The 72,089-nt window shown below is 39.2% G+C and overlaps 1 protein-coding gene across 1 annotated transcript; it reads right to left on the bottom strand.

Moving 5' to 3' along the window:
* Positions 1-24,356: 24,356 nt before the first annotated feature.
* Positions 24,357-65,142, bottom strand: CABCOCO1 (ciliary associated calcium binding coiled-coil 1). The gene is made up of 6 exons (XM_065639504.1): positions 65,073-65,142; positions 61,827-61,971; positions 56,821-56,893; positions 27,717-27,839; positions 27,174-27,317; positions 24,357-24,407 (listed from the first exon to the last, which is right to left on the bottom strand). Exons 1-6 carry the CDS (start codon positions 65,140-65,142, stop codon positions 24,357-24,359), a joined length of 606 nt encoding a protein of 201 aa, XP_065495576.1.
* Positions 65,143-72,089: the final 6,947 nt, after the last annotated feature.

Below are 72,089 nucleotides of genomic sequence, written 5' to 3'. Positions count from 1 at the left end.
AGATGCCAGCCCACGCAAATGCACTTGGTTTGAGATTTACTTAGAAAGTGTAAACATTCATCAGGTTTGTCAAAAGGTTTGCAGACTTGAGAACCTTTTGATCAGACTTGGGCTGTGTTTTGAGGAAACTTGCACTGGAATACGGTTTTCAAGAGGCAATTCAGTAGCTTTGCTTTTGAAATACAAACAAGTCAAATAATTCAAATCAAGGCTCTGAACCTTTGCACGAGCTTTTATGGTGCACAGTTTTTGCTGATCTGTAGGTCTTATCACCCAGGGCTATGTCCTAGCTACAGGGGCCCATGTTTCATAGTCTTTTTCCTGAAAAAAAAATACAATGCAAGCTGTCGGAGTTAAATTGAGGACAACGTATTTCTTTAATTCTGATTTTTCAGTTATTTGCTTTATACGAGGAGAGCCTGGCTTCTTCTGCAGTAACTGGGACTCGCATTGCCAGACAGTATGTTTTAAGTTATTTTTAAAAGTGCTGGGTTTTGAAGGCTCTTAAATCCTTTGATGTAAATGAAAATAAAAGCATAGTCTGGAACCTAACAGAGACTTTTAATCTTGATCTTAAAAGCATGAATCATACTATAGCATAGAGTAAAACTATTTTCTGTCTTCTGCACTCACCTTCTCTACACATACTGATATTTGATATTTACTGGTGGCAATTAGGGATCTCAGGTAGTTCCAGTGCCTCATGCCAAGCTCTGTACACAGTTACTGCCTTAACAGTCTGTGGCTGAGATTTCTATAGCCTTGCTGTTTTTCTCATTTAAATATGACATTTCAAGGAAGCCTGATTACAACAAAGTAAAGCAGAAGCAAAATGTCTCACATTCCACATGTGTAACATTATGGCAACAAAACTTAGACCAGTGATTGTCTCAGAGTTGGAAAACTAGTGGCAAGGTAGTGGCACCGCAATAAAATTATAGAAAAAAACTTCTCCCATAGCCACTCTGGAGAACCCAGCCATCATTTTGTGCCAGAGCCAGGGCAGAGCCCAAGCCCGGAGAGAAATCCTGGGGGAGCAGCTGTGCCCCGTGTCTCTGTGCACAGCTGGTGCTCTCGTGCCAGGTTTCAAATACTGGATGAAGAATGACCACCTGGAATTTTTAAATCAGATTTTCATACGGTAAAATTCAGACTTAATGCCGAAAGGAGAGCATCCCCTCCCAAATCTGCCGGCAGAGGTGTCCCTTCCCTTTGCCTGCCTGGAGCAGGGGCCAGGATGCGCCTCGGGATGGGCACCGGGCAGGGAAGCAAGTACCAACACCCGTTGCCTCCTCCAGTGCTCCCCAAACACAGGTGGCCATGAACTCAACGGAGGATGCTCTCCTCAGCCCTAAGTTCTCCACTGAGGTCCTCTGCCAAGCCAACCACCTGGCAGCTGCCAGGGTGCAGCGTGGCTCATGGCAGCCAGATCTGTTGGGTCCTTCATCCCAGTGTCCATCCCGAGAGCTGCTGGGCAGGTGTACACAGCCTGTGAACAGACACGTGCTGTGGTGGGAAGGGCTACCAGGCCCTTGAGGTGTGCCATGGCTGTTGTCAGATGGCTTTGTCTCAGAAGAAAAGGTTGTGATCAGCAAGAAATGAATTTCAGTATTTGTTTACAAGTCACGCAGCCTCCTCCCGGCAAGTCTGAAGATGACTCAGGATGCTTTCCACAGTTACACCCACCACCAAGCCATGGCAGAAGAAACTCTCAAGGTGGACATCCATCCTACCTGTACAAATCAGGCATTGAATCCCCATGTCTGAATCCTTCTTGATTTAAAACTCTCCATTACCTCCAATGGAGTTTTAAGGCAAAGAATTTCAATATTTGTCCCTAAATAAAAAGCATCAAATTAATATAACAGCATGGTGCAGTTTCCATTTACTGCACACGACAGTCAAGATATTCAGACTTATGGCTCCATTGCAATTGTAATTCAGTTTCCTTGCTCATACATAACGTTTTTATCCACTCTGAATGGGGTTATCTTTAGCTTCTTAACAAGCCCATATAATTCAGCTGTCACAGTTTCCATAAGAACAATAACTTGGAATTTCCTGCCTTTAATTTACACTGACTCCTGTCTATATTATCACATTAACGATGTTTCCAATGTGTGTGGTGACTATGAAATTGATCATTACATACACGTTACATATATATTTATAACATTCAAGTACCATTTGTAGAGGTAATGTCTCAAAGTAATGTAAGGATCTCATACTGATAAATCTAACAGCGCCAGCTGTTTCAGGCTTTGCAGCTGGGCTGTTCACTGTGAAGGAAATTCTCCTGCCCAAGTGGGTGGAGATGACAGATAAGAACCTGCCTTGAGTCCTTTTCCTACCTCTTCTGCCATGAGGACTTTTCCTGTTGCCTGGCCACAGGCAGGTGATGGTCCCTCAGGACAGAAGTGCCTCCCGGCAAATGCAGCAGCATCCTATCTGCTGCAGGAGCACATTGGGGGGCTCACCCAGACACCCCGTTGCCCTGAGCCATGCCTGGTCCCGGAGGAGAGGTCTCTATTGCCATCTCTATTTTGTCAGGAAACAAGGCAGGACATTTAGCAGTTGAGACCTGAGGCTTCCCAATTAGCCATCCAGTAGTGTATCGACAGATGGCTGTTCCTATTTTTTGCCTTCCTTACTCCAGGCCCATTCACTCAGTGCGCTCCTTTTAATTACACAGAACCACATACGCAAAACCTTGTCCGCTTTTCCCCGAGTGTATCACTTGGTCTAAAAGGATATGTCACTTTTCCCTGGAACATCACTTAAGAGTTTCACCATTCATTTTGCAGCATCAAAGACCTCTGGTTTGACTGTGCTCATACTGGGCAGTTACCCTGAGCTTCAGGAGACCAACAGCTCTTAACAGAAGAGCAAATATTGTCTTTCTCCCTTGCCCCGGAGTCCCACTCTACATACCTGCAAGCCAAGCTGGCAAAGAGGGACATCAGGACACAGCAAAAGGCAAGAAAGATTCAGCAAAAGGCAATCTGTATCAGCATAAATTCAAGCAAGGCAGCATCACAAAGACCTGATAAACTTTCCTTTCTAAGTTCCCTCCCTCAAAAGCACAGGTCCTCAATTCAATATACAGTAGGGCCAAAATACATGCATAGGCTAAGCAGCCCAAGACATGTTGTTTCATCCCTTTTCCCAACTCCATATCCTCTTCTCATTCCAAGAGTTTTCTAAAACCTTGACTGTATTTTCAAACTAAGAACATCCTAATTTGCAGAATAAAGAGAACTGGTGATGAAAAATGAGACTGACAAAAGGCTGGGGGGTGGGTGACATGCAGCATCACTCTGGGGGAACCAAACAGCAAGCTGCCCTCCGTGGAAAAGCAAAAAATGGCAGGAGCCCAGCTGAGGGGCTCAGGGCTACCTCAGCAGAGCCAGCACCACACACACGGTTTTAAAACCACTTGCCATTTCTGGAAGAATCTCAGCCTGGAACCCACTGTTATTATGCTGCTTACAGGGAACAGTTCTCACCCATTTATCTCCCATTCACTTGTGATCAATGACCCTATGGAAAAACGACATCAATAATGAATAAGTAGCAAATGATGTGCTCTATCTTTCCAGCCCCAGCTATAACAAAGACCATCAGGTGGTACAAATTACTTCACCTTAGTCATGTTGATTTTTACCAGCTGGGAATCTGGCCCAGGTTTCGTCTAGTTCATGAGGGAAATAAAACATATAGTATCATGACCAAGTGGACAACACAGGTAGACCACAACTTCCACAAAGTCTGGCTGGAGGAAGGGTAAGGCCATTTGCATTGACCAGATTGCACAAGCACAGTTTACCAAGCGTGGAAAAAACATCCAGCCCCAGAGAGGCTGCTGCAGGCTTGGCTGGGGTGCTGGCACCAAAGCTCTGCAGGAACCCCAGCTTTTTAAAGAGTCTGCAAGAAGATGTGAGAGCCCATCCAAGGCTGAGCAGGCGGTGGCAGTGACACAGCAGACACAGATGTTTCTAAGAACACCGAGGGGTGGTTTGGCACTCTGGTGGGTGCTGGAAGCTGCACCGCACACGCAGCCACAGCTATCATTAGGGTTTTGCTGCTTTGGCACCTCTTCCTGATTTCCTTAATTTCTATTTATACCGCTCTTTTTCTGTCTCGAGTTTTTATCTGATGCTGACATGTTTTGTGCAGGGCCAAGCCTTGGAAGGAGGCTCTGGAAAGAAGTTATTTGAGGGGAGCTTAAAAATGTCAGAGCACTGGGAAGGGCCGTTCCCAAGAGAGGGGTTGCCACTGTAACTGCGAAAAAGCAACTGCCCAGTTTTCCTCAGGGCTAGGCCAGTGGTCTTCTGCCCAGGTTCCTGCGGGTCTGTGGGACATACTGGAGAGCCTGTGAAGGCTAGTGGGGAAAGATACTCACCATGTTGACAGCAGCTTTCCACACCTGGGGCTGAACCTCTACTGGAAAATGGAAGTAGAGGTCTGCAAATCAAGAGAGGTTGAAAACCACAACATAAACCTGTCCCAGCTCTGTCTCTGGAGTAGCTAGAGTTGTGTCCAACCGATGAGTACTCCTGAAATAAATTGCTCAGTTATTGTGATCATACTGCAAAGAACGAGCAGAGGGTGGGCGTGTATCACTTTCTTTCCTTTGCCTCCATCTGTGACCCAGTGACATGCTTGTCATGGCTTGGCTTGTCATGGAGCTCCTGAGAAACAGCTTCTATGGAAAAGCTCCACACGCTGTGTCTGTCCAGCACGGATTGGCAGTTTTGGTGGTTACAACTCTGAGAGCTCAAATACAAGTAGCAGAGGAGAAGAACACAGCTGTTGATGGTGACATGTTGCTGGAATGATGATAAACAGCTGGAAATGCACGTGATGCTCTGGGGAATAGGGACAGAGCAAAGAATTTCGGGCTCACTGGAACATCGCAAATGAAAAGGCGATCAACTGAGGATGCCTAATTCTTCCTTTGCAAATCACTTGTGGATCTTTCACTGCTTCATACTACACAGGGCTTCAGGCCCCCGGCTTCGGGAAGACGCGCACGACATGGCTTAAGGTTTCCAGGCTGGTCAGGCCTGCACAGGCATCCCCAAAACCTCCCAATACAGCAAAAGAATGTAAGGCGGATGAATATCTTCAGGCAAAAGAAAAGAGAAAACCTGTTTCTCTGTGGATGACTGAGAAGATATAGAAAGGGTTCAGCAGAAAATCTCATTCTTGAATGAGATTTTTTCCCTTTTTTTTTTCTTCCCTCTCTCTTATTTCTTTTCTTTTTTTTTTTTTTTCCCTTCTGGGTAATTACACCATTGGCAAACCCCCCATGCAGAGCAGCCCTGGACTTGAGAGCACACTGCTCCCTATACCTCTCTGTCCCCAAGGCCAGGTGTGGCACTAAAGCTGTAGGACTTTTCTTCAAGCCTTCCCCAGGAGGACCAGCTACTGAAGCACAGAAAGCCCTGTCTAGAGCTACCTTAAAACTCTGTATTTCAATGGCATCTGCTGTGGTACTCTGCCATAGGCTTTAATCGTTGCTGTTCTGAAGAAAGCCTTTGTTCGCTCTAACTGCCTACTTCACCATGACATCACCCAAGACTGTGGAAAAAAAAGCACAGCCCGGAGTAGTCAGGCATGTGATGATGTATAAATAGCACTGACAAAACAATATTATAAACTCTATTGGTACAGCTGAGATAAAAATAGCAAGTTGCTGATTCATCTAAGATATCGGCTGGAGGGATGGCATGAAGTTCAGATACAATAAACCTTCTGAGCTAAAAGCATGTTACTTCATCATAAATCAGCTGCTAGGGTCTTTCATTCTTTTTCAGAAAAGCACCTGTCTCTTCCTGCTCCACCCTCCATTACTGAACACATGAAATATAGGGCCTGATTTTATTTCTGCTTTCCCCTTCAGCTGAAATATGTTGCAGTCAGAGAGTTCTCTTAGGCTTTATATACATGTAGGAAAAGCAGAAGCATTCCTAAAACAGCTTGCCAAGTGCTTGGTAACAGCAAGGTTTGTGTTACTGTTCACAGCTATGTTTCTACTTTGCCTGCCTCTAGAAAAACAAACAAGGGACCGTTACTTCAATAAGCCAGGAAATGCTGAACCAGACTGGCAACACCTCTGCATCGGTTGTGACGTGGTCATTTTATGGCTTTCAAAAAGATACATGCACAGTCAAGTACGCATCCACATACAGTTTGCTTTTCAAACCTTTCAGACAAACAAAATGAAACCTCTCACACCAAGCCTAGAAATGCAGGAATTAAAGGGAAAAAAGAAGCCAAGAGATGGGCAACTTGCTCTTTGGAACACATCAGCAGCAATTACTTGTGCTGTGCGTCACAAGGCCCACAGTTTATGCTCTTGTGTGATTTAACCTTTTAAGTATCTGGACCATAACATCAGCCACATGGATGCTATGTCCCCTCTTCACAGGAAAACCCTGGAGGAAAGTACAGGGACCACAGTACCAAAAACTTGTGCTAGAGCTGCAAACTCCAGGGTGGCTGCTCTTGGGAAGGAGTCTTGCACTGCAGCCTCTCTGCTTCCAGAGCACGTGTCACAGCGACAACACACTGCCCAGTGAAGGATGCTGCCCGGCCATGGCCACAGATAAACAGGCAGCACCAGGAACCCCTCTCTTGTGGCAAATTCTCACCCACAACGTGGCCACCATATTTTTAGACACAATTAAAAGAGATCTGAAATGTTTAACTTTCTGTTTTCAACACTACAGCCATGTGGCAAAAAGAAGTGCACATAATAAATGGTAACTTGTAAATATTGGGCGAGCTTCTCTGTAATCAGTACAACACTACTCACTGCATTGACTTGGGCTAATGAATAGAGCCAGGACACTCAGAGCTTGCAATTTCACCTCCTGTACGACTGTATCTCCCTCACAAAGCTGGTGCCTCACCTTGCCATCACAATGATGCCAAAACCTCTAGCAGTGCAGAAGAAAAGTCACCCTCTACTTGTAAACACCTCCCTGCTGGATCTCCATGGGTAGTGGCTGACAGAAATAAGCTTTCCTCAAATCAATGCAATTACATTGCAATTTATCATCCATGATTCCACTTACTAGTAACCTCTTAAGTTTCTGTGTGCCAGGAACTTAAGTCCACATTCCGTTCCTCAACAGTGTGAGTATCAACTACATGGACATGAACATACCAGCCCCGTTAGAGCAGCTTGCCTGCTGCAAGTAGAGTGCTTTATATACTGACTGCATCTTGCTTTGTATCAAAGCTAAGTTGCTTGTTTAGGACCATTAAAATGAGCAAGGCTGATACAATTACAGAACTTTATATTAATTTTTAAAACTTGCAGATGCTGCAATCTGTACATATGGGAATAGCGCCAAATGTTACAATGACAGAAAAAAAAAAAAGAGTTATATTGGCTGGGTTTTAAAAGTAAGGAAGCAGGAAAAAGAAAAATCTCACCCTACCACTATCAAGGCATTACACATATCTGGTTTTGCACACAACTTTTAGTTAGCAGCTTTGCATTTCTGATAGTGAACTAATCAGCTAATATCTTTATGAGCACAAAACCAATAAAATAGTAGGGTGGGGGAATGACAACAAAAAGCCCTTATTTGCTTTTGAGGTATTTTTATATTCACTAGATCCTGTGCTGCGCATGAGTTTCAGGGAGCAACGCCAGCAGTGACCCTGCACATCTGCCGCTTGTGCCAACACCCTCCTGCGGGGCGAGCAGCGCAGGGAAGAGCATCCTTCAGGACAGCCCTGCACTGTTGTGTAGCATCTCCAAGCATTTGCAGCTCCAGCATTATTTTGGCTGAGGTTGCTAGTTGATCAACATACTGAGGTGCTTTGCAGAGAGCATTTAAGTGATGCTCAGTGATCTACATAAGCAACATATGTTTTATATTATCAACATCTCCTTTGTATTCCAGTTGCATGTCAGTACTGGTAGAATCTATGGATGCTAAGACCAGCTTCAGCTTTGAAGCTTGGGACAATAACAAAATAACATGCTATTTGTTTATGTTAGTAATAAAATCTACCAGCAACTATGATTTGATTGTGGCCTTAACATGAAGGCTAGCCAAAGGAAACCTCAATAAATAGATGAAGGAAGTGGATGAGCTATCTGTGGATTTTCCAAGAAGCTGATGGTTATGCTTAAAGTCTTAAATTATTTTGGACCCCAGCTTTCCAAAAGATTGCTTGGAGAACAAAGAGAGATTGTAGTATTTGCCTCTTCCTAGGATAAGGTTTTGAGAGATGGAGCAGAGCCAAACTGTACAATTGCTGTTTTCCTGAGTCCATCAGAAGCACCAAGGAGCCAGGGTAGACTTGCTGCCCTGGCACAGCAGCATCTCCTGGTCGCTGCCTTGCCTGGGCATCCCCTCCTGCCCGGCCTCTATTCCTCTGCCACGTGCTCAGCCGCACGGATTATCCTGTGCCTGGGGGCTGGGAAAACGGGCACCTTGTTTTGCACTATGAAGCCATCTGGAGAACTGCAGCTGCACGTACAGGATCACCAGATAGTTTATTGAATTGAGAGATACATAAATATATATATATGTGTATATATATACATATATATAAAACATAGTGATGCCACTGCAACTAGACACATGCTATATGGGAATGGATCAAGTGTGCCTTTTGTGTGTATTCAGTCCTTACGCATTAGTCTTGGATTTCTGAGGCAGAAAACAGCTGGTTTATAGAGCACACCTAAGCAGGCAATTTACATTTTTGGCATCTCTTCCCCAATATCTCCACCACTGGTGAACGTGTGAATGTAATGTGGGCTCACCACAGCCTGGCTCGGTGGATTTTTACAACACAGCATTCCGATAACACTGTAGACTTAGATGTGAGTAAGACTTCTAATATAGCAGCACAATTTATTCCCATTTCCAGTTTAATGGAGCTTTTCTGATTATTTTCACAGCATTGTGTAAGGGTATTTTTTTCCCTGCTGCGCAAAAGGGAAAATCTCCTGAAGTGTTCCTGAAATGCCTTATGGAGTTAATGTGGCTTATTCTCTGTCATCAAAAGAATGATACTGGAATGAAAGAAAGTCAGTATTTTTTCTCAAAGTTTCTTAATATTCAGTTCTCATATAGCATAAGGGAGTAAACTCTCAATTACACAAAAGCAAATACAGAGAAATCTGTCAAAGTCAATAGAGTTATTCTGGACACCTGAGTAATTTGTCCCTTGGTATGATTCAGTCTCCAAAATCCACTCTGAATGTCCATAACGACTGTTTGCTATTCACTTACATTTTTAGCTCTCTTATAATTCTAATTTTTTCCATGTTTCGCAAATAGCTGGAGTCAGTTTCTTTCAGATGATGCTGTTTCCCCAACTTGGCTTCCCTATGAATAACCTCCATCATCACTATGCTACTCTTGCTCGAATGTTTCATTTTCAACAATAAACATCTATCCCAGATGCCTTATTTTCAGCTTCATTAAATGTTTTACTAGTTCATCTTGAGTCACGTCAATATTTACCTTGGACAGGGTTCTACATCCCTTAGTTTCTAGTACCAGAATTCTCCAGACAAGCTTATTGTTCCTGGCTGGGCTTCTCCAAGTCACAGCTTAAAACTTTTTTTGACATACTAAATAAGATGCAAATTCACCCAACTATTTGCTTCGCTGTGCACTGCCAGCTATGCCTATTCCAAACATCTCCAAATTGATTAACTTCAATTTCTGTGTATACATGGGCCCCAAACCTGCACCCAGTTACTGTCAGGTAACTTCAAAGCCAGTTAATCACAGCAATTAGCAGAAAAGGAAGGAGAAATTAGATACCAACCTTTCGGGCACAGTACCACAACAGACCCTTTCTCCTGACCTTTTGCATCCCAGGCTAAAGGGTGACAGGGGACCAGAAGGGGTTACCAGCCCCTCCACCTTTGTGTCGGTCCTCGCTGCACAAATTGGGACCCTTCTCTGAGAGATGGGATTGGGTCTCCTCATCTCAGCTCCTGACCAGCAGGACCGATGTGTGCTGAGCCGTGGGCAGCAGAAATGGCATCGTGCTGCTCCTTGTACTCACCCGTGTGCTGAAAACCTTGTAAAACAGTGAGCAGCAGCGGGATGGCACGTTCAGCAGACAGGAGGGCAGCAGCAGCGTGCAAGTAAGTTCCCCAGAAGCATCAACACCACAGGTAACAGCAGCAACTAGGAGAGAGGAGAGGTGGTGTTGAGGGTCATGTTGGAGCAACAGGAGGATGTAAAGGTGAATGCAACTGGTTCTGCCACTTCTGCAGCTGCGTAAGAGCAACCTCTGGCTTTGGCAAGAGGTTGGCAACATCTGGGCTACAGCAACGAGAAGATGTGTAAAGGAAAGCGGCCATAGGCACAGGGAGGAGCAGGGCAGGTGTTGGAGGGATGATGTTTTTGAGGGGGTAATGGACAGTCTGTCTGTGTGGGACCCCAGCGCAAGGAACACCTGAAGCAGCTCCATGTACTCATTCCCCAGCAGCTGCCACCCACAGCCGGGCTGCTCCTCGCTGCTGTACGTGCGCTCACTGGAGGAAAGCTGCTCTAAATGCCTACCAGACAACGGGGAACAAAAGTTTCAGAAGTGGAATTTTCCTGATATTCTTCTCCATCTTTATGCTGAGTTTACTCCAGGTCCTTTTTCAAAGTAGTAGCACAAAAAAGGTAGTGTGAGGTTTGATATATTTATATTCATGTACTGCACTGGAATAAAACATTCTGAATTTTATATTGGATATAAAGAAGCAAAGGTGTCAAGCTGGGAAAGTGCTTTGAAAATAACAAAGGACTTCATGTGGGATTGTTTGAGGTCATTTTATCTGTTGTTCCTGACAGTATTTAAATACTTTCCTTCCAGTTTGAAATGCCTTCGGCTGTCACTCGCTGAAATCGGTGGTGGAGACCTGCAGGGCAGCTGGGCACGCACCACAGGAGGATACATCAGGAAAGAAGCACTCTGGTTTTTGGAGTTCTCCAAAGCGAATATTACACCTGTGCCATCAACCCACCTTTGCCAAGAGGTGTCAACGTGGCCTAGAGAAGCCATAAGCCACGTTCTTGTGAGAAGGGAGACAATTTCACATCATGGTGACTTCCCTGAGCAAGATCCTCTTAGGAGCAGCTCAAGGCGATCGCTTTAGATCTCAACCCAGGTGTGCAACAGTTTTTAGCAGAAATCCAGGGTTTAAGCTGAGTTCGCAGTGCCACGATTTCAGCAATTTCCACACATGCAGATACACAGGGCTGGTTTTGAAATACCTTGCTTGGGTGCTTTGGCAGTAGCAGCACATGTAAATGATGTCTGTAGTTAGCACACGTGCCACTGCTGACATCCCAGAAAGAGTACATCTGCACAGTGTAACGAAGCGAGTATTTCTGTGCACCCCACTCCACATTGTAGCTTACAGTTTCCCTTGCTTTGACCCAAAAGGGCTGTACTGCCAAGTGGCCAGCTGAGGTTTTATTTGTTTTTGAAAGAACTTGCTCACCTTTAAAGAGAAGTGGTCATTTTCCTCTTTTGGTCTAAACCAGAATCGGAGAGATGAGTTTGAAACTGGGATGTTCAAATGCCCTTCTCTGCCCCATGTCCCCATGCACATATACTCCAGAAAAAAAAAAAAAGCAACTTGGTACAGGAAGGGAGACAAGACAGGAGGAGGGACCACTGTCTCCCACAAACACATGCAGCCAGAAGATAAAAGAGAATGGTTGAATACTAGATTAAATGCAAGTTTCATGTAAATGATCACTTACAGAGACCTAATAAATGATTCTGTGCAACACATTGTCAGAGATTTCTCTCTGCCATTTTTGTTTTGCATGTGTATTTAGGAGCTTTTTCCCCTTGGAGGATAACATTCAGGTTTTAAAAATTATATTAATCTGTCACTACATTCATCTGTCATTCTGTGAAAGAGCTTCTTTTTTAATAAAGTGTCTTTTTTTCTTTTTTAATGTGTTGCCTTATCAGATGGAGTATTTAGGACAAGCTCTTTCGACAGCAGTATTGCACAGGATGGGATGACATGTAGGAAGGCTGCTTTTTATACAGTGCAGTCTCTTCTGACCCAAACAACTAATCAGTGGTTGAGAGAGTTTATATTTACCTTGGCTGGGGACTGGCAAGGGTCTTCACTGCAAATCTCTCTGATCCCAAGGACAGTCTTCATTTCCAGAGACAGAGGCTTTGCTGACAGGTCTCGAACACTTCTTTCAGGCAAGAGTGCTGGCCCAAAAGCTCTCAGGGTGGGGTCTTTTTTAAAAAAAAAAAACAAAACCAAAACCAAACTTTTAGGGTTTTTTTCACCATCGGGTCAGGAGTGCTACTTGAAGTAAATGACAAATTGCTCCATTCAGAGCAAAGGTCTTGGACAGCCTCTGCTGGGTACCCTCAGATGTCCTCCTCTCCCCTGCTTCCCATCCCACCTTCCAGCTGGAGACCTGAGCTGCACCTCACCCATCCTCACCTCCTCGTCTGCTGCGGTTGTCAAAATCCCTCTGGGAGCTTCGGCCTGTGTGTTGACTGAGGCACAGCCATCAGCTCTGTCCTTCCAGCTCTGCTTGGAACACGGACAGAGAGAGGACAATACAGAAAACCACTGTGGCAAAAAAAAAAAGAATATTGCAGAGGATGTCCATATCAAAACCTCACATTTCTTGTTGTTGCTGTCCTAGAGAGCCACCTGGGCTGAGTGCTTGCCCAGGATCTCGCTCAGGTCTGTATAGGTGAGGCCCTGTGGCCACCGAGGACAGCTTTCACTCTGTGCTGTCTCAGTGCTTCTTAATCCGAGCTTGCTCTGCCTTGTGTCCTAACTAAAACCAGCATCAGACTACTCTGCTGTGAACCATCAGCATGTTCGTTTCCTCTCGCTCTGTGCCTGTATACCTTCAATTATTCTTTCCCTCAGGTGTTTATTTCTTTCCCATCAAAATACCTGGAAGCATTCCAACAACTTTCTCCTGCTGCTAAATATGAGCATTTTATTTGCTAACATCCACTTGAATTTGATCTTGAGCAGCACGATGCCTTTACACATAATACTTCACATAGGGGCCATGACTTCAGTGCCGACTGCAAGACAGACGTGCTAGTCCCACTTGTTCGAGTTGTGTTTTCTCCTTGGCTCTGGGAATTTCCATTTCACTTCTCTTCATTCCCACCAGCCCTCCTGCATTTGGCCATATGATTGCTTTCCTCCCAGAACAGAGGGGGCAGTCATTCAGCCTCCAGGTCATACCTCGATTATCCTTAGTCACTAGGCAGCTTCACCGATAGCAATCTCATCTCTTCTTTCAGAATAAGGGGAAAAACCCTCCATGAAAAGACAGAGGGTGCGAAGACATTTCTGAATTAGTCACTGACAAAGGGCCCGAGGCTCAATTCATATTGTCAACCTCTACACTGAAAACACAGAGTGACTCCAGTAAAATCAGTGGAGCTGCAATGGTGTAGCTGAGATCCAGATCAAGATAGAGGTTTTGGAATATGATGCTCTGAGGTTGGGGGTTTATTTATTCATTTATTTATTTTTATTGAAGACATCTCATCTCAGGCTTTATGAGTTATTTTGAAGGTTTGCTGTATCCGAGAAAGTAGAGCAGGGTTCAGATTATGAACTTTGATTGCTCATGGTTTATTCAATATTTTTAATAAAGTTTGAAAAGGTTCCCTTCCATCAAAGAGTGTCCCCTTTGATTAATCAATTGAATTTGATATTTTCTCCTTGGAGAATACAAAGCAGTATACCCCTTGGCCAGCTGTTTGCAGGCAGCTTTGCAGCACACAATAGAACAATTATTTTCTAAGTAAAAGACCTGTGATCATAAATGTTAATAAACCACTTAACAGTGTAGCATCTTTTTCTTCCTTTAAAAACCACACAATAAGGATGTATCAAGCCATTTTTAATATAATCTAAATACTTTCCAAATAACATATTCAGGGAAACAGAGTCATCTTAAATTGCCTTCTTCACATTTACATCTGTAACAGCTGCAGTAGCAGCTCTGTCAAGCTTGATTTTATTCAGTGTTGCAGGATCAACATAAAATCTAGGCTGAAAAGTAAAAGGAGTAAATGTCCCCCTGACAGTCAAGAAAATGGTTTTGGTCCAAGAGTATTTCTGGCCACAACTCTCTTTCAAAAGCAGCTTTGTCATTTGTGCCTGGCCAAGTCCCAATAAGTGCTATTATGATTTGTTACATTTTCTATAGAACCAGGAGGGCATTTATTAGCCCCATGATATTGTATTGAGCTTCAATTATGTAATAGTTATTCTTCTGTTGAATATCCAAAGCTTTGTAAGAAAGTTTTAGTTCTGGAAAGAAATGCACAGGAGTCTCAAATGATTTCAAGGAAGATCAAACTACCCCTTTTTTACTAGTTGAAAGAGGAAAGGTCCCTTCTTGATATAGATCATGAATAATTTGAATAGACTTTTTTCTAAAGAAAAACTCCTTTTTCTTTGAAAGCCATTGATAGCTTGGGATTCAAGCAGAAAAGAATAAAAGAAGAAATAATAGTTCCTTCCTAGAAGAGGACGTGATAGGTATGCTTCCAAATTAGCAGGATTTTAACTTAATTATAACCAAGGAGTGTGCGTGCATGTGTGATTTGCCTGCTCAGAAGTGAGGAACAAGGGTCTCTCCATAGGTCACGAGGCAGAGGAGGGGACAGGTCCCCAGCTGCCGTACTCCTCGCTGTACTCAGTTTTAGCAGCTGACTTGGGTCAGGATGCGCCCCACTGTCCTAGTCGCTTGTTTAGCTGCACAGCGAGGTTCAACAACGCAAACTCTGGATACCTAATGGAACACCAAAGGCCTTTCCCTGCCAACTGGTCTGAGACACCTGCATCTCCTAGACTCATTGACAAATTAACTACCATAAAATAACTAGTTAACCTGACAGCCAGTAACTTTTACCTGTGTACCATAACTCATAACTAGCTACCTGACATCATTCTCTTTCTATCATCCCTTAGTGTTTCTTAAAAAAAAATCCCTAAATCAAAGGTTTTAAAAAGCACTGACATAAAAATAAAAATTGATCAGCTCCAGGCAATTCCGCCCTTTGCAAGCCATTTTACATGACACAAGGCTTCAGCTTCCATTCCTCAGAGGCTTCCCCAGTTCTCAATCGTTTGTGAATTCTTCCCTGCTCTTTGTCCATAGCCAGAGACTCTAGTACCTGTAACCACCAGGTAAAAGTCAGTCCAGCTGTGGCCTCTGAGGTTTTTTTTTTTAAACTAATAACAAATAAACCACACACACAATGCACATGCAACAGCTGCTCTGCCTGAGAGTAGCAAACCCAATTCCTCTGAGGTATTCTCAGGAAATGGAAAAGCAATATTCACAAGGCTGACAGATTTCTGAGATGATCTTTCTTCAATGTATGCTCAGTTTAACTGTTGTTTTTTGTTGTTTTGGTTTTTTTTGTTTGTTTTTGTTTGTTTGGGGTTTTTTTGTTTTTTGGTTTTTTAGTAAAATGACTCCAGTTTTACGCCAGTTGAAGAGAAAGTGCAGAGTAAATCGATAAGCATTTTTTTGGATAGAGTTCAGTATCTCAAAATTCACAATCAATGGAAATTTGCTACCAACATTGCACCCCTGTTACAGAAACAGCCAATTCAAACACCACTGCTACAACTTGATGTATTAATTATTACACTAACTACAGCCACTGCATAGCAAGCATATGTATGCTTCAATGTATGTTTTGCCCTCAGTGGGGGCAAGCAAGAATAAAGCAGGTGATAATACATTTTAACCACATCCATGTCATCCCCTGGTTATTTTTGCAGCATAAATGAGTTATATATGGACCACGTTCATTTGCATTTCATTCACTAATTCCACTCAGAGCAGCATTTAAGTGTCTGTATTTTTAACAATAAGAGGAAAGAAGTTAGATACTCAGTTTATCTTAAAAAATGTGAATTGAAGTAGAATGCATTTGCAAGTTGCACATTTATTGGATCAAGTGAAATAAGGCGTTAAGCCAGAATCTGATCTTGTTTGCCACTATGTAAACAATGAGTAAGTCTGTGAGGGTCATCAGAGCAGCAGTGGAGTCACATGAGTCACAGCACGCTGCTCTTCGGAAACATTTCTCCATGGCTAAATATACCACTACAGTTGCTTCAAGAAAAGCTCTGCATCAAGTTCTAATAAATGCTGGCAGCGATGCTGAGCTCTAAGCAGTCATAAAGCCAAAAGGATGAACGAGAATTAACAAGTGGACTTAAAAACCTATCAAAGAGAATGAAAGTTTTGTCTGCACAAGAACTGAAGAATCACAACTTTGGTAATGAAAATCATGACCTAATTCTTCTGCCACCCACATTAAGCCACCTTTAAAACGCGCCTGGGGGAAAAAATTTTCTTTGGGATCAAAGTGCAGAAAATATCACTAAACTCAATAGACTAAGTTTGTACAAGTTACCACTCACCAACGTGACAACATCAAGTTTGTTTCACTACAGTTCTAACTAGGCTTGTCCCAATAAATGACACCTTCTTTTCCCATGGGAATGCATCAAACAAACCTGCTGTTCCCAGGGAGCAGGAACAGCCGCACTGACAGGAGACAAACCAACACCCTGTCCTCGGGATCCAGCGAAACATAACTTCAACAAATACCCTTTATATCTCCATCTGATACAGCCAGTGCTGAATCTGGAAAAATGAGTGCTCAGTAAACCATAAAAGAGATGCCCTTTGGTCTTGTTTTTTTTTTTTTTTCAGTGGGGCCATAATTTAGTGCTATTACAACAATAGTTTTAGCTAACTAAAATTGCTTATCAAACGTAGGTTTGCATTCCCTGTTGAAGTACTGAATTAGAAGATATTTCATAATTCCTTATGAATTTCTCTCCTACCTAGTTTTTCCACTGGAAGCCTGATTAAATGAGTATTATTTCTTCTTAAGTGGTTTTACAGGTCATTTATCTTAGATTTATGAGTATCAACCTACTTTAGAAGGTATTAGATAGCTTTAATGTTTGACACATATTCTCTAAATCATTTACAGTGCTCTCCATTTGCACTAGACGATCAGTAATCTTCTCAATATCAGGTTTTATTGACAATGCACCATATAGAGTCCTTATTATATGGTAATGATTTAAGATAGGTGCAAGATCGGGAACTAATAAATCCAAAAGCTCATTTTTGATTGTTGACACAGAGACGAGGAATAACGTGCATCCTTCTAAATCACTCTGTTTCTCAATAACATAACACACGTACATGTTTAACCTGTTCGGAGTGCAGAGATGTGCAAACAGATCCTCATCCCGGGGGGGAGTCGGGGCTCAGCCCCTCGCAGGCAGCTGCTGCCGTCCCAGCCCCACAGCCTCAACCAGTCCCAGCGCACTTCTGTTGTACTGGGTTATACTGGAGTCATGCCAAAGTAAATATGCCTATTGAGAGCAAGAAGCATTTTCCCTGAGCAGGGAGTTAGTAAGACTGCGATTAAAGGCTTAAAAATCAGCCCCATAATTTATATTTGGGAGACAGTATCAAAAGCTGTTGTATATAACAAAGACACATCTTTATGTAGCCCTACACAATAATAATTTCACAGAAATATTGGCATTTATAGTAATTTAATTCAATTGAATAATTGATTCGACTGCTTCAATAGATCAGCCTCCGTATCTACATTACTCACAGAAAAGTGGAGTGGAAGAAAAAAAAAAACGAAAGCAGGAGCCTTTGGTAGCAAATGAACATCTCTCCACTGAGTTCCACAGAATTAAAATCTCATCTGCAACCCTGTAATCCAAAGGTATGTCTTTGAAATGCAGGCAAGAGATCTGTATCAGTCCTGCTTTTATAGTATGTCATTGGAAATGGTTTCTGGGGCATCGGAGCTGCATGAACTGGCAATTTGTTAAATTGAAATGTGACATTTCAAAAAAAGGCTCGAATGATCTCAGAGCAAAACCAAGACAAAATCCGAATCCTGCTTTTATCCCAAGCCACCTGGTAAGAAAACTCCAGTGAAAAAATGGTGTTAGTGGCAAAATTGTCCTGTGACAATTATACAAGACTGTAATTGTGAATAGCAGAGAAGTACAGTAAAGACGTGGCTTCCTCTCACCTGGCTCGTTCAGAAAACAAACAATCCAAAAACCCTTTCTCAGGCCAGAGGCTTGGCAGCTCACCCAGCTGTCTACAGATGATTTAGTAGCAGAAGAACCGGTGCCACTAAATGTTGAGAACTCCAATCAAAATAAAACACCCCATTCAAAGCAACACAGTAAGCATCACTGTTACTTTGTCTTAGTTCAGTAAAACCAGGCACGGATTTGGTGGGGGAAGAGAGGGGAAGAAAAAAAATCTTCCCAAAATTAGCACTCCCCAGCACCGTATGCACAATTTTGGCCTTGACATGAGGAGCACTTGCAGACCCCCAGCCTAATAACACATTAGCAGGCCATTTACCAATGTACTGCAAAACAGCAGAAATATCACAAGTTCCATTTTCCTTATTAATGGAGCTGACTGCATTCTGCAATGTGGTATCTACATTTTTGTAAGCTTGTTTCATTCACTCAGTTCCTAAATCAGCAAAATTTAGCAATCTTCAACATCTCTCAGCAATGAGTGAAATTTCTTTTACTACTGTGAGGAAGGGAGGAGGTCAAGAAGGCTTGGGAAAATCTGTTAGTATGATCTGTAATATGAATTTGGCAGAAAAGAAATTGAGAACATTTCTTTGGAAAACAATAAAAGGGCAAAGTTTTCCTCTTGGAGCTGCATAATAATTCATGACTTATATGCTCCAAAGAAACTTGTTACTGTGATGATTAGGATAGAAAAATATCCACTGCCTGTCTGACAGACCAAAGATGGTCATTTTTCCTCCCTGTCAGTGTCTTGTTTAGGCAGGGCCACGTGTGTGTCCCTCAACACACAGATAAAGATTGACTGATGCATCTCTGCTTCAGAAGATTATAATTGTTAGACATGGCACAAAAAGAAATGACAAAAAGGTAACCGGGCAGGCGGCAGAAGTTTAGGCTCAGCCTTGCAGAGAATGACACAGGCTTCCTCTTACCTGGATCTCAGCTGCTCCTGGCACACATGAAAAGTCAGCGTCTTCGTGGTTAACCACTGACACCACCTCAACACATACAAGTGACCAGTAAGACTGAGGACCTCGAGAGTCTGAGATGAGTAACCTTCAGCCTCCTGTATTCATTTCAGCTGGGTTAATCAACAACACAATTAAAGCGTGGAACTTAGTGTCATGGAATAGTGCGGTGTGGCCAGGAGCACAACTGAGTTCAAACTAGATAAATTCATGGAGGAGAAGTCCTTTGATTCAACCTCCTGTTGGGTCTGGGTCTGTACTTTGGCTTCACAAGTGTCTGCAGCACTGATTGATGGAAGGGTTTGCTTTCATGTGGTGGACCTCTCTCAGGGTCCTCCCTTCCTTTACTCTTCCCTAAGCATCTCCCATAGCCAATGCCAAAGGAAGGACCCCGGGACGCTTGGATGCTGCTCTGTCCAGACGTGACATTTCTAACACTACAATCAATGCAATCACTAAAAAAAAGACTGTTTAGAGAAGAAAATTGTGTTGGCTGGCGTTTAGAAGATGTAAGATTCAAATTTTAAGAAAGTGTTGTATGAGACATCTTCAGAAAGAATTAAAAAGACCTAAATGAAAACTTTTAAATATTCATACGGACTCACTAAGTGAAGGGAGGCAAAATCCTGAGGCACTCTTTGCCGCCACTGGAGGAACTGGCTCACCTAGAAGGTGCTTCAGAACACCTTGCAGAGGCTCCTACCATGAATCACCATCCACATCAGCATCCCAAACTGACACAGCTACAGCAGCCTTTTTCCATGGAGAGAGGACTAAACTAATTTTAGGTGAATAACTTCTACAGACCACTTTTCCCTGTAGCCTCAAAACAACCTCCTCCTGTCAGGCCACAGGTCTCTCCTCTTGCTTCTGCTGCCCCACCTGGCCAGGGCACTGGTAGCAACTCACCTTTTCCTTTTTGGCTCTTTGCATCAGCTGCATAAATATTGAAAATACGTACAACTATCAGCAGGCCTAGGCAATGCTGTGAGTGCAGAATTTGACACGAACACAAACCTCACGTTTAATGCTGTCTTTGTTGCGACAGTGCAAGCTTTAGAGCAGAGGGCTACTAAGCCAACTATGTAAAAAGTCAGGTTGTTTCTACCCTAGAAATATTTTACATTCTGTTCTTTCTGCAGTATTACTAATTCTGAGATCTGTTTAATGCTCTGCATCTGAATGGGACTGTCAATTACATGAGTCACTGCAACTATCCTTTGATTGGTTTTTTTCCTTTTTTTTCGTCACGTACATGTAATCTGAATCCATAACTGCTGGAGCCCGAAGCTTGCTCTGCACACTTGAAGTGCCACAACAAAACGAGCTGAAATGTTACAGGCAGGTTTGGGTTGCTCATGGCAAGCAACGCTGCCCAATTGTTCTGTCACTGCTGTCACTTCCTTGTGAACCGTGGCAGAGAAGCGGGGGTGGTTTCACCTTGAACACAACCCCTCCCTATAGGATAACCATGTAGCTGCATGTCGTGGCAGGGGCAGGTGTAACACCGTCCTAAGGTGAGGGAGAAGGAGGAGAAAGAGGGTGAATTGTCCACTTACCCACAATATCTCTCGCTGTTGCGCGATGTGCCAGGCTGACTGGTGCCAACAGGAGTAGGAACATCCCTCTCACATCCCAGGAAATCTAGAGGTGTTACCTAGGAATTCTTTACCAGCCTTGCCATGTACATAACGCATGTTAAAGTTCTCTTCTACAGCTCTGTTCTACACACTTCTGGGTCAGCCCAGCATCAAACCCATGCTCTGGAGGCTTTTCAGTGTGATAAAGAAGTACGCCTGAATAAATGTGTTTTGGGCATCAGCTGAGGCATGTGCTTAAGAGTCTGATTTAAATGGGCCAGTGCTCACATTTTGTGGTCAGGTTGGCAGTGTAAGTTATTGAAGAAAATGTCTTTTTCTCACTTGTGAAAAGCTGCATTTGAAGCCTACACACAGTGACTTTTCTGGGAAAGCAAATTTCCTAGGAAAGCCAGTTACAATTTTAGGAAGGAAACAATGTGGTGATTTTCAAATTCAAATCAAGTTTTGACACAGAAGAGAAGCAAGGCTTGAGAAGAAAAGGTCATGGCAAACAACTATGAAACAGGTGAAACACTGTTTTGACTTTTTGTTTTCTTTCCCATCTTTTTCAAGCCAGCTTCTTACAAGAAAAACTGCTTTCTATCTCTTCTAAACTTCCATCACTCTGGCAGTATAATACAGGAAAGCACTGCCTGAATATAGAGCTTTTCTTTTACTAGAGGATAATTACTAATTGTTCACTGTCTCATTACAAAATCCCAGTGAAGACCAGGATTTTATCACAAAGATGCTAAAAAGCTTAAATATAATATCTTATACAGGAAAAATAATGATGTTTTGTCTGTGCTCTGTCCCCTGCAAAACCACTACTTCTCTGGCAGACAAAGTAGAATGTAACACGTTTTTCCTTCCTTTCTGAACGATCTTTCTGATTTAAATTGAAAGCTCTGTAGGGTGGGAACCTGCTAGTAACACCGTCAAGCATGTGTATGTAAGGAACTATGTTACATCAACAATGTTAAAAAAGAAAAAAAAAAGAGACATTGTTATACCAAAGCCTCAACTGTCGGTCCCAGGAATGACAGTATAATTATTTTTAGAGATTACTATAGCAGCAACTCAGCATGACATGAGAGACCTGAGAAACAGCAAGTCTGATTTAAACCAGTGGAAAAGCCAGGAATGCAGAATGGAGGCTGTTCTTAATGCACCATATTGCATCTGAACATTTTGTTCCTACCCAACTATCCAAAGCATGACGTTTTGCATTTCATATTAACATTCTGAAGACATTAAAGGATTCTTCAATTTGATGTTCATATGCTGTGTCAGAACACGCACTCTGCCTGCTTAGACAGAAGTTACATCTACCTTTTACTCATCTTCCCTCCTTCGGCTTCCTCACCATCCTCTCCTCCCGCTCCCCAAAAATCTCTGGGGCTGTTTTTATTGGTAGCATTATTTAGTGCAGCAGGAAGATAGTTACAAATACAGTTTGTGGGATTTGAACTTCAGTTTGGATTTCTGCAATACCTCAGCTGTTATGCATATGTACTAAGACGGAATGCTAACAAATCATCAGAGTAATACTTGATGTTCACATACGATTTCTCATCTTCAAAGCACTTTAAAATTTCCCAGAGGTTCTACAAAATCTGGGAGAGGGAGGAAGAGATATGGGCAAAAGTCTTTGTTTAGCATCGGTCTTAACATAAATCATAGTCCCTTTCTGCTTAGCGCTACAGCAGGAATGTTGCAGCCTTCAGATTTAAGTCTGAAGTGCTAAACAATGCTAAATTGCCAATAACACGTTTCGCTAAAAAGTATTTTAAATACTCATTTTTTTTATACTGATAGGTCTCTTCAGAAGTTCTGTTCTCACCTTTGAATTCAAAACCAAGGATATTTGTGACATTAGCATAACATGTTGGGAGACGAATTTATGTATCAAAATAAAGGAGGTTTTGATTTCAGAAAGTTTTTATAACAAAAAAAAAAATCATATTTCAAAGCAATAAAACAACAAAGAACATACTGGGAATCTTAGCTATATTAAAAGACTGATTTTTTTTTTTTTTTTAAATTTTTTTAAAAGGTAAAACTAATAATTCTTCCTGAATTCCTTCAGGGTTCAAAGCAGAGCGGTTAGCTTTTAATAGCTCAAAGGAAGCTCTCACTAATTTTCTGGCCAGCGCTGGGAAGAGCAATCAAGACAACTTGGAAGTGAATCTTTTACGGAGCTCCCTCCTCCTCAGCACGGGCCAGGGCGAGGATTTTTCTTCAACGCATGAGACCCAAGAAAACACTCCGCCCGCCCCGGATTTCAAACGGCGGCTTTATGGGAAGAGCAGCAGCTCAATGCCGGCGCGGGGGTGCCCGGCGCGGGGGTGCCCGGCGCGGGGGTGCCCGGCGCGGGGGTGCCCGGCGCGGGGGTGCCGCCGGTTCCCCGCGGAGCCGCGTGGCGGCAGCGCCCCCTGCTGGCCCTGGGCGCCGCTCCAACAGCCGGCGGGAGCGCGCCCGGCGGGAGCGCGCCCGGCGGGAGCGCGCCCGGCGGGCCCGGCCGCGCCACTCGAGGCCGTCAGGAAAAGTATTTCAAGTTATTTTCTTCTTCTTTTTTTTTTTTTCTTTTTTTTTTCTTTTTTTTTTTGTTTGTTTTTTTGGACTAGGCTGAGTCAGGCTGGGAAATTTTTTTTCATTATCACCGTAAAAAGCGGGGATGAAACGAAAGAAAAACTAATTTTTTTACTTAACAGGAAACAAATATGAAACTGTAATGAATAAAACATTCAGTTTCTCAAATATTCCATTAAACACGTAATCCAATCCAGCCTTCACGCTTGAAGCATGACTTGTAGTCAACACGCTTCCTAGGGCACCGAGTTCTGTAACACAACAATCAGTACAGGCTGTGATTTTAAAACATAGATGTTAAACCGGTTCTCCTGAGGTCATTTATTTGGTTAGATTCCTTTTGAGTTTGAAACGTTTCCGTAACGTCTGACAAAATATGGAAACATTCTCAGATGAAAGGTTACATGCATTCCAGAAAAATTTCCACTGAAATCAAAAGGAACTCCTCTTGGGAATACTGTAAAAGTGCAAACTCTTCATTTATGCAATTTTAATACGGTGGAAATAAAAAGTCTAAGATATTAAATTTGTTTAAGAGCTTAGAAAGCAATTTAAAATGAAATAACATGCATATTATTAATGAATAACTACAGTGAAAAGTGTGTAATTACTTGTTAATTAAATTCTCTCCTTGGTATATCTGCAGTGCCTCAAAATGATGTTTTCTCTCTTTCTAACAAAATTTCCTGAAAAAAATAGGTGTAAAAGAGAAACTGTTAAATATTTCACAACTGGAAAAAGAAAAGAGAATGAAACTACAGATTTTTTTTTTTTAAATAAGGATTTCTATTCAGAAATAAACTGAACTTCAGTATGTTTTATAATTACATATCCCTCTGTTTGTAACCTTCAGCTTAAGTCTGAACTAAATAACAACGCTGGCAGACCACAGTAAATTTGAGGCAGTGGGATGAACTATTTCTAGGTAAATGTTAACAGAACCATTTTCCTTTACAGAAAAATAATTACGATCAGGCAGGGAGCCAGTCTTCTGTGTGTGCCACCATCCCCTACTGTCCAATTTCTCTAAGATTCAACATCACCTTTCTTATCTGGCTATTTAGGACTTTTTCATTTTTCCGTTCACAAAGTATGAGCTTCTTCTTCCATTTGCAGCTTTTCATTTATCTCTGCCTGCAAAGAAAATCAGCAGAAAAAGGTGGTTGTGATGGAGCTATCTCAGGCTGCACATTGTCTTTGTGGTTTTGACACGCCGTAGCGCGGCGGGACAGACATTATCCTACACACCTTCCTGTTTTGCAGACATAACGGTGTTTCAGCCTGTACATACGTGATAACACGTTATCACATTGCCGTGCATGGCCCCGACGTGCGGTGTGACGGCCACGAGCAGGACGTGACCCGGGACAGCCACGGCTCATGGAACCTACTCTGTGGACATGGGCTCATTCGCCTGGATTCTCCGACAGACTTTGCCAATAAACACCAAAACAGAGAAATTGCTTTGGGATTTGGTAGTTGCCACTGTTTGCCTTTGCTGCAGATGTTCGTTCACTGGTGTAATACATTTTATTGAAACAATGCTGGGATTAGAAAGCATTACTGAAAATGAACAATAAAAACCTGTATTTCTGTGATGTTGCTTGTCTTTATTAATTACAAACACAATTATGAATGTGTATCTCATTCTGGAAATCCAGACTGCTGTATACATTGAATGTTTAATTTAGTACGTATCATTTTTGGGGAAGGTACAAGGGTTGTGACGTATTTTAGTGAAATCTTTGGCAGTGATAATGTGTCGTAATCTTTAATTCTATAGCATTTGGAAATGTGGGATCACTGAAAAAAAAGGCCACAAATACTGGGGGTCTATGGGGAATTTATGTATATTTCTCAATATCAGCATTCATCACTGCAGAAATAAATGAAGAATGGAAGGCGTACAGTGACAGTCCTTCCAAGAGTCGCAGTTTTGTTCGAACAACTGGAACAGGCTCAAAGGTCCTTTACAGACTCTGACATAAGCTGTTCCAAAACTCAGAGTTACATCCTTAATGGACTTCATGTAATTTTGATAAAGTGAATGGATTCAGCCCAGAAAAGCTTGCAGTAACTTGCCATTTTAGGAACTTTTTGGCTTGCCAGTCCTACAAATCTCTGCTCATGCTATACCACAACCTATCCGCGGGTAACCACAGCTAAAACGCTTTCAGGGTTCTCAGCAACTCAGATTAGCACCAAAACCTGGAATTTCTCTCTCAACTTTGTATTTTTGAAGATGGCCTTCACCACATTCAATCCATCCTCAATTATCAACAAGTAAGTCCCTATTGCTTTACATTATACGTATATTTAGCTGCTTTGCTGTGGGGTCCTCCAGGCCAATCCTCTCCCAGCTGCCACAGCTGCCTTTTCTTCCCTAGTTTTTACATCCCTGTCTCTGATTCACCTTCAGTGAAAATCAGCTGACTTCACTCTGGCTCCTGTTGCAATCACTGAGTGTCAGCACTGTGATTTCAGATTAAAAGTTATTTTCTAGACTCAACTAGATCGACAGCTGCCTTATGTTCCCTGGAGACATAGCATTCTGTGATTCTGTGATAATGCAAATTGTGAAATCACAGTTCACACATAACAACGAAATGGTATGAGTCTGACCATGTACCTGGTAAAAATGTAATGATAAGTCTACCTCAGAGGACAAGAAACTGAGAAATTGGGTGAAAAAGATACAGTGGTGGAAGACTTTTAAAAAGTAAAAGGAAATAATTTTCTGTGTATATAACCAGAGTTGCAAAAGAAGAAAGGAAAAAAAAAAAAAGGCATTTTTCTCATCTGTGCAGTTTCTGTCAAGAAAAAAAAAGCTCTTAGCAGTGATACTAATGAAATCAAGGTCAAGTGAAAAACCAGGCATTTCATTTTTTCCTGTATGCAGGGACAGGAATAAGACAACATAGGCCGGGTTCCCTTCTGTTTATAAAGACATGTTGAAATGGAATATTAAATGAAATAGATAGATCTAATGATAGCATCATTATTCTAATTTATATTTCCCATTCATACATAATCCATGTAAAACGATTTATCGATATCACACTATTTTCAGATAATATTAGATACTTAATAAACTGCTGCTTGGTCAACAGTGTCCAATATGCTGCATCTAAAGTTTAAGTTCCTAATGCCACCTGGTTGTTGCAAATAAGACCAAATTCCACCAGTTCCTTGGTGGAACTGAGTTCTAGCTTGTTTGCATTTGATAATTTCATAAACTTGAGGGAACAGTTTACAAAATAACAATGCTCTACTCTGCTGGCTTTCCATATGTTTCAATTTACAGACCTCCCTGCAGAGAAGCTGATCACCCTACAACAAATTTAAGCCCGCTGACAAGAGCTTCCTTCCCTTTCATGAACCCCATGGAAAGAACTCATGACTCCTGAGAGTCTGCAGGCCACATACTGAAACCTGACCTGTTCCATAAAGGCAGCTCTTGTATAGTTATGCACCTACCGAATGAAATCCAGGATTGGCATAGATGTGTTATTTCTTGCACAGACTGAAGGATGTGTAACATACATACATCTAACAATTTATATTAAGCGCGCATCACATATGCTCCACCACAGCAGCTGATCCTGAACACCCCCGAAAAAGAATTTTATCACTGACATCATTGAGAGCAGGATTTGGCCCATGTTTCTTAACACATAGTAATGCTGAGGATATATGTTGTTATATTACTGAATATTTTTTATCTTATCACATGTAAGCTGACTAAACTAGGAGTTATTTATAGAGGCTAATTCACATTTTTACAGCATATGGATGTGCTTTTTTGCCAGCTTTAGCATGAATACAGTTTATTATTCATTAAGGCTGAGCTAGCTAATTAACCATAGACAGAATTAGTGCATAGCTTTCTAGTAATAGTACCTCGAGGTTGCCAATAATTTCATTTGGGATTTCTTCACCCACTGCGGACTTCTGATCCTCATCAGTGACGCCAGCCACAGCATCTGCCTCGCAGGACTCCACCTCTGGACGGGGCTCTTCCAGGTCACCCTCTTCATCAGAGCCCTGCAGCAACCAGCCATGAGAAATACGTGAGTTAGAGCACTCTCCTGCTCCCTACAACACCAAACAGCATCAGCTCAAAGCCAGGTGACACCACACGAAGCCTGCTTTTGAGAACTCCTGCTCAGACCGGCTGTCAGCATCTGTCACTGCCCAGGCAGATCCTGGGGCTATGAAGTCGCATGGGGAGAGAGCCCAGAGGTGCTGACTCAAGTGTCCTCTGTGGATTGATTAATGCATTGAAAGCAGCTTCATTCAGTCTTCCAAGAGAATGCATGCTGCATTCTGGGGAATAAATATCATTAGTGACCAGGCTCCAATAGGAATAAATAAGGTAGGAGACTCTCAGAAAAATAGCTTAAAAAAAAAAAAAAAAAAAAAAAAGGGAACAAAACTCTATACCTTAGATTCTGCCTCTGTAGCTGTTGGTGATATTACGAATGATGAATAGATTTCCGAAGGTGTTTCTTCTTCCAGCAGAGCAGGGAAGGGGGGAACTGCAGGTTGGGCAAGTTCATTCACATACTGGCAGTACTTTAAAAAAAAAAAAAAAAAGGAGAGAGAGAGAGAGAAAGTAATTCAGGTTTAATTATTGTGCAGAGCTTTATTGCAGATTTTTAAAAATGGAAACGAAATGGCTGGCAAACAACAAAAACCAATACCTTTTTTGTTACTATCCAGGTGCTCAGAAGTGGAAAGCATACTGAAAATAATTATAGATCAGCTTTAATTTCTAGCTGCATCTCAAGGGGGCCTCTTTATAATACTTGGAAAGAACAGATGATTTTCATAATTTCGTAACACTACAGCTTCTTACTCATGTGGATAATTAAGTTTAGGAAACACAGAGCTTAGGTAACATGCAGTCTTCCCAACGCAAATTTGTCACTTCTGATCAGAGATCCCGTTAAATTTTTGAATTGAAGGGCCCAGCTGAGCACCAGGGTATTTATTCCCTCACAGGAGTCAGCTGGAGTAAAATTTTAGTGACACTGCATCAAACAAGGCCCTAAGAAAAATATTTTAGTATGCAAGTATAATTTAAGAATTGCTAATGGTCCAAACAGGGTGACAAAAGGCATTTTTGAACAAGCAAGCAACAGGGTATAATACTACAATGGTATGTTTGGGGCCTCTACAAGGGGCAGCGCCCCCTGAGAATTCCAGGCAGATGTTCCAGGTCTGAGTCAGCTGTTAGAAACAGGATTTTGCTTGGATGCTGCAAATCAACCACATTAATTCACATCGCGGTAATTGCAGCTCCCATAAATTAATTCCTTCATACCATTGAAATCATAACAAGGTTAATATTTGGTTTGTTTAGTTACTTGCTACAGTTAAACATGCTGAAAATATTTAAGGTTCTATACATTCGCAAAAGCGACAGCAAAAATGGAAAGTAAGAGACCTAGCCATTTCACTTTATTGCATTAAAAAAATCTCTCTGTACTCCTAAAAAGCTTTTCAGAAGTTATATTTGGACTCTGCCGTTATCTTCAAGATTCCCTGTCATGTGAGAGCTCCCTAAAAAAGGCGGACAGCATTAGCCCATGGTTATAAGGACCCAAAAGGCTGACAGATAGATTTCCAGAATTTAAAGTGAGGGGAAAACCAGATTTTATAGAAGCATATTCCTGTATTACTTGTGACCCAAAATTTACAGCACTGTGCTGGTGCCTACAGATCACAAAAGGAATAGTCAGAAAGTTTAGTTTTTGCCTTGAAATGAAAAAGCCTTACGTTGAGCTCAATGCTATTCCTTCTGAAACAAAAAGAAGCTTTGTTTTCAAATTATATATTTTTTTAAACTAGAGCTCTCTTGATTTAGCAAATATTTCCATTTTCTCTCATGTCTTACCTTATATTTTCTTATTTAAAAATATTAGCTGAATTGGATGAGAATGCCCAATTACTTTCTGCTTCCTTAAAACATTTTTTGGCTAGTTAGTTAACTATTCACTCAAAATATTTTATTTAGATTAAATAATTATTTCATTAATTCCCTCCAGTCAAAATGTCAAAAAATGAAACAATGTAAAAAAAAACTAGACCAGATTTTTTAAATCAATTTTGGGCTGATCAAATATGTTTGTATAGCATGGATAATATTTTCAGAGGTTCTGTTTTAGAATAATATTTTTACTTCACTGCGTCTTTTTAAAGAGAGCCATTCTTTTACTCATCTGTTCCGCATCTAATAATAACCCTTGGATCATTAAGAAATAACTAAATTACAGCACAACTAGTCTCTTTAATGAGCCATAATAGTCTCAACATTCAGCCAAAAGGTTTTTTTTTAAAGGCTATGAAACTTCAATGTAGAATATCAAGTATTTTGTTCAGTAATAATAAGTTTATGAGCAGCACTACAGTTTACAGCCAAAATATAGTGACCTAAAAATGCCATTCTGCATTGCTCCTTCCTATACATTGTGTCCTTAACAAGTCCAGGGGAAAATTAGAACGAATGAATTGTGGTGAGAGCCCGAAGCCAACAAACGTATTTAAATGAATCCTTCTGATGCAATACTTTCCTTTAAAAAATACAATTAAGTCTTTGTATTTCCTTTGAACAAAACCTCATGTTTAATAGCACCAATGGGTCTGTAGTAAAATCTATTTAAAAACAGAGAAGGAGACACAGTAAGTTTCATATAGCTACAGTTAGCTTTAAAAAATGTTGCTAGTTTCTGAAGTCTGAGTAAATTTATGGCGAATTATTTCCACTGACCTACATTAAAAAATTCATCCTCCTTTTTTTAATTCCTGAAGATTTGTCATTATGTGAGCATTATTCACTATGACAAAGATGTATTACTCAAAGTGTCCTCTTGAATCAATATAACCATCGAAATGTGAGAAAGAGTTTGGCAAGATGATAATGCCTTGAAATTAATAGGCGATATTTTCCTGCACATTGCAGTCTAATGGGAGGATGAGAATCCAAACACAAAGCAGTCGTAAGGCAGTTCAACAAATTTAAAGGGCATCTCAGTGTCAGCTGCAGATAAAGGAATGTTGAGAAAGAGACGGCAGGAAGAAGTTAAATGCGATATTCCCACTAATTCCTAGGTGTAGTGGGGTGCCAAAAGGCCACTTGAACCTGGGCAAGTCAGAGCAGGCTGGAGGCCACTCCAGCATCCAGCTGAGGTTGGTGCAGGAAATATCACTGAGCGTCACCTCCGTGTCTCCAGCCCGGTGGCATCCAGCCCGGGCACAGCACGGCACCGACGCTCAGCCCCATGCCGCGGTGCTTCCCTGCAACGCCGTCTGGCAAAAGTGTGCGTGAAGAGAGAGAAGTATAAAAAGTGTCGTGTTGTTCCATACATCAACCCACACGTCTTGTTGAGACCTGGCAAACTACCTTTTTACAAATGTAGGCAAAGACAATAAAATAGTATACACGAAAATTCCTAAAACAGAATAATGGCAGGAAAGAAGACTGGTAAAGTGTTCTAATAAACAAGTTCCATAGATGTGGTAGTTATTATAAAATTAGCTTTGCATAACTTACCAATATACCATTACATTTTCCCCCAGCTGTTATTTGTTACTTAAATTAATTTTGCTTAAGTTACTATTATTGCAGATTTTATCCACACCGTATTTTATTATTTAAGTTTCTGTGACATAAAACAAGCCCCAGCTGATAGCATTACTTTTAATAATATATGTAAGAGGTTTTAGTATTATACAAATGGCTGCTGGGTATATCTTAATAGTCATAGCACAGAACGTCTGCTCTCAAAATATTATGTAGATTAAAACCAGCTATTTACTTACACTCTAATTCAAGTCATTGGAAAGGTTTGCAGTATTTATGTATGTGGTATGAAGGGAAACAATCTACTCCAGGAATAAATATCAGAGTTTGGAAATTAGCAAAGTTAAGGTCAAGGTCAGTTTGGATTTACTAACATAGTTGCTGAAAATTAGAATTTATAGTTTATGCTTACTTATTTCATAAATGAGAAAAGAGACTGAGGGGGTGGTGTATTTGTCTCTTTGATACAAGGTTTTTGTATCATAGAAACATTTTAAAACCACCTTTTCAGCTTAATATTATCTGAAATTCTGTACTCCTCTCCACAGAGTCTTAACATAAATTCTGTGTAGCTAATCTTACCAAACATAGGGAAATAATTATTTATAAGGACTGGAAAAAATATCCCACGCTCATCATGGATCATTTCTAAAGCCTTGTTACATCTTTCAAAGCCTTTTAATGGATAAGGGTTTGATTTTATATGAATGAGAGGTGCATTTTAAAAAGGGTGTTCTTTGTGTGTTATTCTCTATATTCATATAATCTCTGTAGTTCCTAATTGTATGACATAGGACCCTACGCTACCAGAGACCTGCACAGACTTCTCTCTTACATATATGTGAGATTTGCTATGAAACAAAATATTTCATACCAGATTTACATTAGTTTGCCATTCATGCTAAGCATGCCCAGCTGCACACCTACAAATCTGCTGAATTTCAGTTGCTGGAATAAAAGGCATTTACAAGATATGGTTTGTTAGCTCCCTGTATTTCGTGTGGTTGAATTTGAATGAATAACTAATGGACAAAGATGTGCTATCTCACATTGACCCAAATCAGCCTGCCTTTTTTGCCCCCCCCGCTCTTTAACCTGTCAGCACACGCAAACACAATAAATCCACCCTCCCGCCTTCCGAGGCATCGCCCACCAGCGTCCTCATAGGTGTGGAGGTTACTGGGAGGCAGCTGATAGCTCTGCAAACACCTTTGCCATCCTATTTTGCAGCAATGCTGTACACAGGGTCCAAAGGACTGACAGATATTATGAAATGCTCAAAAACTTAATCCAGATATATGATCTCTGTGGTGTGACTGAGGTGGCAGAGCTTCCCTCTGAACGTCTTCACCTTACACATTTGCATTAATGCTTAAAGTAGAATTAAGGTCAACGAAGGACTAAACTTGGAGTCTGAAGTATGTTCCCCAGTTGCTGATGGAAATTCTGTATGCATGTTCCTGGGCAGGAGTTTTCAAACCACTATTCCTTACTCCTTACATGAGACAAAAGTTCAGTAAGTCAAAGGTATCCTTTATACAATTTTTCCTGCATTTCAGAATTCAAGTTAATACGCTTTAAAGAGAGTTTTCCATGGTTGTGAATGGAGATGTGGATCAACTTTGTTGACAATACATCACTAATTAATCTAGTTCAAAATAGCATCTGAAGCAATTTGGTGCCTACATTGACAAAACAGGATCTACTCCTCCCCACAGGAAGCTGTAAATCAGTTGGTGACATCTGGCCTCAAGGACATCAGAGTCATCTGAAATGTGGTAATTTATATTAATGAACATCAATATTAATTTTTAAATAAAAAGAATTTGCTACTGCCATTATGTTTACATAAGGAATATTATTTATAGCTCGTGTTCCTCCTTTCCTACATTTTTGCCAATGAATTATTGTAAGGAAACACACTGTCACAGTTATAAATATTTTTCCTTGGAGTTAAAGCTTTTACATATCCTCTTACTGTTTTCAGTAACTATGTGAGGGCAACAACCAGGATTTTCTTGCTACTCCAGGAATTGCTGCCAATTTTAATGCTCGACTGAGTAGAAAAGGGTGCTTCTACAAAAACAACCAAAGCCTTCCTCTCTAGAGATATCTTAATGCAGAATGCCCTTAATACCTAGATTCTGTAAGAATATCCTGACAAACCAGAAAAGAAATAATACTGATTTTATTGGGCTGCAGTCATCTACTTCTGCTTTTACCAAGCTTCCAATTATTGCTGCCAATTCGCAGATTATTTAGAAAGACAAAATAAGAGACACTAAAAAAAAAATCCCCAGTTGGCTTTTATGCTGAGGACACATCACTAAATGATTCACCTTGGAATGGTCACTCTAAATTCACACTGTATTTAGCATTGCCAAATCTCCTTGAGTTGTGGGATTACAAGAGAATCTCAGCTTTCATTCAAAAAGAAAGTTAGTGTCTAGCTCTTATGGTTGCAGAGGAAAGATTGAAAACATAAATCTTGAAAGCTCAAAAACTAGACTGCGAGCAAAAGGAACAAAACAGGCAATTCTTTGGGTTCTGTCTCACCATTTTAAATGCTTGAGCTTAACAAAACCCCTTTAAAAACAATGCATACCCCACAAAAACAACAGCACACTGAAAAAAACCAAACAAAAACCCACAAGAACCTTGCCCATCGTAACCACCTAGCTGGGTCTACAAATACTACAAAAAGTAAGGCTTTTTTTATTAACCACGTGATCACATTACAAAAGCATTAAAAGAAGTTCTGTTGAACTCACTGCACGACAGGCAGTCTAATATTTTGATGGCATGCACTTTATCAGGCCAGAGCTTTACATTTCCTTGTTGTACAGCTCTTTTTCCAAATCATTTAATCAGGAAAGATCTGATATGAATGCTGAAAACACTACAATAAAAACATGAGAGCATACTTGGCCAGGTGCATTTTGGTACCTCTTTCTGAGAGGAGGCTTCATCCATTTTATAAAGACTTGCTACAGTCTCATACTATCAGAAAATCAATCTGCATGAGAGCACGAGCCTTTGGAAACCAAATGGCCTATAGGAATTAAGTTGCTTAGGGTGATGGTATTCCTCACAGCTGCTTCAAGGGCTTTGTCGGCCCCCTAAACCCCTTCTTGTAGTGAGCACGAAGAAGACTGGGAGACAGAGCAACCAAGGTAAGTCAAGAACCCAACAGTTGCTCAATGCACCTGCCCTGGACCACAGCAAGTACAGCCAGTTACCTCTCCCCTTGACTATACAAGGAAAAATCTAAAATATTCCCTTTTTTTTTTTCTTCTTTTTTTTCTCCCAAAGGATTGCTGTAGAAACTCAGTGGGATTTAACAGCATCAAACCAGCTAGAGCAGGTGTGTCTGGGGAACAGTGTGTTAGCCCACCGGATTTCTCCTAGGTCAGCAAGCAGAGTCTTCAGGCTTTATCTAACCATGAGTACAATGTATGGGAAAGAAAGGTATCAAGAAGATTCCCCTGAAAAGAGGAAAACTTTAAAATAAGCTTTTGAAACAAAAAGGGTTCAAGAAGTGATTGGAAGCTCCTGCTGAGAAAGTCTGACAGCAGAAAATTTATCTTTTGCTGTTGAAGCAGCAATGTGTAATCACTGCCCCAAGCTGGACAGAGGTGCCACCTCCTGCCTTTGTCCCCTGCCACTTGACCAGCTTCCCTTCCCACCCACCTCCTCCGAAAGCTGCGTGTTCCCCAAGCAGGGCTGGTCACACGACTGCCCCGTGCTCTGCACGTTCCTGCACCACCAGCCGACAAAGGAACGAGCTCCCTCTCAGCTCCCCTCAGTCTCCAGGTGCAGTAGATGTGAACAGCCTTGTCTATATTGATTCACCTCCAGCTGATGCTACAGAAAAAAACTGCTCTAACATTTAAAAGGTTGGATTAAAAACCAAAAAAAAAACACCAACAAGAAAGACCTAAATAATATTGATTCTGAGCTAAGCGGAAAAAAAAATTGCTCGCACAATTTTAAAACTACAATATAGATTTTTAAAAAATACGCTACATTAGAAAACTTTTCAGGATATACAGTCACATAAAAAAGGAGAGCTTGTGTTTGTTGCTAGACCTAAAAACAAAGTCTTCGCCTGAGTGTGTAAGTTTCTGTTAAAACAACAATTTGTCCTGTGGACTGTAAATTCAATTACTGTTTTTATTGGAATCACATTTTGCTTTGGAAACAATCATGCAGAAAAACAACCAGTAACTTAGACATCTTAAAAACATCTCAAAGCAGGCACGGCTCTGAGAACAAATCAGGGTAATTCTTCCACAGCGAACTGCAATGTTTTTTTTAAATCCATTTCCATATTTTTAATTAACACCTAGTTAAAAAAAAAATCTTACTGTAGGTCATTTTAATCACAAATTGGAAAACAAATTTACTTTATCAGAAAATTGACTCGACACTATTTTAGAGACTTATTTTTCATGTTTTTATCATCAAAATTAAGTTATTAACATACATTTTCCAATTTGGAAATGCAGAAGTAAGCCAATTTTTGTCTCCAATTTCAGAGTTACAGTTTTCAGTCACCTCTCTATGTGAAACTAGCCTGTTTCAGCACCAGAATATTTGATCAGTACACACAAACCCCCTCAAAAGCCTAAGATACCAGTACTTCTTTACAATTGCATTTTTATATAACTTGACTCTACAGTATCCTCACCATAGCCTGTTAGTCAGAAGAAACCACCACTTCCTTATATCACACTTGAATTCCATATCCCATTGTAAACAGGCTCTCCTTATTCCAGTACATGTTCGCAAATCCGTTTATACTGGATCTCGGTTAGTTTTAACTCTATCTTATAACACTGTCATTCATGTTAAATAAAAATGCAGTTGTGGATAGGGGCAGGGCTGGTCTGGTGAACGCAAGAGTTAAATAAAGCTTTGTCTCACCAGAGCTTGGCTTGGTGGGTGATTTGAAATCTAATAAGTTTCCTCTTGGTGAGCTGCCAAAACCAACCACACCTTGGATAACGTGAGGTTGTTTTCGAGAAGGTAACATCTCTTTACACATTATCTCCTCCCACTTCAACTTGGTAGGTTTCTGAGGAGTCATTTCCATTTTTGTTGGGGCATGAAATGGTTTCTGGTGAAAAAAGCACAATAAGTCTCATTCTGCTTTGACTTGCTAGGAAGCTCATGACAAATTGTATAATCAAATGTGGATATCTCAAAATTTGTTTAAACAAAGGATGAGAAGAAACATGCATCTCTACCAAATAATTTCTCCTAACAGAAAAAACCCAAACAAACAAAACAACAAACCAAACACCCCTCACCTAACTCCTTATCCCTTATAAACTCTAAGTTAACTTCACCTTTTAGAAAACTACCACACATACAAGTAACAAAACCAACAAAAATCTGACATTTGTTCAAAGAAGGTTTCCACAATCATATGGAATTTTAACACAAATCGGGATCAAGAGCAAATGCTTTAAACTTTGAAAGGAAAATCTTGAGTAAGCTATAGAATAAGTGAATACCAAGGGCACTGGGCTGAATTGTATACTACAGGCTTTCCTGTCCTCCCCTTGCATTTTGTGTTTTTGAGAAATTCTGTTCTACAAGAACAGGCAAAGACAATGTGACCACAAAGTCTGCACACAGTTTGCCTGATGAGGTAATGACAATGTGTCTGTGATTGTCAGCTTTTGATGGAAAAAAACCAAAAACCAACAAAGCAATGATGTCAAAGGGATTTATCTATCTATTCCTTTTAGCAGCACCTTTTCCCTGGCAGCTTTCCTAAATCACAACTTCATAACTACCTAGACTTCCGGAGGTGGGTCCTATTCCCCTCCTTATCCACATCAGGCTATTTACCTCCGATAATCCCTTGCTCCATCTAGACAAAATGTCCCAGGTCCTCCTGTCATATGATTCTTTATTTCGATTTTAACATTTGGCAGAATGTGAAGCAACTCACCACTCCCACTGAGTCTGTGTTTTTATGTCGGACATAAATATTCACCAAAACACAGTCTTTCTCCAGCTGACACAATCCATACATATACACATATATATATAAATCTGTAATTGCTACTTGTTTAAGCCTAGGACTGCAGAATCCAAACCAAAAAATGGTTTTTAAAGAAGGAGTCAATACCAGGAGCTGAAAAAAAGACTCTACTACAGAACCTAAAGTGAAAAGACCTTACGAAATATCATAGACAAATTTTCAGTATAGGTTGTGCAGGGGGACTATCTTCACATTTATAGAACTGACTGGTTTAAGTGTTCTTTGCAGGTGTTCATTATATCATATACACACCCTAATAAATCACACTGGATGCACAGTTCCACGTGGAAGAAATAGAGCTGATAGGAGATACCTTTGAAAAACTTGACCCCAAAACCAGAGACAAGTTATTTTTCCATGACAAGTAACTTAACACATATCTTTGTCTCTCAATGGTAAATTAGTCTCAAAGAAACATCCTCCACTGGTGAAGATCCTAAGGTGCTCTTATAATACAAGGGGTAGCCAATCTGAGCACTTTAACTGGATTTTACAGCCCTAATATTATTAAAATTGTGAACTTCAAATAATTATATTTCAACCAGCGTTTTACTAGTTCTCTCCCTACCTTCTCTGATTTTAATTTTCTCACTTGTCAGCATCTCTTGGCAGCGAGAACAAGAAAGACCTCAAACCTTTGCTGATTGCTTTCCACACAATCTGATTTCTATAAATTAGAAGTTGCTTATGGGGAAGGAGACAGCAGTACCCTTTGATCAAGATACACATCTTGATCTCTTTTATCATTTTTTTAAAAAAACCAATAATATTACAACCAAAAAAAATCATCATACAAGCTTTTCGATCAAAGTGTGTCACTGTCTGCTTCCCAGTCAACATACTGCCAGGAAATTGGCCAGGTGCCCAGAAAGAGCAGGCAGCAGCTGGTGGGTTTGATTACCATCTGTAGATCCACGAACGTACCAAATAGTGTGTCTCCATCTAGTGGGTAACTGCATTTTAGAGGAAATTTGAAAACGGGTTAATGCCTACTTCCATGGATGGCAGAAGGAGCTTTGCCAGACTTCCCATCAGCAGAACTGGGCTCTAAAGCTGCATCTCCTTGGAAATATAACTAAAGCAAGGAAGGGATTGAAGCCACGCTGGTGGTTCCATTGTTGTGCTGGCACTTGCCCTTGAAATAATGTTTTCTTCAGAAACATTCATAGAATACCTGTTTCTTTGCTCTTCCAACCAACCAGCTCCTTCTAATACTGTGCAGCAACCTACAAGTCTTAATGGCCAAAACCTGAAAACATGAAAGAGAGGACAGGAAAAAGAAGGTGGGAGCAAGTATGCCATTAATGTCCAGAGCTCCTGAAATAAACAGTAAGGAACGAGACGAATATGCCATGACAATGACTTCCTTCAAGAAGAATTAAACTGCAGCATATTAAAGCATTATCCCCTGACCCCCCGACTACTTGATGACAGGACATGCAAAATACTACATTAACTTTCTCACGCCATTTCAGATAACATCCTTGACTGAACAGCAACAGGGGTAACATGAGATACACAAAACCGAGGTATAAGCCATCGCGCTGACAGCTCTCTCACAACAGGCACACGACTAGAACAAACAGTTATTAGAAGACGAATTCTACCACGTTCATTACACCACCCTCCCTTTAATTGATTACTATCCTCTTTGACAACAGCTCTGCCAGCGATGTACTGAATGGACAACTTTTATGCATAGCTGCCTAGTGTGAAAACTGCATCCTAATGAAGAACTCTCAGTAGAGCAAGATGAAATAAAGAACAACAAGATCTTGCTGTTGATTTTTTCCATCCACATATGAACTAGACCTAAATTTGCTTAGCCTGAGAAATCTGTTGAGATAACTCTCCAACATAGCATGATTGCGTTTCATTTAACGACTTCTCTGGATACACGATAGGTCCTAAAATAGCTCTTCTTTTTCTGAATATCTTTTAATAAACTTGTTAAAGATGCATTTTGATTTGACACACCTAAACTGGTTACAGTAAAGCATTTTCTACTTTTATCACGTACTCCATTGCATTAGAAGTTTATTACTCTATAAATAACTCATTCAAAGGAACTTCAGTTTAACAGCACCTAATAGAAACAATCACTTAAGGTAGCATGCTGGCAAATTCCAGCTTTAAATCAGAAGCTGATCTGTCTTCATGCATACGAAAAAAATCAACTTATCAAACAAAAGCAATATTTTTAAGAAACTCAGGCATGAGTGCTTAAAAATGAAGTCAATACATGCCAACAACTTTTGTGCTAATTTATTATACTGCTTGTTTGTGCAGGAAGGGGATGAGATTTGTATCAACCTGATCTAATTCCCTTTATTTCTACAGAAACGACAAGAATTAGAATTGAATGTTGTTCTCTCAGTGATTTGCTGTGATAGAAGCTTTATTTTTCAGGTCAGCACTCTCTGTTTATGATTGCTCAATGGGAGTGCCACAATGGCTAAAAAAAGAAGGCTCTGAAATGTTAGGAAATAGAAACTGCTGACTACCTGCTGAAGGAATAATGATTTATAATATATGAATAAGGGCAATAATTGGATAGCAGGCTGTACTCAAAAAAGCCTTAATTCACAGATCTGACATCAGAAAGTCATAATCCATCGATCTAGCATCAGAATGATGGATTATGACTTTTTAAGAACATGTAGACATGTCAGCTTCACGAGCATTCCGGGAATCGTAGTCCAAATTGTTTTACTGAGGTCATTTGAACAATTTCAGCTTTTTCCAATAAAGCTGATGCACTAATATTTTGAAATGTAAAAGTTCTGTTCGATCTATTTTTTTTTAAACCCTAAAAATCCTCAAGACAAATATCATAGGTAGCCATAACTTGTGATCGAAGAACTATTTTTTTCCAGATTACTTCAAGTCTCTGTCCTTTTCTTCCAGAGATGAAAACATTTTTAAATTGTAATTGATTTTAATGTCAAAAAGGTGTGTATTCAAATTTGGAGGTGAAAAAAACAAGGTGCAAAGTGAGGGATTAATTACCGTGTTTTCTTTCAGGAAGAGCTCTGGCATATACTATGCATTTTTCCCCCTGGATTACTGCAAAAATATCTGATTTTTGACCTCTGACTCCTTCCTTTTTTCAGCCCTGATTAGGTTTTAAACTGTCACTGCCAAAAATCAAGTTATGATGTGAATTTAGATGGAATATTTTATGAAAAGCAGTAATACTCTTGCAATGCGTGAATACCTAGAGGTTGAAATGTATTTTTTATGAAGAAGCTTTTGTCACATTAACTCCAAAAAGACATTTAGCCTCTTCAACAAAACACTTGGAACTTCAGTTTCCTCATAAAAACAAGCATGGGATAAGGTTATTGAATGAAAAAAAATCAGGAAAGTTCCAGAGATCCCTTCATCGAGCATCACCACTTATATACAAGTAAATCACAATTTCATTTATAAAATTCTACTACAAAACCTTCTAGTGGTGTTCCCCCATTACAATTAAGTGAAGTCACCTATTAATAAACTGCTAAATTAGATTAATTCAATGGCTCAGACAGGTAAGAGTTCTTTAAAAAATGCTTTCTGCTCCAGACAAGTGTTGAGAATGAAAAGAAAATCCCACATTAAACACAAAACAAAACTAAATATTTTCAATATGTACACATATTAAAACCATAAAAACCTTGTGACTAAAATGTCTTCCAAAGGTACAAAAACTTTAAGTATACAAGCAACAAGGGCTAAAGGGCAAAAGAAACAAACCAAACCAAGCCAGGATTGCATATGTCTATATTTTACCTGCAAACTCCTTTGAACTTCCCCGTGTCTCGAAGGCTGAGTTTCTCTTTCTCTGGTCTTTCTCACCTTATTTCCCTTCTTACCCATCAAATGTTTGTAAGAGAGCTTATTAATAAATAAACTACTTCCGTGAAGCTTTTTGTTTTTTTCCCCTGTTGTACATGTTGATAACTAAAGCCACTATAGACAGGAGAAGTAGTCATAGGACTCTTTTACAATGGTTCAAATAATTTATTTCACTAAAAACCATGTACATTGAACAAAGGCATCCCAGGTCCAGTCTCAGCCCAGGTTTCCAAACAGAATGATAACAACGAGACCAAAGGAAGAGACAAGACAGCTGTGGAACAATACCCTTTAAAATCTTAATGGTTCATAGAACAAAAGGGAAAATAATGCACTTTTTACGCCAGTAGACAGAAGCTATTTACTTCATTTTGACAAGTAAATATGAAATGGCTAATAAAACTCCCTGCTGTGTTACACACACTCCTTCCTCTAAACATACGTAATTTTCTTAGAGGTCTCACATAAAGGGATCACATCACTGAAACCCAACTACTTCTTTAAAAAAGCCTTCAACAACAATAACACTGCACAACTGATCAAAAGAGAGAGTACCTCATTCAATTAACTTCACTGGACAATTAACATTGGCAGGCTGTAATTACTCACTTAGAAGGCCATCATGAGGACACCATGGCCAACAGTTTTCTGCTTGTGATTTATACGCTCGAGGTAATGAAAAGTGGTTGGGATATCAGATCTGCATCTTCTTTCAAAGAGCTTATTGTGCAGTGCCCCAGCAGCATCCCACCAGGCTTGCTAGTACTTCATCGTCAACCATCTTCTGCCTGAACTTTCCTTGGATCCCTTCTGACCTAGTATTTACCCAGCTCAACTCAATTAAGCTTGTGACATCAAATGAGACCATGTAGGGTGGCTACAACCTTTCTAACCATCCCAGACTGCAGAATGAACACAGACCTTAGGGAAGGGGAAGGCGGCAGCCTGATAAATCGGGTATCTCCTGATCCCACCTCTTTGTTGGACCTGTGCGTTAGTCCTACCTCTTTTCTTGTTATTAAACCAGTTGTGTCCTTTGCTTGTCTCCACTGACACCACAAACTCATTTCATGGATGTTACGAAGCAGCAGTCAGATGTTCGCTTTCTGTCTTTAATGGTGTGTGCTTGAACCAATGACCTTGAAGCGAAAGGCTCCGTAGATCTTTAGCGTTCCCTTGATACTCCAGGCCCCTTTATTCATCTAGTTTATAAGCAAAACCTGTGCACAAAAGGAACGCTTACTCACAATTACTATTATGATCGTTCTGCTGTGGCAGTACATTGCACTGAAAAAATATGAATTATAAAGTGCATGGGTTAGTAAAATTTAAATCCAGCAAATGTTTAATATTAAGCTATTTAATCTTTATTCCAAAGTTTGGCAAATTTATTACAAAGCACTGAAATTGCACTTCAAGCCCTAAGGCTTGCAGTGTTGGAGCCTGCCTGATTAATGTAATTAAAAGAATAGCACAATGCAAAATTTATTAAAAATTAAATATATTTGGCCTTATTGTTTGCTTCCAACTGATAGCATGATTTCTAGCTAAAAATGTGCACTGCTTACTACTTGAGAAGTTGTTAAAGCACATCCCCTTTCTCCTGCTGTGCATATGATTAAAAAAAAGCAGAGGTTAAACACAGCAATAAAAAAAATTGGGGAATTCTATTTTTGGTCACAGTGGTGCTATGTTCCCGCTTCTCATTTTTACAATAAGCAGCAGGTGCTGCTGAAGAGGTGGAAAGTCTCCGGACAGGAGGGCATCAAGCTGCAGAAGGGTAGGAAAATGCTTCCTCAGACAGAATCTTCCTCCCCACCGTGGTCACCAAGTGTCTTGTGTTGCAGCTTTCTATCTTACAGGTCTGAGAGGCAGGTTTTATGTGATAGAAACCTAATTTTCTTCACTCCAAAACCACAGTAAAAAGGTTTACTTTTTTCCTGCAAGTGTTCCGTGCATATCTCCATTTTCTCTTGCAACAATTCTTTTTTTTTCCTTCAGCCAGTGTACTGATCAGCAGCCCCTTCCAGCACACGAGGTGGAAAATGAATGAAAAAATTAAAACAATTTGGCAAATGTGCCTATATATACATATTTCATGTTAGCACAGTTATGCTTTAGAAATTATGGCAACAGCAACAAAATTCTGCTGCTGTGATCATGGATAATCAAAGCAAATGAAAAAAAGACAGTGCTGAAATATTTTCAAAGGTATGAAAGTCTTTACTGTTGTGTAATTTAAATTTACTTGCCATTACTTGAAACTTTTTTTAGTCTGTGTGATTAGAATTTAAACGATCCCAAAGTATATTAACAAATATAATTCCTGTTATATTGCAGAAATATTGCAGCAACCTTTTCTTTGTGTTGAAAATTAACTAGGCTCCTTAATCTACTACAGAAAATATAAAACAAAATTAGTGAAAATGTTTAAAACATGAAGTCTTATACGGGAATGATCCCTAAAATGAACTAATACAGCACATTCTACTTTTATGTACACACATATCATAAAGCTAAAGCAGTATTTTATACAACTGTAAATATGGTACGTTTGCATTTTTGCAAGAATAATTTTGAATTCAATAATTTTCAAGTTTGGGCCCAATTTTGCTACCATTACATATCGTAGTAATGTAGTGTCTATTTTAGATGCAATTCTAGTAGATCCCCTGAAATTACTTGGGGTACAGTGCATTGAGGATACTAGAACTGGATTATAAATCCTAACTAGACACTCAAATTTTATATCTGACAACAGTAAAAGAAGGACAGGCATTAAAATGGCCTTTGATACAACTGAATGACACTGAGCAGGGTTTAGTTTGTTAACAGTCATGATACTTCTTTACTCTTCATCCATTCTTCCACAGTTGATTTGGCAGAAAAATAAGAGAGGAAATATAAATTAAAAAATCAAATTCTATATTTCTGCATAGGTTGGAGTTATTGACACTTATCTGATTAAGCAGATCAATTACTAAAATTGGTAGTACATTACCAGATAAGTGCTAAGGAAGAAAATAAGTTGTCTTTTTAATTGTATTTATTCACTACGAAGTGGTACAAGAACAATCCATGTTCTAGTCTGCAAAGTGGTAAATGTGTTAAAATGGCAATTGAGCACAGAAAAACTTTAGTGTCTAATTCCCAATTCCCGGACAACCCACTGTCCCCTGTTTAATATACCATGTCCTGTTGGCCATTTAAGGTACACTCTTTAAACTTTCCTGTTTCCTACATAAGCTCCCTTACAGAATCCTACATTTTGTTCTAATGCATATGGTTTACTGCTTATCAGTTTGTGTAAAGTTCCTGCTACTATTAAAGAAAAAAAAAAAGTAATCCACAAGACAAGTTCTCATTTTATCTTGCACTTGTCAAATATTAAGATTCTTCTAGTCTGTCAGACTTCTAAGCTTGTCTAATGTCTGTCATTTGCATCTAAAATTAATAAAGTCTATCCATGCTGTATGATTTTTCAGTTGCTCTGATTCTGATCATACACAATAATTTGTAATTTAAATTCACACAAAATGTGCCAATGTAGCGATGTGTTTGCATTGTCAGGTTTAAAGGCTTGGCATTTATGACTTTGACACCAAAGCCCTGTTCTTTCCACTCCTCACAAAGTTCCAGTAAAGCTTGGACTGTCCAATTACTTCTGGTAATTTGATTATCTACCCTCTTTCTTTTATTATTTACCCACTTAACTGAGGACTGATCAGAACAAAGAGACAATTAAGTACCCTGCAATAAAAACAGTATGAATAACAAGAGTAGGAACTGAAGTCAAACCAGCAGTAGTTAGGAAACAAGGAGATAAGACTGAAATCCTGTCTTCTCCTATTGTGTTTTGCTGTGCCAGGGTTGCAAAGAAAAGGATATTATGTTTACACTCAGTAATTCAGAGAGCTATATTTGCAAGCACAGCAAGGAGGGAGGGATGAAAGATAAAATCTCTGTCCTGGCAAAATGAGTAATGTTTGGCTCCTTACTTCCATCTTGACAATTTCTTGATTCCTCAAACAAAATGTGATTATTAAACAGAAACAAATGGTTTAGTACTGAATTACATACCGCATGCATGCACCTATAAATAGACTCAAGAGGTCATTCTCAAAATGGACAGAAACATAATGATGTTTTTAGAAATCTGCCAGAGGGTACCACAATGCATCACTGGTAGGTCTTAAAAGTGAAAAAAAAAAAAAAAAAAAAAAAAAGAAGAAAAAAGGAAAATAAGAAGTCAGCAAGTTAGCCTCTAGCCCTCACTTTCTTTTAATCTAGGCCTGCAGGGACAACTGTAATGCTAAAAATTGAAAATAGTCTCCTGGAATAAGCCTAAGTGACGGTAAAATCTTTAAATACTTCATTTGAAATATGTTCATTACTGGTAATTTAATATTTCTCCAAATGTAAATCTTCAACCACATCCTAACTCCTGAAGAATACAAAAAGCTGGCAAAGTATTTTCCTTAGAACAAAAGAAAATAATTAAGAGTCTTAAATGTCTAACAGACAGAGATGAAAATGATAAATGGGTGTCATGAATACAAAAATTAACGCTAAGAAAAACCCTGAGAGAATGTTACGTAGATATTAAAAGTAGAATAAGCTGTAAGGAACACCCCTATCACTCCTGTGTTTTATTAAACAAGAGTAATACATGGAATCTACATGCATTGTCAATGGTTACACGTATTGCAAATCTATTCACAACACACAACATTCAGCGAATCTAAAGATATAGACCTGAATATCTAAAGATATAGACCTGAATTACAGCCCGTTAGTGCCTGGAACATGCTCACAGCCTGGATCAATCCAAAATCCAAAACTTCTCAAGCACGGGATGTTTTCACAACTCCGAGACCATATTTGCATGGCCTAGCCATAAATGAAGCACACGACATTCATCTTTATCACTTAGAATCTATGCCACTTCCTTAGACTGTATTGACAAGACAAATTTGATATGCACAAAATAAAGTACAGAGCAACTGCACAGAAGATATTCTTATGTAGAGTTATTTAAATAGAACGAAGAGATGATAAAACTTTTACCAAGCACATGAATTCTAACACTATGAAAACAGAGCAATACGTGTCTTAGCGTGTAATTAATGCAAAATGTTCCATGCTGTGAGAGCAGTAACGATATTTTCTGCAACATGTTTTTACAATATTGTTGGATTCTTATAGAACCAACCAAAAAGACCAGAAGGACCACTCACCATAAAAAGTGGAGAGCACAGTACTAATGTATTTCAGCTGAAAACATCCATGTTTGCTTGGGTTTTACCCTGGACAAAGCATCATCTGCAGTGCAACTCTGCAGAGCCTACGCAGGCTCTGGCATAGGCGTTGCAGTCTGAGACAAAGACAATTTTGAGGGTGAAATCAGTCTGGAGAAAAAAATAAGGCAAATAAAATTCACACAAATACCACCTTAGCATCTTAAGATCAGCCAAAGATTCTGCCCACTCTTACAATTAAGGGAAAGTAAACAATAGATATAAACAATTAAGCATTCTTCCTCAACTGTTTAAGTTGGTCAAGAGGAGACTCAGGATGTATTCACTACCAAATTTTCAGCACAGCAACATGAAGTGAAACCATAAAATACTTCAAATAAAAGTCTTAATCACTAAATACTCTAAGACTCTAGCTCCTGTCTTTTCAAGCCCAACCTGAGGAGACGCAGTACAGTCCATCTATTTGATGTTTTTTCTGAGTGCAACAGCGGGAAATACATAATGAGCTCTTAGCTTCTGTAAGCAATGCAGTGGATTGGAGAGAGACTCCCAAAGCGCAAGGTTAGTTAAGGCTGATGAAAGTTCCAGGTAGGAACCTATTTCCTAACATAGAGGCAGAAGGGAGAGTGAAGCTCAGTGGGCTGGACCTGGTGGGATCTGGTCATCAGCCCACACTGACTGGAAGAATAAAATGTCCTTCTCTACTCTGCCTCTAGCAATCTGTAAATTATTCCTGCTTCGGGATCAAATGGGGAATGAAATAGCATAGGAACTTGGTCGTGGCCCCTTTCTCTCCTGTCTGCACGTGGGCTTCCTCAGCTGCTTCTCTTCAGGTGCTCACCAGGCCCGAGGAAAGGAGGATGTGAAGAGCACACTTAGCCTATGAAGATGACTCTCCTTCCAGTACCATTTGGCAGCTTCTTCCCATATTTCTGGTGCCTCATAATATTGTTGCAGTGCATTCAGACTCTCATGAAAGCATTATGCTTTGGACAAAGTCCATCTCTTTGCCAAATGTTTTCTTCATTTAAGCCCTAATAAAAACATTGTAAATGATTAAGCTGAACCTAAATGGTGTTGAACTCTTCCAAAAGTCTAGCAAGCTACAAAGAACAAATAATACAAACACAGAAGAAAACAGTTGTTTTGTTAATATTCTATTTACACAGCTGGGATCTTACGAATTTTATCCATCAGTATATTTAATAAGCAAGGCAAATTAATGTGAAGAACTGCCATTCCCTAAGTGAAAAAAACCACCAGTAAAATTAAAAGAAGGCTCCCCCAGTCTGTCTTTCTTCTCTCCATTCCAGATAGACGTGCACAGCTCCCTTGTAGCCATGAAGCACGAAGTAACTGGAGAGGATTCTTCACAGACAGATGTAATTTATAACAAAGACAGGAAAAGGCAACCCAAACTTGGAGCTTGCTGCCCTTCCTATAAAGTTCACCTCCTTACCAAGAAAAAGCAGAGAATAATTTGTTTGGTTTCTGTACTCAACTCCTTTTTCTTTTATTGTGAAAAGTTTCCATTGTCCTTTTATGTTTTGATTATTGAGTAAGTTTAAAGACTTGCCAAATAGCCCTAGATTGTTAACAGACCACCACTATTTAACTTTGAACGCTTTAACAAAATAAAGGCACAGTTCACATTAATATTCTATGCCCTCATTTTATTTATTATCTTTTCTTTGAAATTTAAACAATTTTCCTAGCTAAGGTTTATTACATGTAAGCCTAAGTAGCAATATAAGTTACCTCGCATACCAACCAGACATCCTATAAAACTCAGCTTTCTAATTAGTAACACCACATTTTGCTGAGCTTAGCATATTTATAGGAAATCAAAATAATGTTTTACGAATTAAATATTCAAATACATCAGATTCAATGTTCAGTAAAAATACTTTATGTTGTATCTTATGACAAGTTGTAAAATCCAAGGTGAAATTAGAAAATATACAAATGTTCTGGTGCATTTTAAAAAGGGACTTTAAAGGATTGCAAAACTTATCTGTTATTTAAACTTCGAATACATTTTTTCCTCATAACACCAACTAAATGGATAAAAAGTTATAAAATTGTATATTGATTATAAAACTTCACAGTAAAGAAATGACATGCTGTTTATACATATGTCAACATGTTATGCGTAACATAATGTCACAAGATGTATGAATTTGATACATAAATATTCACTCATGGGTATATATTCCCATGAAATATCACATCGCTTGTCCATTCCACAGATACTTTTATGAATACAATTTAATCTTTAAAAGGATAAAAAGCTACAGACAGAGGTAGGGGGCACAAAATAGTTCATGGATATCTGTCTGCTAATTAACAAAAATGATGCTGAAAGTTATGGAAATACATCAACTGCTCTGGCAAACCAGTCTCCAGTAAGCCTCACTGGACCAGCAAGGACTCAACTGGTACCTGCTGGCAGACAATTTAAAAAAAAAAAAAAAGAAAGCTAAATGTAAACCAGAAAAATATAAATGAAACACAGTGCTTTCTTGAGTAACTCCTTGACCCATGCTATGTTACATGGAAGAGCTTAACAAAAAATAGTATTGTTCTGCAGTGGACATAATATAATGGGATAATTCAAATAAAATATGTCTCTTTAATTTTTTGTCAGATTCTTTACAAATGTTATTCTTTGAACTACCTAAAAAATTGGGATGGAGTTTGCAAATTACTTTCTACCAACATGTCAGCACCAGCCTATCTGGTTCTCACCAGCTTACTTACAAAGTTGACACAGTTTGCCATGCTGGCTGACCTAGCAATCTGCTTTCCAGATTCCTGGCTCCCCAAAAACACGTCTTATGAACAGCTGGGGGCAGATCGCAGACCCCAGAATCACGTGGACCTTGCTCCAGCAGAGCCAAGTACTCTGTATGGTGTCAGAATGGAGCTTGGGTTCTGAAACCATCTTCAAGAGGTCTGCTTTGGAGTGAGGGACTTTAAACAGAGACATGTAAGAATAGCAGTTCTGTTAAAAAAATCTATTATTTTAAACTGGAATTAAATCAAACTGCAAAAATCTCAGGATCTTCTATGAAAAAAAAAAATTACTGATCTTTGCCCAGCTCCAATCATTTGGCTTTATGCTGGTCAAGGAAAACAAGAACTCCCAAAGGGCATCAAAAGAGTAAGCTATTCAGGAATACTAGAAAAAAAAAAAAAAACAAAACCAAAATTCAAATACTAGTAGTCTACCTTCAGGTACTTTGCTTAACGGCTTTAAAATTTCCCCAAGTCAATAAATTTCTGCCAATCTCATTGTGTTCCATTAAAATGTAAGGGTGGGTTGGACTAGATGATCTCCAGAGGTCTCTTCAAACCCCAACCGTTCTGTGATTCTGTGAAAATTTACGTACTGATTGATAAATATTTTAAAACGTGTGCTATAGTCTCCTGGTACAGCACTTAGTCATTTGGATCTTACAACATTCAGATGAATAGCAGAAACATGCTGCCATTAATATCCAGTCTGTCCTTCCAGTCAAAGCCCACCATTCCCAGCTGACTTGCATTCCAGCAAATAAATAAGCCATTACTGCTGTTAGCAGAACTATGTATGTTTATATACACACACACGCATACAGAAATCAAGCCACTTTCTAAATAAATAATTAAAACCTCAGAGAGCACATCTGTGTGTATATTAATTCTTGCACAGTTCCAGAAATGTTTTATTGCCAACAGTTCAATTTCTTTTCCTCTCTCTGTTATTTAACATCAAGCAGTCAAAAAACGTGATGCTTTGTCAACTGTACAAATGAAATAAAAAGTTACGATGAGCTTCAAAATCTTTTTTGCTCTGGTGTCTTTAGTTTTTCATCCTCCAGGGTGCTGAGCAATTGTGACCCCAGTCACTTCGTAGTTTTACTCTGTGTATGTGAATCAGTCCATTGAAATAAAAGTTCCCAAGTGCTTAAAAGGAGGCACTTGTTTAAATGCTGGCTGGGTCAGAACCACGGTGCTCAGCATACCAAAGGCATAGCCTATGTCAGCTATTTGGCATTTTTCCTGCCTGAATTTTTACTTTCATGACTTCACACATGTTACTGAATTAAAAAGAAGGTTTGTTTTGTATTTGATGTTTCTTAAGAAAAGAATTTTAAAAACATTTTGCCAATCACTCTCTAAAGCAAGATTTGTAAAAGTACTCAGCGCTGGCTTATGAATTCCACTAACTCTCTGGAGCTCTCACTGGCTTTCAGGGCAGCACAGTTCAGCTATTAATACCAAAATTCAGTCATGTTAAAATTGCTGTGGAAGACCATAAGCACGTGACCTATAAAAAAAAACCTGCTAAAGGTCAGTACATCTCCACTACGGGCAACGGGGTATACCAAAGACAATCCTTGAAAAACAAGGTTGGTTTCTACTGTGTAAGACAGGCTTAAAATATTTCAAGTAATACTGCATACAATTCCAACAGACTTCACTTTTCATTCAGACTAATCGCAAGTCCTTCAAGATCTTTCTGGTTACAGCCATGGCAAGCTTCAAGATCAAAAGACTGAATATCAGTGATTTTTGTCACAAAACCTACTGGCTCTCCAGTTGCTTACTTCAGTAAGCCCATCTTGGACACTACACACTTCTGTAGCAGACATCAAAAATTTCCCCTCAGACATCAAAAGACCAAGTAGCAGTTTGCTAGTTTTAAGCATTCATAATCGTAAAATAATGAACTTCTGAAGCCATAGTTTTAATCTTCATAGCAGTAAAGGCTTGAGGAACATGTTTCGAAGGAAAAAATAAATAAGGACATGGAAATTAAAGAAAAATGGCACATAACACAACATCGGTTTATCAAAGATACACGATGCCAGACTAATTTCATAGTTTATTTAATAAGATAACTAATCTTCTAGACAAAAGAAAAGAGAGAGACAGGAATGTCATACAGATGGGACTGAATGATCTTGAAGACTATTCACTGTTGTATTCAACAACAAATTGCGAGGGACATAATTTTTGTAGGGACATAATTTTTTTAAAACCTCCTGGGGACTGGGAGTACCTCAGCTGGAAAATACAGTAATAAAGGAGAACCAGAATAGTGATCCACAATGAGACAGCCACATGAGACAAGTATAAAACATGATTCTAGGACTTATCAGGTAGGCTATTCCCCATAGAGACAAGAAAACACTATTGATACTGCACAAGTCCTTGCTTTTATCTCAGCATCAATATTATATCAGTTTGGTCACATATGTTCAAACAAAACTGATTTAAAGTGGAACAACTACAGAAAAAGGCCAGAAGGACGACTAGAGGCTGGAACGCATGTAAGAATGCAGGTACTAAAAGCCTATATTGTGGTTTATCCCCAGCCAGCAACTAAGCACCACGCAGCCGCTCACTCATTCCCCCTCAGCAGGAGTGGGGAGAGGATTGGTAGGGTAAAAGTGAGAAAACTCATGGGTTGAGGCAAAGTCAGTTTAAATGAGTAAAGCAAAAGCTGCAGACACAAGCAAAGCAAAACAAGGGATTCATCCACCACCTCCCATGGGCAGGCAGGTGTTCAGCCATCTCCAGGAAAGCCGGGCTCCATCATGAGAAATGGTTACTTGGGAAGACAAATACCACCACTCCAAACGTTCCCCCTTTTTTTTCTTCCCCCAGCTTTATATACTGAGCATGACTCCATATGGTGTGGAATATCCCTTTGGTCACTTGGGGTCAGCTGTCCCAGCTGTGTCCCCTCCCAACGGCTTGTGCAGCCCCAGCCCACTCACTGGTGGAGGGTGTGAGAAGCAGAAAAGGCCTTGGCTCTGTGCAAGTGCTGCTCAGCAGTAACTAAAGCATCAGTTTGTCACCAACACCGTTTGCTACACAAATCCAAAACACAGCCCCATACTTGCTACTGTGAAAAAAATTAACTCTCTCCCAGCCAGAACCAGCACAGCCTACCTTAAAAGCAAAGCTCTGAGAAGGCTTTTCCAGCTTAGCTAAATGAAGGCTGACGATAAGATTGCTGTCTCTTCATACACTAGAAAAATAAACACTGGGGATGGAACAAGAACTAAAGGTCAATACTGGCACAAACTGGCACAAGGACAGACGCACCTGAGCTTGTCACGAATACACTTAAACTGAAAATCAGAAGTTTTATACCATTACAGAAACCTTGCACCAAGGCAGCTTTCTAACTGGAAAGCAAAGACGAAGAAGTTAACTTTTTAAGCTGGAGTTTGACAAGTTTCTGAGTGGGATTATATATGTTTTCCCATGAGAAAATGGCACCAGAGCCGACATTTGCAGAAGTCCCTTCCAGTCCTATGCTCTTATTTCCTTCAAAGTAGCCATGATGTCTTTGCCATGGTGATATTTACAAAACAAAGCTACAGAAAATCAACTCAGTGGTTTTTAAGCACTACAAATATCTGAAACCTCCAAGCTTTTAAAAAGCACACACTCCATTAGCTGGGGAATGACTCTCTCCTCTGTGAACTGATATGCTTATGGAAATGTTCTGGTTTCATACATCTTTAAAATGCAGTTTTCAAGAAATCATTGAGCAAATTTGTTGCAACAATGATTGATCAACCAATCTAAATATGCAACACCTAATGAGGATTACATATCAAAGTCAAGTCCCAAGACTTCGGGTCTTTTGCCATCAGAAAAAAAAAAAAAAGCTTTATTAGCTTTCAAATAGTTTATTCTTCCTATCCACCCCCTTAATTCAAACACAGAAGGGATTTTGTTCAAACTTAAAACAATAAAATAAAATCCCAACCCACAATTGGATAAAGACCAGACATAGTCCAAGAGCTTAGTGTTTCAGAAAGTAAGGAGTACATGGAAAGAAGGCATTAATGGAAACTGGTTTGGAACTCTAAGTACAGAGGATGATATCTAGTGACTGCTATAATACTGAATCTGCACTGCCATTAAACTTAATCTTCGATATTTTTATTGCAACCTGACCCACTATGACATCTCTAAAGAAAATTACATTGTACACTACTATTTCAAGAAGTCAAACTTAGCTAGTCATCTGGGCCATAAAATAGCAGATTACTCCATCAGGCTGGCTAAAGCAACTAGGAATAAAACTAGATTTACCAACCACATTATTTTTATTAGGAAATGTTTCAAAGCAGACATAATCCCAAAAGACCTTAGCCTCATTCCATCCAAAAATACACAACAGAGAGCAGCAAAACATAAACTGCAGTATAAGGTACGATTCGTAAATGTGAGAAAAGAATACAAGATGTGCTATAACATATCATCCCATCAAAGCAAAATAAATTAACTGAACATAGAAAAAGAAAAGAATAAAAACTTCTACACAATACATGTCTTAACAATTTAAACCTTTGTTATAAGATCTGACATGTGTTAATAGGAATTTCTCCCTCAAATCCCTGCACATCGAGATTTAGTTTGTACTCGTTTTGCTTTCTTTGAAATTGCAGGCTAATATAGGCGTACTAAATCACAGCTACAGAGTAAAACCTCCGGAACAGGCAAAGGAAAAAACCAGTATCTTTAACAACAATATTCCTGAAGAACTCTGGTATGTTAGCGCTAAATGCATTTTATTTTGGATCATAGCCATGGAACACCTAAAGCACTGCTGCTTCTGCAATCATTCTAAATGTGGGGAACTGCTCATAACAGTAACAGAAAAAAAAAATGCAACGAATTTACTTGGCAATCCTAACGCTTCTCAGTAATTCCATGTACCATCATATTATCTAACAGGTATTCATGCATACATAATATATAGGTCTTTGTAGATCTGGAATGAAGGAAAAGTAGGGGATTTGATAGCTGGAAAGGCAAGTTTTAAATTTTAAATACTGCCAAAGTAGGTTAGGTGTATGATGTGTGTTTTATCATCTAACCAAGCATTCATTCTTTCAGTTTTAACCTTCTTTTTTCCTAGGCAATGTGATCACCTCAGGCAGTTTGGTTTAAAGGCTTTAACCAAGGTAAAAATATATTTAAATTATCCAGGCGTTTGTTGCTTTTTTTTTTTTTAACACTTAAATACTGTCTATATTTTACAAAGGTGGTTCTAATATGCAAGCTGCATCAAACACAGAATACTAATCAGACTGTGAAGCTCCACTAATTATGTGCCACATTTAACTAACTTAAATTTTGTTAAATGGCATGGCCACAGATATTGTATGCATAATCTAACCGAGTTTTGAGTCATTTCCCTTTTCTTGTCTGACTTTATTCTACACAGGAAATGACAGGGTCATTTGGAAATAACTGCAGCAAAAGATCAAAAAGGAAACCTGACTGAGAACACCATATAATTGCCTGTGCTAGAGAAAAAATAAAATCCAATGAGTTTACAATCCATAGCTATAAGATTTTTCTGGAAAACACATACTGCAGTTTCTCTAAAAGGATATTCATCACAACACTAAGTGCTGCTTTTATTTGTTTTAGCTGCATCACTTTCAAGGAAGCAGGTCTTCTCATTAAGCTGTTGGACTTTTATTCAGTAGATAATGCTTTCAGCAAATGTGAAGGACAAATTTACTCATGGAGTCAAAGCAAGGCATTTCAGTCAAAGTAAATCATTGGAGTTGAAGCAAGTCATTTCACTGACTTGTCTCAAAGTCTTCATTTGCAAAAGGAGATAATACTGTAATTGAACACCTGGAACACCACGGTGCTTGTTATTTGGGCAAATCTGGCCATTACAATTTATGGTCCCCTATTCCAAAAGAACAGACTTTTATCGCTGGAGCTAAAAGAAGACTTTTCAGACATTAGCAGCACTCAGCTTAGACCAAGGATCACATCCAGCTGTGGGCTAAGGTGTGTCTACATGTGTACATGGGTTTGTTTTTTGTTTTGGTGTTTGGTTTTTTTCTTTTTTGGTAAGACACTGATCTACATAGCAGGACAGCAGTTGGCCCTTCAGCACAGATTTACCGCCTACTTTCAGCACGCAGATTTCCCAGCCCGCCCGCTGCCCCTTGCTGTCCCCTGTGCAGATGCACCGCAGAGCGCACGGCTCCGCACCCCCCAAACCCCACCGGCCCCACCACCTGTCAGGGCTGGAGCTGCTCATGCAAGGGACGGCCAACACGGCAGGTAATGCTCTCCCCTACGGATAAGCATCCTAAATATAACAAAGTTGCAGAAAAAGAACTCGAAGTCTATGTCAGGTTCACCTCTCATCACCTTTTAACACATAAAGCAAGCGCCATAAATTTGTATGTGTAGTTTCAAAGCTTTGAACTGTTACTTATTGAAGTACAATGTATCACCCTATCAAAAGAAACTCTACAGGAATATAAGTATTGATTTTCTTGGGCACTGCAGCGTGGCTGGACAAATTAAAGACTCTCTGCTGTGAACTCAGAATACAAAACAGATGGATTAAACTGGACTGGTGCGTAGGTAAGAAATGGCCATAAAAGAGCTACGGCTAAAAATTGTCAGGAAGGTTTTTGTGACCGTCATAATTGCAGATCACACTTGTCCCTTTGATGGTTCATCACCAAAGTAATTAACAGAAACACATTTCTGCCATTCCTTAGCAGAGGTGGGACTGCCCAGCTTGCTATGCCATGGCCAGGACAGCAGACACCGGTCTCAACCATGCAGAAATAGGTTTCAAGAAAACCCAAAGACACTTCTTCCAAGCTAGTCCACAACTGATAAGATACACACAAGAAATTACTTAATCAAAGCCTCGTTAAAAATAATTTTACCAATTAGGATGTGCTAACCAGCCATTGATCTGGCTAGCTAATATAAAAAAGCAACCCTAAGAGAAAACTGCTGAAGTCCTGCTCTGATTAGGTAAGGACACTTTTGTCACTGATCTCATCATAGTGGGAATATCAACCCACCTGACAAATGATGAGAATAATTTCCGAATGTTTACATCCATGTCAAGAAAAGTTTTTCTTTTTTATAATATGGCTATTTAAAAGCAACACGAGAAGAAATTATCCCACGTCATTTACAGAGTCAAACCACCCGCTTAACATGTAAAGAAAACTTTCCAGTGCATTAACTTCACTGTGTACTGATAAGCTAAAGTATAAATGCCATCAAAAAAAATCCACTACTTTGCCTCTCTGAGCAACCAGTTATCTCCTAATATCAATTACAAATGTAAATACTTTTCAAAGTACTATAGCATATATCCTCAAAACACACAGTCAGGCCAAATGAAGGTTTATTTGATGAATTGAAACTGTTTGCTCAAAGGCCACATCCTGCATCCATGCATTTTCCTGTGTATTTTTGCACATGTAAGTTATAAGACATGACAAAGTTTACAGTAGAGCCAATTCGCTGTTATTAACTGAATGTTTTCAAAATGCTGAATTTCTAGCATGTTTCTTTATGGTCAGTATAATTAACTGCTGGTGGCTACACGAGAAAGGAAACTCTGGACGTACACATGCATACAAATGTTAGGACTGTGGTCAGACTAGGCTTGGTCCACAACGTTTTCTGATTTTGATTGCTGATTTTAAAATAGAGTCAGACTCATGCATTGAAATTCAAATTACATACATCAGCTTATGAATGAATACACAAAAATATTCCTGATTTAACACAACTAACATCTTAACCAAGCAATACATTTACACTTTTTTGAAATCCAAAATTAATTTTGAATACGAGGATCAAAATATCTAACTTGTATTCTTTAATCAGCCATTTTACGTTAGTAATGCAGTAATGTTGACATGAAGTTGCTTTGAGCAATATAAAACATATGCCACGGCGCATTCATTAAATAACTCTGCATAATGAGTTCCATCTATATAAATGACTTACCTCATTACTTATCACAAATTCTTCTCCAGGACTGTGGAAGAGGTATTCATATGCTTTATAGTGTTTAAATAAGCTGGAAAACAAGAGAATAGAGTACCATTACAGCTGTAAATCTTTGGAAAGGTAACAATATTAAAAAAATCTGTTAAACTAAGAATTACTCTCCAGCATGGTAATCCTCCAAATTTTAAAAAGAAACGGTTATTTAACTTCAGGTACAACATGCAGAATATTCAGTTTACAGGATTTAATATCAGATGGCTGTAGAAAACACAGTATGATACTTAAAAATACATCCCCTTTGTCCTTATGAAATTGAACTCCAAGAAGACAAAGTTCTATTCTGAAAAATGTAATCCCTGAAACGCTTATCACCAGGATACTTATGCCTTTACTATCAGCAATGGTCAACAAGAATGAAACAAAGCCAAATCAACTTTCAGATTCTGGGATGGGCTGCCAGTCCAGGGAGCAAGTTTGATCTTGGAACATCAAAACAATAAAGAATGGAAGCAATGATTCTCTCAAGGTCATGTTTCAAAATCAGTGTAATATTTCCTCAAAGAAAAACTAAAAAAAATAGATTGACACACTAGAGTTTTGTGTACTACGAGAAAAGTAACTTTAAGTAGACTTTCTCACTGGCCTGAAATATTTATCTTCCTTAAAACATATATGACTTTCCTTTTCACGTGTTTTAAATAATTTTCCTTGTTCCCTTTCCTAATGATCAATGATATGGCATTTGTTTAATCAAAGGTTTGGTTTGTCACAGTCCATCTGTTACAATTACTTGTTCTCTTAAAATCATGATACAGAACTTCTGCTTTCTGTCATGTCATTTTGACATATGATTTAAAACATAGCTCTGTGATTTCATAGCAAGTCCAGGTTGAAGAACGATTTCAAGAGTTTATCACACTCCTGCCTGATGTACCCATGAAAGATACAGTAATATTTGGAGGGAACATCTGTAACTGGTTTTATGCTTTCCGGCTAAGGACATGACATGGGTTCTTTTCATTAACTGGGATGGCAGTGCCTCTTTGCCACATCTGGAACACCGAGGCCTGCTGTGAGGAGGGCTTTGGACAAGGTGGCCTCCAAAAGTCCCTTCCAACCTCAATTTTTCTACGGGTCTATAAAGTCACTGCTACACCCAACACACATAATTATCCAGCTAATGCTAAAGACACTGCTACTAGCTGCAGGATGCCCTGCCAATGCTACCGAAATGTGTTTATAATACCGGTGCCTGGCCACACAGCCCAGCACGGGCTGCCCTTTGAGACGTGGCACTGTCGAGCTCCAGGGTCTGCCCCGCAGGTGTCCCCTGCCTGCCGGCCCCACGACACCCAGGCTTTTCTCTCACCCAGCACCAGCCAACTGTGGGCAAAGCCAGAGGCTGCTGCGGTGGCACGTAGGTGTCCAAAATACAACCCTGGCTCTGGGAGGTAATGGGGATGCTGGCTGTGGAGTCAATGCGGGGCACATGCTGCTGACTGTCATACTTTATGACATATGCCCAGCACATATTTTAGCTCACTGTCCTTCCCTGAATCACTTACACGCTGCCACTGGCACTGCCGCAGAGGTTACACGAAATCCTGCGGACAGGGACAATTTGCTCTGCATCAGCAGCACCCAAGGGGTGATGCTGAGGTACAGCAGTGGCTCTGCCAGCCGTGAAAGCAGCTCGGAATTAGGAGACTAAACCAGCAGAGCGGCCTGGCTCTGACAGGACAGCAGGACATCTTCCAGCAGTCACTCACACGCACCTCTGACACTTTCAAAATCAGTTTTACCCAAATGGGCGCAGATGTTCTTGCACATCTGTACAGATGCATTTCCTAATTTGGTGGGAAGTATTACAGCAGCCTCATTGAACATTTGGCTCTTTAAGTGACATATCAAAGTTTTATTCTACAGTTACATTTAATTCAGTCATTCCAATACCATTAGTTAAAAAACAAATTTGTTTACCAACTTGCATAAGAAATTTGGCTACCATAAAATGCAAGTTCCCTTTCCCCAAACTCAAAGCACATAAGCAATTAAGTTGTTACATATTTGCCATTTCATTTGCAGTACATTTTTGTTGCTGTACTTCACCAAATCATTCCTGCCATGTTTCAGTGGAGATATAGGATATGTTTAAGCAGGCTTCAGGACAACCTGGAAATGACTCACACCGATTTATGAACACACACACACACGTGTCCCCTCACATACACAACTATTATCTGGTAAAATTCTAACAGGGATTATTTGAAAAAGACAAAAAATGTTTTACAAACGTCACAGACACACAAGAAATAACATATCAATCTTTCAAACTGCACTGGCAGAACGTAACATTTCAAACTTTTTTCTTTTATCTATTCCAGTGCCTTGGACAGGAGCCAGGATTAAAGCATCTGAAAACCAGTTCTTCCCCTTTCCCTCTAAATGTGTTATGATATTCTTTACAGACCACGTTACAGGTACAGATAATTTATAATATTCCCCAAACCAGAAGTCATTACTTTTGACATTTCAACCTGGCATACTCAATCCTATATCAAGGAAAGAATTCCTCCATTTAATGCTTTTAAAATCAAATCATGCAAATTATACATTAGTATTTATTTTGAAAAAAGTGTCATTTTCTTTCTTCTATCAGGCATTATATAAAATGCTTTTTTTGTTTGTATCTGTTGTGAACAATTAAAAAATTCTTAACCAACATTTTTAGCATTACACAAAAATAATTTTACACAACTAAGATTGTTAAGGATAGATCCTCTTGTGATGTCACACGAGAATCTGAAGGTGATTAACAATGACAAATTTCCCTAGCTCCACTGCTTCCTGAAAGAAAATGTCAAGAGCTACGTTGATGTGTATTTGCCCAAGGAGACAATATAAAAAGATGATAACTGTCACCTTCTACCAAACCTGAAGGTGTCATTATAGTTGCTGCACAGTTTGTGCCAATGTGGTTAAGCATTTGTCCCCATTTCCATTATAAATCCCATGGGTTTACAGCTCATCTGTAAAAACGTGATCTGAACTAAAGCATGTCATACTATCACGAACAGAAAAAAAAAAGTGATAGGCCTATCATTTAAAATTAAACAAAAAAAGTGAAGAACAAGAAAAAATGTTGAAGCAATACATTAATATGAATTGTAATAAAACTCAGTCAACCTATTTCTGAGTTCATGAAGTTCAAAACACACCCATATAACAAGTGTGCTGATTCAGTTCTTATTTAGGAAAACAAATATTCAAATGACTGAAATAATGGATTGTATAAACTAGACACATATAACCCATTTCTGTGTGTATATGCATGACCTTGCAACAGCAGATACTTATTATAAATTGAGCATATAACTACATATTTGGCGGCCAAAATACCATTCTGTTGCAAAAGTCTTGTGGCTTGATTGTATTCCCACCCAGTTAATACTTCAGTGGCAGGAGGATGGAGCACCTAATCTCTTGGATGAAATTCTTGCGACTGCGAAGGAATGACTTCCTGGACAAGATATCTTTCAAAGCACAATTTCCACAAAAGCTATAGACATACTATTTGGAAAGAACATTTGTTCCAAATAAATATACAAAAGGCATAGACAGGAAGGGAGAAGTAAAAGAAGTCGAGTGAGACATCTTAAATGCCAAGTTTTATTTTAGTTTATGGCTAGTACTTGGCAGTGCATTGGTTTGCCTTGACTACAGAAATTTGAGATTTAAAGAGATGGTCGTATTTCATTTGGGAAGAACCTGGAGTTCTTTATATTTTCAATGAAAAAGAAACAAAAGGAATAAAAGCAGAGAGCGCGAGAAAGAGGCAAACTTCATAGCCCAATTGTAAGAGAAATCACCTGTGATGCGTTTAAATTCCCAGTCTGAATCCAAGTACCCTAACTGAAAGGCTATCAGCCATCCTAGTATTTTTGTCTGTCTTCAAGAGGAAATTCTTTTCTGCATCCAAGAAAACACTCTAAAAAACCTCTTTGATATGTTAAATATTTCCTAGCAAAAGAACAGTCATAAAATTCCCAACAATTCTATGTATGGATCAGCCATGACCTTACTCACTTTTTATGCCCCTCTGCCACAAAATCTCTCTCTCTAACCACCATTCAGGTCAGAAAAGGGGCTGCAGGGTGCAGATGTCGTACAGTGTATGAGCAGATATTACAATAGTAATTTCCCATCTCCTTGCCCCCGACATTCATGGGTGACACAGCAGCTTGAGGACCATTCTGTCCATCATGTGCTGGAAACAGAGGTATCTGAGCAGAGCCACTGTCCTAAGTGTGGCAGCTCAGGGGAGAAAGTTCCATGTACGTTACTGTAGAGTGAAGACTTTACATGGAGAGGTGTGATTGGCTGCTATCAGTCCCTTATTTTTTTTCTCAGAGAAATAACTGAATTACTGCTGGTTTTATCTCTTTCTGCATCTCTGTTTAAAGCTGAGACCTGTCATGAAACCTTTTCATTTAGATGCTGAACTTGCGCTGACTTTAAAATGCAACATTTTTATGACTCATATATGACCGTAGCCTTAATTCTGTAAAGTACATAACTTTAAATCACTGTAAAAGTCCAGTACAGCTTTCAAGACCAGACAAATACTACAAGACCTAGGATTCTTTTCAACTGGAATCTAAAAGCAGAATGTTTTAAAAGTAAACCAAGAATATTCTCTATACACCACTCTCCTGTTTCCCTTTTATCACCCAAAACAAAGCCCAGAAGGAAGCTTTTCAGCATAATCTTGCGTTGCGATAAACTTCTAGTCTAAATTTATTTCCTGGGCTTTGACATCTGAGGCCAGATCTTTACTGCAACTTGCATATTCTCTCTTATTTTTAATGTTTTAAAGTTAGGTGTGTGCAATATATTGCCACAGTATGAACATATCCAATTAAATAATTTTAACTTATTTTATCAGCCAATTTCCCACCACATTAAATTATTAAAATAAGAAATAACAGATCTTGCAGAAATACCTGATATTCAAGTAATCAATGACTGCTTTGGCTTGCTCGATGCTGAAGAAATCCAAGTCGCCACTTCCTTCTGAATCAGTTTCTCCTATTCCAGCCATTGCTCTTCCAAGTTCTTTTAAATTATCTCCTAAGGACATATGTTTGTCTGCAAAGTAATCCCAAAAACCAAAGATGAAGTATGAACAGAACAGAGTGGGGTGGGTTTTTTTACCCATTTTAGTTATAAGACTTATTGAAGTTTAAGAAGTTATATTACGAGCTTTGTAGAAACTTAAAAGGCAACAACAGTCATACATTTTTGTCTGTCACCATTACTCTTATCAATAAAATGTGCATTAAAATTCTATCACAAAATCACTGATCTACCCTCACAATGTAAGGATGACAATAATGGATGTCTGAGATACCACAGCTTGGCCTCTTATGCAGAGATAAACACAGGCAGAATAGTATGTAAATTTGAGATGCATACTGTGTTTATCTTCAAAATAAATTTACTACTGTTTATGTATTGTAAAAGATTGTCCTTGCAATATAAACCAGTAACATGGGAACAGATATTAAAAAAGATAACCAATTTTTTAAAGTGCTTACAGCCATAATTGATTAAACATGAATATGCATAATACTCCACATGTATCATCAAACTTAGAGACATTTTTGCACACCCCGCCCCCCCAAACAGATAATTACTTTACATTTTTACCCCGAAAATCAAAACCAAATACCAAAGCAGCTTTGAATTAAAATTTAAATTCTTTCTGTTAACTGTGTTGACAAAGAGGAAAATCTGAAAAATATAAGTCTTCGCTGAACCTTTAAAAATAAATGATTCATCTTTCTGATTTGCATAGTGTGTGCTTTCACTAGAAATATGGTGAGGTTTAAAAAATTTTGAACACACAATTTACTTGTTCTTTTTAAGTCCTAAAAATCTAGAGTAGAAAATGGGGAAACATCCACCAGTGGTGAAATAGATTTATTTTCCTTATTGTTTTAATTCTCTACTGGTCTGCTTCCTTGGGTCTTTGTACACAAAACAAATTAAAAACCTTACAAGATTCTAGTCTTTATAGTTTTGTCCTTTAGTGGTACAGCAATCAAAACTCTGAAAATTTCACCTCAGGTTTCAGCAACAGAGGCAGCACAATATAAATAACCACAATGGAAGAAACAAGAAAGAAATACAGAGAATATGGAGGAAATGGAAGCCATGGGAAATGAGAGAGAGAACCAGAAATATCACAGCTCATAGGGAAGTGAAGCCAGAAGGTCACGAGAAGTCACAACACCCCGGCCTGTCACCACCTAGTCCCAGTTCTTGCTTTCCTCCGCACACCATGTTCAGCCCCAGCCGCCTCCTCAGAAAGGCTCTCACTCCACTTCTGGGAGGTAAGGAGCCCTTTGCCCTCAATGTATAGAAGATGAACCAAATCACATAAGTAATTGATTCTGGCTCCCAGTCAACCAAACCCTCCAGTTTCCAAACCTCAGTTTCCCTCTCTCCTTTACCAGCCCTAAATGAGTTTCCAGTACCCTCCAATTCTAAATCCATTATTCCTGCTCCATGCAAGCCTTGCTGTTATGGTTAAAAAAGCTCAGTTCTCCAGGCCACTTGGGTCCAGTGTAAGGAAGGGAAAGGAAATGGTCAGTAACGCAGAAGACATTAGCATTTTGCTCTTAGTTGAAATGTTCTGCCTTGGAACTTGCACCAGCTGAGAACAGTAATTACAAGGAAATTCATCTCAGCCCTGGGCTACAGCAGACTTTATAAGATGGATTATGCAGGGAACTTAGCTGTGAAAAAAATACAAGAACTCTCCTGTAAGCATTTACAAACTGCATTTTCTTTCCCTAAAAGCCATGTATCTTAGCCAAATACGAATGGATTTTCACAGGACAGCAAAAAGCAAATTCACAACACTCACTTGCCAAACCTTATGTCTTTACTTCAAAGCATAGGGGTATTAGAGCTTTTATTTTAAAAAGGGCACCAAATCATACTTTTTTTTTCCACAGCCTCTGTCTGCAAGCCTATTGAACTGTTTTAGTTGTAATTTTATATATAAATATTAATCAGAGGCAGACACTGCCATGGAAAATTTCAGCTTAAAGAGTTAAAGTTTGGCAAAGCTTTATGCAACTAAGATCACATTCTTGAAAAATGTCAGTCAGCTTTAATCATCGCTTGTGCTACCAGCCTGTCTAGTACACATGCATTACACACAGTCTCATAAAACTAATTTCTGACATGTTTCCATTCTTCTCCATTGTTATATTAATATAGTTAGCATATGTTAAGATACTTTCTCATTGGAGACAGGAAGGACAACTGGAATTCCAATGATCATAAAGCACGTACAAATTCTGTCAAACTTCCAAGTCAGAAAGGCCCTTGAACTAAATTACAATGAAGGAGTATAATAACTATTATGAGCTTGATTTTAAATATTCATCTTCTCTTTGAATGGAACTGCTGAGTCCTTTCGCTCTTCCTCTGGGATGGACTTTTCTCAACATAATCACCTTCAAAGTGAATGTTAAGTAAGCATTGTGATCTCTGAAAAATGGGTTTTAGAGGATGCTGCTACAATTTTTTCTGGCTATTTTGTTCCCACTAGACCCAAACTACATGCTTTGTTGCAAATTTCCTTGTAGCCACTGGAGCTACAGTCCTTTCATTGTCATTTTTCATCTTCAGCAGTGACGCCAGTTTACTTCCCTCACCAGTCTTTAGTTAACCGATATATTTTGTGCCAGAAGTGCAGCATTTGCTATATAGAAAGCTGCCTAAGAGTTGACCTCCAAGGATAAAATAAATGTAATTTGCCTGCTGTAATACTACAGGATGTACTGAATATCTCAAACAGCAGAGAAATGTGCCCAAGGCTACTGTGAGTCAGTCACTGAGACAGTTGGAATTGGAATGTAGGAGCTCCTTGCTCTCACTCTACTGTAATTATTATTTATTTTACCCTAGCAAAGATGAGGTCTCTTCAGGACCTGGCCCTTTTGTACCACATATTGTACAAAGAATGAGGGATATTTTGCTAAAAAGACCACAGTCCTCTCTAACGAAAGTTTAATGTCTGCCAATAAGAATTATTTTCAGGTACAAGATATAATATGCCAACATTCAAGAGGAAAATAAATCATTTTACAATTACTTGCAATTAAATATAGCTTTATTAAAATGACTGGAAAACATTCCTACCTTACACTTCAGATATTTTTAATTATACTTACCACTGAGGTTCTCCAACAGGAAATTTAATAGATCCATGAATCCTGAGAGCTGTATAAGACTGAAGTTCATTTCTTTAGCCCAACAAAATCCCGCAGTATAATAATCTAGCAAAATAGCTTCTTTCAAAGATGTCTTTAATTGTTTAAACTTAAGATATTCTTCTAGCTTTCTGGAAGAAATTGTAGAGCAAAATAATGAAATTTTAAAAAAATTATAGGTTCCAAAGCTTGACTTAGTCTGCTTGTAGTTATACCAATAATATTTACTATTATTATATTATACATATACATATATATCTTCCTGGAACTTAGCTACATCAATTTCTAGGCATGAATGATTATAAACAGAGGACATGACAACCGAAAAAAGTAAACACCTACAGGTTTCAGACACTATTTAAATGTTAAGATATGATTGATGAAATAACAAATATAAAGTATTTAAAAAACAAAACAGAGAAATACACTGAAAATCCCAGATAAAAATCAGTGTTTGTTCAGGAAGGGGTTTGTAGGATGAAACGGAACTATTAGTCTCCAGTTTCTTCTACCATTCTTTCACTCTGATTGAGGTAGTTTGACAGTACTAAAAAGTTCTTGCTTCCCTTTCAAGATTACTTTTCATGTAGCCTCTGAAGAAAAATTACATTTGAAAATTAATGTAAATAATATAATATAAAATTACTTAAAGTACCTAAAATATTTAGAAGTTTAAATTCCACTTTCATAATGGCTAAGACATTTAAGAAGAGCCTCATCCTATTTTACTGGCACACTGCGGAAATTTTTCCACTTTAACTTGAAAAAGCAATGAAAAAAACCACTGCCTTGTATGAGACCATACAATGTTGCTGACACATTTATGTCTACTCTAGCCAAACAGAGAATTAGTTATGTCTTTTATAATAATTATGCAGATTTTTCCACATGAAGAGAGAAGATCAGGGCTAGGACTTCAGTTTGCAGCCATGTCCCAGGTAGTTAAGTTTTGCATTAAAGCAATTTTGGCTTCTTAACTGTACCTGAGGATATGGGGGCCAGTTGTGATCACAGTTTCTAGTCTCCTGTAAAAGAGCAATGACTTCTTCCCCCCTGCTGCTTCTCATTCTTCCTAAGAAGGGCATTAAATCTCAGAACTACTAAGCAGCAACCATTAGTTTTTCAGGGTTTTCACCAAGCCACTAGAGATACACTGTCAAATAAGATGAGTTTCTTTTTTTTAATTAAAGCCTCAAGAGCTAACAAAACAAAGCATATAATCCAATCATTTTTGTTTAAAACATGTATTCCTTTGTTCTGCACGACAAATTTGTACGGCTGTACACATGCAAGTCGGCTAAAAACACTTAACTGTGTCCTGAAATAGAAGTGGAACGTGGCCAGCTGAACTTTCCAAGGTTTGAAACAGTCCATATCCTCTCTTTCTGAAGCTTCTGCCAACTCTGTGTTTTCATAATCAGAGCTTCTCAGGGATTTAGATTTTCTCTGATGCTGCTAACAATGCCGGTACTACTTGCCTTTTCAGTATTCTGTAAGGCATGTCACTGACAAGAGTATCTATAAATGATTGGGAAATGATGGGGCATTTAGATTTCCTAGTTGCCCTGATTGCTATTTCTTCCTTCGTGGAAGGTGCTCAAGTCCTACAGAGATGGACACCAGTAAAAGGCTCCATGATAGACAGGAATGCAGGACATGAAAATTCTCATACTGGATGAGATCAATTCTGATTTTCTAACCCTAGCTGTGGCCTTCACGCTGCTCTTGTGTACAGACATAATGCACTATGGTCCACTAACATAATTTCAGTGCTGCTGCTAAACTGCTTAGAATGCATAAAATACCCTGTAACTCTCCTCTTTTCAGTCAGATGCAGTATATACTTTACGTTCCACTTGTACAGAATATATATACATAAAATACATGGAATCAGCTAAGAAGAAAGTATGATCTTTTTTTTTTAAATCATAATGAGGAAAGTTTCACAATAAATTGCACCATTAAGAACATTTTAGTATTCAGTGAGTTGTACGCTTCGGCCTTCTCTAAAATAAGAGGCTTAACATGCAAGGGAAAACAGTGAAAGAATATTTTTTAACAATTATTTGATGGAGACAAATTTTCTTTCAATTTTTCTTAAAAAAAAAAGAAATCACAGAAAGAACTTTTTTTTTTTTCTTCTCCTCAAAACAGTGACAAACAGGAAGAACAGAATACATTTCAGGAATAATATTTTAATTTCTATTAAACGGTTAATCCATTCAGAGGGAAAAGGTTGGATTTTTTTATTCCCCCACCACTCCCACCCCCCAAGTAGACCAGTGAAACAGCCCTTTGCCTTTTAATTCACTAAGAATTTGCTAGGGGACACAAGCTCTCCTAAATAATTTGGGCATTTCTGAAAAATCCCATCCTTACAATATAAGTCTCAAGCCTCAGGTTGAACTCCTGGCCTCCTAAATTTAGCTGCTGTTACACACTAATAACAAGGGAGAGTGTTGCTACAGGAAAGACAAAATGGGCTTACATTAGAAGTCTTTGGCTGCCTCCGATTTCCCCAGTGCACCATAATGGCTCCCTACTAATGCCTTCCAAAGCTTTCCAGCCCTTTCTGAACTTTGAAAACCTTTCTGATTTTACAATAACTCATGTTACAGTACAGAATCTTGAATGTTTTAGAAAAGAAGTTACCAAGTGAGGCTTCTAAAAATAACTCATTATTGGCCTGTTCTTATTTACATTTCATATTTCATTTACAGCATCTCTCTATTGTAAACTCAGAAACTATATCGATGTGAAATATCAGTGGGGGAAAAAAAAAAAGTCGAGGAAAAATCCAGAGATCCAGGAAATATAGTAAAACAAAGTGGATCTGAGATCAACAGTATTTCTTCCTATCTTTCATTAATCATATCAAATATCAGTGATTTAGCTGAACAATTAAAGATGAATGACATAACCATCACAAAAGAAATCTAACAAACTGTCTATAATTTTTATTTATTATATTGGTTCTAGCACTGTTGTGACTGCCACTTACTTTTGAACTCCTTCTACATCTTGTTCTGTCAAAGCAGTAATTTGGGAAAGAGAAAGAAATGTCCGATTAATAATCTTCTTTTCACCTACAGCTTCCTGATCTCCATCTTCCTCCTACACACACACGTATACACAGGAATATAATTTAAAAGGGTTTATTTTATTATGTCAGTAACTTATCTAAATAAAATTTTTATTTTGAGGAAGTATGCAAGGGATTAAGTCAACAAATGCCAAAAATGTAACACAGCTATAATTACATGGCAGCAACACTATACCCTAGCACATTCTCACTAGAGAAAAGCTAGGCAGACACATGGAAAATAATATTTTTATCTTAAATTCATGTGGGAACATAGTGACGTATTACGTGCAGCACAAGATTAAATTAACTTGCAAGTAACAGCAATAGAAATATAAAGGTGCAAAAAAATCCATGAATCTAGATTTGACCAGCATGATACTAGATTGCACGGTAATTAAATTTTAAAATAAGTTTCTGCTTAAGATATTATGAATACACATACACATTACTGTGCTATTTGCTCTCCGCCCTGTACTTGATTGCATTTTCACATTTATTGTCTACACTGACTTCTTCCCTAAGCAAAAAAAAGAGTCCGAGATAATACAGGTAATACAGAAGGCAGCTCCTCAATAGGAAATACAAGGATGTACATGTTATAGGGGATAACAAACTGACCATGAATTAACAATGCAATGGTCTTACAAAAAAGATTTGATGATATTTTATTTAGTGGATGTCACTGACCAAAAACATTCGACCAGAGACTTCAGGAAGAAATCTACAAAATAAATACAACAGTGGAAACCCTCGCCCTGTTTTACAATAGAATACGTAGGCAGCAAAGTGAGGTGTCAAAGCGCATTATAAAACATGAGAAGAGCCAGACTCTACAGAAAGAGCATGGCAGCGGAACAAGGGACAATGGCAGCAGAATAGAATATTCTCTTTGGAAGGGACCTACAATGCATTAGCATAGGGCAGCATAAGGAAAAACATTTCACTCTGGGGATAATTAGGCATTGGAACAGGTTACCCAGAAAGGTGAAGCAGCTCCATCCTCGCAGGTCCCTGCTGGCCCGGCTCACGTCCCAAAGGTCCCTCCCAGAATCGTGACCCTGAGTCTAACGGGCCTGACCTGCTTCTGCATCAGGACACAAAACACTCCGAGAAAACCTGACCACAATTCCTCATGGCAGGTACACTCCTGCATCTGTGGGACTTGGGCTTTACACAAGCGCGGCAAGGCAAAGCTGGCAGTTTCTAGCTCACCTAGAGAGAAAGAAGTGGAAAATTTCCTAACATGAGCTGATTTCTGAGCCTGAACAGCATTGTTCTGGGCTAATAATCAACTAACTCTAGCATTGGTCAAGGAGAGCCCCCAAATAAAGCTACACTGCTCCCCCTGCTGCTGCCAAACTGCAAGATAGACTGAAAACTCTGGGACCAGCTGAATTACAGCCTCCCAGACAGATGAAACAAGACTGAGAGCAACATTTAGTGGACAGACTAAGGCTTTTTCCCCCTCTAATTAAGAACTAGAGTACTTTCACATGTACTTTAATATGAAAAATTAGTGTTCCCAACTGTAAAGAAGTTAGGCTCAGATACAATGTCTCATCAGAACAACAGGAATGAAGTAAACAAAGGCTTCCTTCACATAGTTATGAGCATGACGTCACTTTGCATTTGTTTTTATTAGCAATAATTTATGCAGTATAAAAAGAAGTATTCCTACAGTCAGTAATATGTATATGATATAATCTAAGCTGCATGTCCTAACCAGGGTAAAAAAAAAAAAGGCACAAGCTCAACGTTCTAATATTATACAATTTTTGAAAGACATTTTTTAGTAATTAGAAAAAAATATGTATGCTTTCCTGAAGTGACAAGTGGTGTTAGAAACTTGTTGAACAACAGATTCTTTAGAAGGTACTCAGAGTTAAACTAAAGGAATAACTGATATCGATGTTTTAGAAACCGAATTAATACCACTTCATCTCTTTCTCTCAGGATGTCCAATACATAGAATACTTTACTAGGTATTTTTGCACCATTATATAAATGGCATATTGCTGGTCAGTAATGGACTTTATCAGTGTAGCACGAGGAATTTAGCACCGTATCAGAAAGAAAAGCATCAGAAAGTCCAAGGCACAGTGGTTTTGTTCCCATCAAGCTTTCTTCCAGCTTCTCCTCTGTGATTACAGGCCAGGCATGAATAAGGACAAAGATACTCTCCACGACCTGCAGGACAGCCCTCCACCATTTGAGATCACAGCAGTAAATACAGGTGCATCAAAAGTCCTTTTTTTTTTTTCCCCCCTCCCACTGCTTACAACTCATGCTGTAAGGAACAGGTTAGTAGGCAAAAAGTTGAACACTCTGGAAAGCAACTTTAAAACTGAACTCCCAAGAATGTTATCCCAACTAATTCCTCACTGTGTCTTGAGAGGTATCAGGCAACATCCATCATGTCAGAAAAACCTTGTCCAAAAAAGGAATTTTCTTCTGCCTCCAGTATGTACCTGACTCACTAAAGTACAAAACTTTCTAACCCTTACTGTACTGTCAGGCCAGGCACACTTAACGTGCTGATGCTAAGGCTCATCTCGTTCTCTGAATTACAAACAGCTAGAAGGACCTCTGGGAAAATTTACTGAAGTCTTAGTATGTAGTATGGCATTACAGTGACATATATGTTATATAAGACTACAAAAATTTATTTTAAAATAACTCCAGATGCCTTGTCGCCTATAATTTCTTTCAATGCATTTAGAGGTCCTCTAGCATTAGAAACATATTATTTAACCAACAAAAGTTTGCACTTTAAATTTAAGAGATATTCAAGCTCTTATAGCTCAGTATTGCAGACAAGGCTCTGTAATCTGCACATCAAAATCTGACAGTTTACATGGCAAGGTGAACGCTTCCCATTTCACCATTTAGCGTCTGTAATGATGTTCCCAGCAGCAACACCCCCACCAGAGTGTTCCTCTCTTTGTTACTGCTCATGATAAGGATGGATTTGTGGCATCGCTGTCCACTGGAGCAAGTACAGGTATCAGATAAGAAATACTGTTCCAAGTGACCAATCAGGAACTACGGGAGACAAAGTACATAATTTATAAAATTAATTTTAAAATAATCAATGTTTTTGTAATTTTAGAAAGTAGTGAAAGTCCACAAATCATTTGAATCATCCTAAATCTGCAGAAAGTTTCTGCTTGGGCAGAACCTCACACACACAACTAAAAGCTTATAATTATTTTGATTGAATACTGTTTTGTCTTCTGATTGCTTTAACCACCATTCTAAATTCAAAGGGAAGTTATTTTATATATGTGTTGACTGATGTCAAAGAATTTACCGTTCATTTTATCGTTAACCATAGTGACTGACTGAGGTAATCCAAGGTGAGTTAATTCTGGTAACATTTTCCTCACGTGTTGTGAAGAAAAAAAACCTAAACCAATCCTCCCAGCAGTAGACTTAACCTACTGAAATACAGACTGCTATTAGAGAATTATTTGTTGCTGGTTTATTTTCCTTGAAATAATTTTTAGCTGTTCTGAATGTACATTGTTTCTGCCTGTTCAATAAATTACTCCAAACGCTTTTGGCATCCCTTGTCAACAGCATCAAATCAAAATACCAGCTCAGATATTCTAAAACAAAAGAATAAGATCTTCTTCGAATCTCTCAGCCGATGTTCACAAATCACCATGAAGCAGAAAACATTAGCAGAAGAGTGAGATAGTTAACTAGCAAATTGCAAAAACTCTGCTGCTGCAGCTCGATGGTTTCCAGTACCTGCGCTAGTTCATTTAAAGGGGGCTCAGCCACCTCTGTTCCAAGTGACACCGCTGACAGAAGGACAGATGTACCCTGGAAGAGTGTTGCATATCAGTTACAACTTTAATCAGAATGCGATTGAAAAATAAAACAACCCA

This window comes from Caloenas nicobarica, chromosome 7, assembly GCF_036013445.1.
Source record: "Caloenas nicobarica isolate bCalNic1 chromosome 7, bCalNic1.hap1, whole genome shotgun sequence".
Lineage (NCBI taxonomy): Eukaryota > Metazoa > Chordata > Aves > Columbiformes > Columbidae > Caloenas > Caloenas nicobarica.
The sequence above is the reverse complement of the archived record's forward strand: the minus strand, read 5'-3'. Positions and strand labels throughout refer to the sequence as shown.

Excerpts from the sequence above, each read along its gene's own strand:
- CABCOCO1 (XM_065639504.1), bottom strand. The coding sequence starts at position 65,142 with ATGAACTTCAGTCTTATACAGCTCTCAGGATTCATGGATCTATTAAAT. Across the intron at positions 61,972-65,072 it reads CCTGTTGGAGAACCTCAGTG|ACAAACATATGTCCTTAGGA; the intron begins GTAAGTATAATT and ends ATTACTTTGCAG. Across the intron at positions 27,318-27,716 it reads CTACAGAGGCAGAATCTAAG|GGCTCTGATGAAGAGGGTGA; the intron begins GTATAGAGTTTT and ends TGGTTGCTGCAG.